Source organism: Eleginops maclovinus, chromosome 1 (genome assembly GCF_036324505.1).
Source record: "Eleginops maclovinus isolate JMC-PN-2008 ecotype Puerto Natales chromosome 1, JC_Emac_rtc_rv5, whole genome shotgun sequence".
In the NCBI taxonomy this organism is placed as follows: Eukaryota; Metazoa; Chordata; class Actinopteri; order Perciformes; family Eleginopidae; genus Eleginops; species Eleginops maclovinus.
In genome coordinates, this window is record NC_086349.1 from 1632702 (window position 1) to 1704790 (window position 72089).

Here is a 72089-nt window from a genome sequence, read left to right on the forward strand (position 1 = left end):
GGAGAAGGGGCGACGGGGGGTAAGGTTAACACACCCACAAACCCTCATTTCCAAATGTAACATGCTGAAGAAAACGTTGTTTTATTAAAACGTTGTTGTCTCAGCTTAACATATCAATTATAGTAACTTATAAGTAACTTGCATTCAAGTTGCATTCAGTTCATTCTGAAGTTGAGTTTGTCTCCGTGTCTTTGGAACATATCTATTCTTAAGAACATGTCATGGTTAAAAGAAACAGAGGACTGGGTTGTACATTTGAGCAGTTTGTAGGTTAATATTCTTTTAGTTCCTGCTGCGCTGTCCTACAGAGGTCAGGATATTCTGTATACAGGTATTTAAACGTATTTTTGAGTTTCTGCCTTTTTAAAATGATGTTCATTATTGAATCCCCTGCAAATAAACAATCGTGTAGTGACGGGCCATGATTGGGGCGCAAGCTAAAATCTTGACTAGGCACATTGGTCAGGGCACACACACACACACACACACACACACACACACAATCAGAAAATAACGTGCACAGTAAATATTTGGCTTGGACACAGTGCACACAGATTTAACAGAACAGAGAGAATAAAAGATGTTTTGGTCCATTAGAGCTAGCTTTTTCCAGTTTGCTTCTCATGCAGAGCCGCCCAGCAGCAGCAGCAGCAGGCTTGTGTAACTGTGCTGATCACCTCCCCATATTCCTGCTGTTGCCACAACTCAGTGGAGGGAGTTGAAACATGGAAACAATTCAAGAGGCCCAGAGTGTATGAGCGGACCGTACAGTCCAGTGAATCCCCCACAGAGCAATCCATCACCAGAGCCCTGAGAAATACCTCACTTTTTTCTTTCTTGGAAATGAAGAGGAGTGCTTCTACATATGACATCACAAGAAACTTGAAACCAACAGTTTCAGCAGCCCTCCCTGCTCACTGCATGCTCACACATTTGCTCCCCTCTCCCTGAGGCGTTTTGTGCTTCTCTGCGGGGTTCTAAAACACTCTAGTCCTGCTCAAACTACACCTCTGAACGCAGGATTTCACAGATACTGCGTCCGCTACAGAGACTGAGCCGGGCCTGCTTCTGGAGGAGTGGTAAGTCTCTCCGTTCTTCTGTGTGAGTTGGAGCTGCTCTGCCACGTGGTTTGGTTATTTCAGGAGCTCTGCAGAAGAGCCTGGCAGAAGAGTAGAGCTCTGTTAAAGCCAGTGCTCAGTGTGTTTGACTCTGAAGGTTAATCTTCTCATTAAAGTAGCTCTATGCAGCTGTGCTCCAGATGTGGAACTCTTCCACCTAGCTCTAAGAAACGTTGCTCAAAGTTTCAAACTCTAGAAATATCCATAATGACCAATGGCTCTCATTTCTATCATTTCAATTATTGTTCTAATGTTATTTTCCAAATAGTTCATGTTTTTTAACAGTGTTTGTACTGTTGAGGTTGACTGTAAAATGACCAGGGTTTGTGTGGAAGTGAGGTCGGCCGGTTTCTATTGTTTATTATTATCATTTTATTGTTGGACATTTTCAGTTTGAGAATTTACATCAAGAATGGAAATCACAGACTCTTAATGAACAAAATAAACTATTTGTGAGGAAGAAACAAGTGAAGAGAACAGATTGAGGCATAGCACTATAATGCTCTGATGACATGGGTTTTTGTCAACATATGTTAATGTAACGCATTTTCTTTTACCAAAACAAAAAACTATAACGAGCACAAACCACAGTTTTGTTGATAACATGATCAGCTGATGGATGATGTCATGTAGACTATGACACTGGTTTTATGGAAGGAAGAAGAATATAAGTACTTCACATAAACAAACTTAAGAAAACCCAGGATAAAAACCCAGGAGGCAGGGGACGGTATGTGAGCTGCAAATATACACTATCCATGATTGGAAAAAGGGGCGGGGCTTGAATCAGGCACACATTGTACACTTTCCGTTCCCTCTTACCTCACTCTGGGGCTGTCTGTGAAAACACTGATACATGCTGACATATGTAACTCTATTAGCTCAAATCTTTGGATCTTGTCAAAACAGCATTGCGTCCAATCAATAAGTTTGTCCTAATTTCAGAAATGTGTTGGAAAAAAAGAGAAGAAGAATGGGAGGAATATGGTTGCTAATTAACACTAAAGGTTACATTTCTAGTTGTGTACAGAGTAAACAAACAGTATACAACATGAACTGTGTTGGTAAGTGTTGGGTTTTTCACTTTAGACACAGCCGTTATTTTTTTTCATGCTGGTTTTATTGCTGGCTAGATTTGGTCAAATCCTCACTAATGTAGTTTAAGTTGGACATTTAAAATACTTTTCACAGTTTTGGTATCTTAGTTAATAATTAAACAAATGAAGTTGTGCATGAACATTTAAATCCCGATGACCTATTAAAGCACCTGGTGCAGCGTCTGACCTAAGATAAAACTTTGTGTTTACATTTGTAAATTCGGCTTTGGCAATAGCAGTGGCAAGAAACTCTTGAATCTGATTGGTGGACAGGCTGGGTGTGTGTACCTGGATCACAGTTGGATGGCCTCAGGGGAGCAGCCAGCCACAGGGATCTCTTTAACTTAAATATGGCCAACTTTCACTATCTATATGCTTTTATTATTTACACATGACTTTCAAAGTGGGATGTAGCGTTGTGCAGGTAATAAGTTTAACGTAATATGAAATGCAGCTTCAAACAAATGTAATTTGCTAATGCATCACTCATCCATGGTCAGACGATTCAATCAGGGATATGAGTTGAGGGCTAAACAGTGTCTCTTTAACCTCCTGAAACACAATCCTTCTTCTTAATATCATTAAAGTAACTCCAGTACCGTGTGATAAATAACCAGAGTACAGAGGTGGAGAAGTACTCAGATCTGATACTTGAGTAAAAGTAGAAGTACTCATATCTTGTACTTGAGTAAAGTAGAAGTACTCGGATCTAGTACTTGAGTAAAAGTAGAAGTACTCAGATCTTGTACTTGAGTAAAAGTAGAAGTACTCAGACCTTGTACTTGAGTAAAAGTAGAAGTACTCAGATCTTGTACTTGAGTAAAAGTAGAAGTACTCAGATCTTGTACTTGAGTAAAGTAGAAGTACCAGAGTGTAGGAATACTCTGTCACAGTAAAAGTCCTGCATTCTAAATGTTCCTCCAGTGAAAGTAGAAAGTACTCTCATCTAAATGTACTTAAAGTAGAGACAGTTAAAGTAGTCATTGTTTGATTGGTCCATTTCAGAATAATATCTCTGATATGTTTTATAATTATTGATCATTAAAGTGTTCTCAGAGCTGGTAAAGGTGCAGCTAGTTTGAATGGCTTTGTATACTGCAGGGTAGCTGCTGGATTTACTGCAGGTGAACTAAAGTCTGATTTAAGGGCTGATTATATTTCACATCATGAATCCAGATCTGTAAAGTAACTAAAGGATTAAATACATGTAGGTGAGTAAAAGTACACCATATACTTCTGAACTGTAGTGGAGTACAAGTACAAATTAGTAACACATTGAAATACCCAATTAAAGTCCCTTTGTACAGTACATAGTAAATGTACTTTACACCACTGCCAGAGAAACTGGCAATTACATGCTAATTTATGATGTCATTTATCAACAAAGAATTCTATAAGTAATGCTTTTAAGCACACAATTCTTCCTGAACTCATTTCTGGCGCAAATACACTGGTATGTGAAGGTGTATGTGGATATATAGAGCTCCTAAAGAGCATCACAGCATGAGAATGTACAGCGTCTCTGTGTATGGACAGTATTTACAAATAGAGTCCATGGTGATGCCTGCTGTACAAAATGTCAATGTCTGAGGAACCAGCTCAGTGATGTTTGAGCAGGGGGGGTCATTCTCAGCTGTTATCACTGTCTGTCGTTCCTGAGGCCTACAGGGAACAGATATCCACAACTGGGACGTCCAGACCTGGCTTCTTTCCAGCCCCTTATCTTTAGAGCCACGTTGCCTTCACTGGGGTCAAAAAACACACTCATCTACCATGGAGGCCCCGGCTGAGAGTGAACCACAGGCTGCTATTCAGATCCTCAGACAATGCACAGTTAAGATTGGTAGATAGATGGCACAGCCCCACCTATGATCAACAGAATTGAATTAAAATATTAATTCCTAAAATCTATTTAAAGATCATGTTTGGTGGTCTCTACATTGCTGCGTCAGACGGTGGTCCTCTGATTAGTGTCCACAGTGTGCCTAATGAGCCGGGCTGAGCCATGTGGGTGAGCTCCGGGCTGACCCTCCCTCACTGAAAAAAGAACCTGTACTGTGAAAACCACAGTGCACATGCTCAGGGTAGTTTTTTTATTCAATGTGTGCGGCAAAACAAAAAATTACAAGCGGGGCAAAGCGCTCGCAGCCCCACTACAACGTCCTCTCATAAGTCCGAGCTGATTGGCTGTAAGTGTGTGTGCTGCGAAAAGTGCAGTTATGAAGAGGAGACGAGAGGGCATAGACTACAGCGGTAAATAATACAAACAGAACATGAAATAAGTTGACCATCTACTGGAGCTTTGGTTAGCGAAAGTATAGTTTATGTTGATTGTCTGTTTAGTCTTTAGGCTATAGTTCTGCTGGATCAATTGATATTGTAACCACGGTGACGTGTTGGTGTTTTCCTTATACATGTGTGGTGGGGTGGTGTGGTTAAATTTAAATGATAATGAACTGCGATGGAGGACCGACAACGCCACCGGGGACTTGCACCCCGGGATATAAACATAAAAAGAGTAGGACACAGGTTCAGGACTGAGGGGCAGAGACACGTTTCAGAATAAAGTCACTTTTATTAATTGTAAATCAAAAGGAAACTTAGGAAAATGGTGCTGAAGACAAAATAATGGGTTATAAAACAACAAGAATTACTCAGTTTTAAAATGATCTTTATTATATAATTGGATTAAAATCTGTATCTAAAATGTAACATTAAAAAGTCTATAAAAACAAGAAACTAAATCTAAAGTGAGCCGAGGCCAGTTAATGGGGTGTCAGGCTACTTCTCGTGACACTAGGGTGCAACCAAGTACTCACCAGGTGCAGCCACAGCAAACCACACACATAAACAGGTCCTCACTCGTGCTTCCCGGTGATCTTCACCACAACAAATAGTGAGGGTGACTAGCCCCCCCAGTGACCGGCACTCAGCTTTACTAACGGAAAAGAAATAACTGAAAACACGGTTAACCAAACAAAGGGGAATCCCAGTTGGCTAAACAAAAACTAACTCAAACTAAAAATATATAAAGAGAGAGAAAGGCAAAACAAGCTAACCCAATCAATATAAACAAAACAAGCAAAAATGCTAAATAATCTAAACAAACAATATGAACTAAATCAAAACAGTATAAACCAAACAGTTAACTGGACCAACCAAAAACAGCAACTGGCATACACAAAAACAGCAGCAGGTGAACCTAAAAGCAATGGTAAAAGCAATCTGGCAAAAAATGGACTACTATGAGGCACAAACAATTGAGGTTCTTTGCTCTTCTCACCACAGGAAGAAAGAGTCACACAAGAGGCACAAACTGCAAGGAAACAGCAAGTGACCTTAATAAAAACTAAAAGTAACTGAGACATATTTTGAGTGAGACAGCCCACCTGCACCATGAAGGCAGAGCCAAAGGAAAGAACAATTGCAGCAGATGCAATTTATACTCTGCCCTAATTAGGGGAGTGGTTGTGCGGAGGAGTCAGGCGCTGAGCTGCCTTCACAAGCAGCCCACTACATATGCAGTCTAGTGTTTTCATGCTGAAGCATCACGGTTGTTGTTGTTGTTGTTACGTTTTGCTTTATGAAAACGCTCTTTACTCCATGTATTAAAGTACAAGAAGCCGATATAAATATGTAAGTTGTTCGTGCCCCACCAGTGTTGTACATATACAAATGCCACTGGATGGATAGATGGATAAATGGATAGATGGATAGAGAGATATATTTAAGAAGAACAATAAAAGTCAAGCACAAATTTCATGTGTGGGCCATAATCCATTATTGTTTTAGAATTAGCTAAGGGCCGATTCAAAATGGACCACAGGCTGCGTTTGGCCCCCGGCCGTAGTTTGGACACCCCTGGCTTAAGAGACTTGTTTCTCTCAAGAGTGAATATAGACTCATATTCATCAGGTGGACACATCACCCTAATGTGGCAAATTAGTGTTTTCAGTGTGAGACTAATGTTCAAAGTTTAGCAGCATTTTGCAGGAGTTCATCTACATTTATATTTGGAAAGTGATTTAAAGAGTAAAACCTTTTTTGTTTACTACTGAACCTACACATGTTGAGACCATAAAAGGAAATGAATGTGTTGTTTTTTTTACCCTTTTTTTTCTTTAGTTGTTAAGTCAGATGTTAAGACATACATATATAACCCGTTTGTAATTCAGTGTTTTTTTTAACAATGTAGTTTGGATTACTTTTCTCTAGTACCTCTGGTTATCCAGCTGGATTTCTGAGTTTACTGCTGTCCCAAGAAGCCAAATCAAACAATGAGGAGGATATTTCATTCACTAATGGGTTTCCTCAATAAGCTGGAATTGGTTGATTATTTTGTTTAAAAATGGCACAAACCAGAAAGTATTGTTTGCAGTATATCCTTTGACTAATCAACCAATCAATTCCTCTCCAATAGCATTACCTTTTAGCACAGTGGTGACCAAACTACGGCACGGGGGCCAAATACGGCACCTGGCCCACTTTAAATTGGCCTGCAGCAAATGCTAAAAGTATAATGGAATAAGGCCCATACCACAAACTTGTACTTGTCTTATAACGTACTTCTTAATTATATATCTGTAAAAGTATATTACACATTATTCATGTGTTAATAATGCCAATTTTCAAATATATTCCATCAATAAAGTTGAAGACATGTCAAACAAGTCTTAGCTGATTAAAAAATTATTTGCATAACCAGCTTAAAATATACCCTTCCTATTTCCTCTTATCATAAGCAATTTGAGGCTTCTGATTTAAGGGATGAGCTGCCAACAAATAAAAAGAACCCCTATTGAGCTGTGATATATTAAAGCATATTCAAGTATCAAGTATCATTTACCTACATTTGATTGATGTTGCTAACTTATAATTTAACTTGAGGCAAAACGTATACCTCACCTCTAGTGAGGGGCCCAGCCCTTCATATGTTTTTCTGTATGTGGCCCTCCGTGAAGAAAGTTTGGACACCCCTGTTTAACCAGCACAAACATCCCAGAATAAATCCAGACTCGAGTGTACAATTGTGTCACGGTGTTGAATCTGAGTGAGTGAGTTTTACTTTTCAGTGCTTCAGTCAGACCAAAAATAGACACATGGAGGGGTGGGTGTACTTTGACACTGATGACGGGGTTAAATGTAACCGCTTAGCTCTGTTTGTGGAGGTTACTTTTTCTTCCTTTGTCTGCCTTCATTTATTGTAAGCTGTTAAATTAACCAGGAAATAACCCACTGAGACAGAGAGCGGAGCTCTGCCTTCTGATATGGACAATGAAGCTGCTCAAATTAAAATTCTAACCTTGTTCAGCTGCTATAATCGCACAGCCTCGCTCATACTGTAGTATAAGTATCTCTAAACTTTGACACTGTGCCAAACACCCAGCAATTCATTTTTGCCGTAAGGAAGAACTATAGACACAATACTGACATATTCCCATGTGATATACAGTAGGTGCGACAAAGCAATATATGTCAAACCAAACAGACGCTTTGCATAAGCTCTCACTGATGAACCAAAATATATCCTTTATTTAACCAGATAGGTCTCAGATTAAAATCTCTGTTTCAACAGAGACCTGGCCAAGAAAAGCAACAAGAACAGTGTTACGGCAAACAATACAGGCAGACAAATACAACACAAAACACAGAAGAAATGGTAAAAACCTGTCAGTATGAACATAACTGTGTTGTAAAGCTGTCAGAGCTGAGATTTTTGTGCTGTCGTCACTAACATTTTGAAAAATCAATGGAGGAGGATAGGATCCAGGGCCGGTTCCCAGAGCGCCACCTCATATTTGAGACCGGAGGGAAAAAAACTATGTTTATGTGTGCGTATTAACCATAGTGTATTGTATACAAACAATATATTTGCTGTTGTATACATGTGTTTATGATAGATACAGTACGTGTTGTGTTGATGGGGTAGCTAGCTACAAGATTCTTAACCTCTTCGATCCATTCAGAAAACAAGCATTTTAAAAAGTGTAATCATCTTTCAATACAGAAATGTGAGCTCATTAATTCAGTTTTTACTAATTGGCACCATTATTTGGTTATTGGTATGCTATTAACTCGTTTATTGCGATTACGTCATGGTAAAAAAAATTGTATTGTTAGTTTTATTGCCAGTGTTGTCTTATTAAGTCATCCGTTGTGTGGAAGGTAGAGACAGTACGAACAGCTTGGTGAAACTCACTGAGCTTGGATTTTGGACATTTTAAAAATTGACACTTTAGGTGATAATAATAATAATTCATTTTATGTAAGGGCGCCTTTCTAAACACTCAAGGTCACCGTACAAAATCAAACAAAACAAAAAATAAGAACGAAAAACAATCAGTCCATCAATCCAACATTCATGAGCAAGCAGTTAAAAATACGTAATAAAACAGTGTACAAGGTGAGACTGAATTAAAGGGAGTAGGCTTGTCTGAATAGATATTCATATGGAAGTGGAGTGTTGGAAGACATGAGGCAGAGAGTTCCAGAGGTGCGGGCCTGAGCGACTGAATGCTCTTGACCCCATGGTAACCAGGCGAGCAGGTGGGAGGATGAGCTGGATGGAGGAAGAGGACCTGAGAGAACAGGTGGGTGTCTTGATATGGAGGAGCTCGATGAGATACTGAGGGCCAACATTGCTGATGGCCTTGAATGTGAGAAGAAGGATCTTGTAGATGATGCGGTATTTGATGGGGAGACAGTGGAGTTGCTGCAGGACAGGTGTTATGTGACTGATGGAGGGGGTTGTTTTAAGAATACAGGCAGCAGAGTTTTGAACCAGTTGTAGTTTATGGATGGACTTGTCAGGTAAACCAAAGAGGAGAGAGTTTTAGTAGTCCAAACGTGATGTGACCACGGTGTGAACTAGAATTTCGGCACTGTTGGGGAAAAGAGATGGGCTCAGGCGAGAGATGTTACGTAGATGGAAGTATGCTGACTGAGTGACGTTCTTGATGTGGGACTGGAATGATAGGGTGCTATCCAGGATGACACTCAGACTCTTAACCTGGGGAGAGGGGGAAACAGATGAATTGTCAATGAAGATGGAAAAGCCATTTATTGTAGAGATGGTGGATTTGGTGCCAATAAGGAGGAGTTCAGTTTTGTCACCAGGATCAGGATCTGATTTCCTCAGTGATGCTGTTGTAAAATAAATCTCTGAAGTGTATGCACAAGCAGGACAGTCTAACACTGTGAGCGTACAGTTTGACACAAATCCTTGTCCATTGAGCCGATCCTAACCCTGAGCATCTGCATCGTGTGTGTCCGTGCTCTCTGCTGCTCTTCCCGAGGTCTCAAATCTTCTTTCTGTTTATAGACTCTTGTTTTTTTTAAACTATTTTTACTGCATCCGAAAATCTGAGCCAGGCATAGGTTGTGTGATTTATTCTACAGCCTGTAAACGGATGTAGTTTTGTCATCTATAAATAAAGTAGACTTGAAATGTAATGTTAAGAATGCTTTTTAGCATCTCTCATTAATTGAAGCTTGTGGGTAAATGCTTGGACTAAAATCATTGTGTCCATATATGTCATTTTCTTTATATTTTAAACTGTAATGTCTTACAATTATTTAATTTATTATCTTAATAGTTATTAGTAGATCAAACAGTATTTAATTGGATTTCCCTGTACAATTTAACCTCAGATTCTGTTATATTTAATTCTATTTACATGTACATAGAATCCTGCATCCTGCTTATTATTATTATGTATACTTAACTTCATCTGCACTACTTTTAGACTGGTCTAGCAACATAAAATCTATTTTATTCTAATTAATCCTACTCTGTTTCATTTTGCAGTATTGAATTATTTTGTGTTATGTCCAATATATAAAATATTGTTATATTCTTATCGTTGGAGGAGTGTACACTTAGTAATGGCTTTATTGTATGACATGGTTTTAATCAGATTGGGTTTTGTTTCTTCTCTTTCAGATTTCCCCTTTCAATACCTCTTTGCCTAAAAAGAATCATCTATATGACAGAATAGGTCAGCCCGCGTCCCTGTCAAAGTATGGAGCTGCAGAATCTGTCCAATGGGAACTACCACCATGATGCTGCAGGGCCTTTGGAGGGGGGGTACGTTTCTGTCATTGCCCTAAATTCTTGGTGAATCAGGTGTAGTCACCTGAAGCTGAGCAGTGATGGGTTTGGTTTTGTGTTCGATGATACAGAATCCCACCAGAGGAGGAAAGGTTCCTGCCTCACAAGAGTGATGGACCCTCCCCTCAGTTCACCGACGTGAGTATGTCACTGTGTCACTGTACTTTCTAGCAGTGGTGTAAAATAACTACATTTACTCAAGTTGCTTACTTTTTTTATTTACTGTAAAATGTTGAGGGACTGCTACTTTTTGTGCCTTTGATTTTAACTCATGAAGTCCCTAAGTGACAATCACTGAACATACGAGTGGGTCATGGGCCAGGTCATTTGATTTTGTGTTGCCATAACAACATGTCCAAGATGTCTGTGTGCCAAGCTAACACATGTGACTGAGCTAGCTAACTTTCAGCTTGTTTTTGTTGCTAAAGGTAAGAGTCAAGCGATTGAAGAATCAAAATGCTTACATAACTCCTTTATTACATTTAACATGTCGTGAAAACATTTGTTGATCAAATTGGTATGAAATAAATAAAATGTCTCAGAAAATCTGGAGTGACGGATATGTCACAATAAGAAATATGATTATGATCTGCTCAGCTAATTTAACTGACTCAAATATGTAATAATAGTAAGTTAATATATTCTATAATGTTAAATTCAAAGAATATTAAAACAAATCAAAATAAAAAAAATCATCTTAATTAGTTAAATTACATAAAAAATGTGACATATATACAGTGGGGCAAAAAAGTATTTAGTCAGCCACCAATTGTGCAAGTTCTCCCATTTAAAAAGATGAGAGAGGCCTGTAATTTTTGTCATAGGTATACCTCAACTATGAGAGACAAAATGAGAAAAAAAATCCAGGAAATCACATTGTAGGATTTTTAAAGAATGTATTTCAAATGATTGTGGAAAATAAGTATTTGGTCAATAACAAAAGTTCATCTCAATTCTTTGTTAAAAACCCTTTGTTGGCAATGACAGAGGTCAAACGTTTTCTGTAAGTCTTCACAAGGTTTTCACACACTGTTGCTGGTATTTTGGCCCATTCCTCCATGCAGATCTCCTCTACAGCAGTGATGTTTTGGGGCTGTCGCTGGGCAACACGGACTTTCAACTCCCTCCAAAGATTTTCTATGGGGTTGAGATCTGGAGACTGGCTAGGCCACTCCAGGACCTTGAAATGCTTCTTACGAAGCCACTCCTTCGTTGCCCTGGCGGTGTGCTTGGGATCATTGTCATGCTGAAAGACCCAGCCACGCTTCATCTTCAGTGCCCTTGCTGATGGAAGGAGGTTTTCACTCAAAATCTCACGATACATGGCCCCATTCATTCTTTCCTTTACACGGATCAGTCGTCCTGGTCCCTTTGCAGAAAAACAGCCCCAAAGCATGATGTTTCCACCCCCATGCTTCACAGTAGGTATGGTGTTCTTTGGATGCAACTCTGCATTCTTTCTCCTCCAAACACGACGAGTTGAGTTTTTACCAAAAAGTTCTATTTTGGTTTCATCTGACCATATGACATTCTCCCAATCCTCTTCTGGATCATCCAAATGCCCTCTAGCAAACTTCAGACGGGCCTGGACATGTACTGGCTTAAGCAGGGGGACACGTCTGGAACTGCAGGATTTAAGTCCCTGGCGGCGTAGTGTGTTACTGATGGTAGCCTCTGTTACTTTGGTCCCAGCTCTCTGAAGGTCATTCACTAGGTCCCCCCATGTGGTTCTGGCATTTTTGCTCACCGTTCTTGTGATCATTTTGACCCCACGGGGTGAGATCTTGCGTGGAGCCCCAGATCGAGGGAGGTTAGCAGTGGTCTTGTATGTCTTCCATTTTCTAATAATTGCTCCCACAGTTGATTTCTTCACACCAAGCTGCTTACCTATTGCAGATTCAGTTTTCCCAGCCTGGTGCAGGTCTACAATGTTGTCTCTGGTCTCCTTTGACAGCTCTTTGGTCTTGGCCATAGTGGAGTTTGGAGAATGACAGTTTGAGGTTGTGGATAGGTGTCTTTTATACTGATAACGAGTTCAAAAAGGTGCCATTAATACAGGTAACGAGTGGAGGTCAGAGGAGCCTCTTAAAGAAGAAGTTACAGGTCTGTGAGAGCCAGAAATCTTGCTTGTTTGTAGGTGACCAAATACTTATTTTACCGAGGAATTTACCAATTAATTCATTAAAAATCCTACAATGTGATTTCCTGGATTTTATTTTCTCATTTTGTCTCACATAGTTGAGGTATACCTATGATAAAAATGACAGGCCTCTCTCATCTTTTTAAATGGGAGAACTTGCACAATTGGTGGCTGACTAAATACTTTTTTGCCCCACTGTATGTAACTTTTCAGATCTCTTATTGGTATTTCGAAAGCAATATCAGAAATGGGTTCTCATGTAGTCTATTTAGTCTTTTCTAAATTCTGCATCTAAAGGTCCCCTTTTATGCAAAATGCACTTTTTGGTGTCTTTTATACATACATATGTGTCCCCGGTATGTAAGGAGACTCACAAAGTGTCAGAAAATACAACCCCTCTCTTTTCCTCCTTACCCACATCTCTAAAAACGGGGGTCGAAACGAGCTGATCCAGAGTTGCTTTGGTTATGACGTCATATCGGAAATGTGGGCTGGCTTTACATTGAACTCCTGGCAACGTCCCACCCACGTGACACCTCCCAACCTATCAGCTGCAATATGCAGTCGCCAAGCTGAATCCCCTCCGCAGCCCCTCTGTGTGTCTGTATGTTCAGCAGGATGTCTGCAGGAGCGACTTATGGTGTGTTCACACAGGACGCGATTCGATTTTTGGGCGCATTGCAATTACATGTAAAGTGAATGTAAAGACATGGAGAGAAGCAGGCCCGTCGCGTTCAGGTAGGCATGGTAGGCAATTGCCTAGGGCCCCCGAGTAGGAGGAGGCCCCCCAAAGACGACAGGTTAAGATTTTTTTTTTTTTTTTTTTTTTTTTTTTCAAAATTCAAAGAAAAGTCTGATACAAATGCAACATGAATCAAACAACATGCATACCAATAAGACAGGTCATGTATTCAACAGCAATGACGATTTTAAATAGCTTCATAATAATAAGCAGTCATCTGTATATGAAGGGCTCTGCTGCGACTGCGAGGGCAGCAACAGCGCCTCCCTAGAGCATGCGATGTCCGAAAAGCGCAACGACCAGGCCCGTCGCGTTCAGGTAGGCATGGTAGGCAATTGCCTAGGGCCCCCGAGTAGGAGGAGGCCCCCCAAAGACGACAGGTTAAGATTTTTTTTTTTTTTTTTTTTTTTTTTTTCAAAATTCAAAGAAAAGTCTGATACAAATGCAACATGAATCAAACAACATGCATACCAATAAGACAGGTCATGTATTCAACAGCAATGACGATTTTAAATAGCTTCATAATAATAAGCAGTCATCTGTATATGAAGGGCTCTGCTGCGACTGCGAGGGCAGCAACAGCGCCTCCCTAGAGCATGCGATGTCCGAAAAGCGCAACGACACATTGTAGTCGAAATACCCCAGCTCGAGGGGGCCCCCCTTTCCCATGCATTAGCGCGACAGCGTCAAGTGCAAGTGAAAAGTGAAAAATTAAAATGAAGCGAAATTATCTCTCCGGCAATCAAAAAAAGAAGAAGAAAAGGGAAGAGGAGCAGAATAGAAAACAAGACACCGGTAAGTAGAATATACACAATCAACATGAAAATTGTGCCAGGCAGGGTATACCATATTTTGCTAGAGTAGCGAGGTTGTAACGACGACTAGCTAGGAACCAGTGGTTTGGCATGCTAGCATGCTAACCAAACTTAAACTGCTACCTTTGACTTCACTATAAGTTCATAACGTTATCAGCTGGCCAAATTGATCAACGATTAATTCCTCTTAATATCCTAAATAAACTTCACATATGTTTTCAGTCGTTAGAGCCTTGAGACAACCAGTGAAATAGTTATTCCTGTAGTAGCTAGCTATTTAATAGGAGATTAACATGGGAGTTTACAATAATTTTGCTAGAATACCATTGGGTTGATTTACTTACTTTATTTACATTTTAACGGTTAACATCCCGGCGCAGATCAGCCACATGAAGAAAACAGCCACTTTAGTGTCAATTAATCCTTTTCTAAACCTATTCTGCTGTTTGTTGTTGTTGGTCTCCATGATAGCTGTAAATACCACTGGACCACCGTTAAAAACTGTACCGATAGCTTTGAGCTTTTTCTATGGGACACAGACAGTACACAGACACACACAGACACACCACGGGTGCGGGGATGGCGCTGTTGCCACTCACAGAATTGATTTCAGGAAAACAGCTCGTCTTAGTGACTGTATTTCTGTTTTCAAACCAGTGAAAACGGGATTATTGTAAGATTTTATTATTATTTTTTTTTTTACTTTTTTTTGGTGAAGCAGTGCTTCACCTGTAGTCGTATAGAAACCGCCACTAAACCGCCTAGTAGGAACTGTGTGTAATGCTTTTAATATCTATTTCACCACAATTATCAGACTGTAAAATGATAGGATTTCAAAAGCATTTGAAAAATAACCAAGCTAATCATACAGTACTTATTCTTTCTCCAAGGGGCATTGCTGAAATTTCTTCATCCCGCTCTACCAAGTGTTGTCTCTGGTGCTACTGAAGGTAACGTTCTTTTCTACCTATTATTAGTGCCTTCTATCAACACACTTGATGTTATCAAAATGACTTTACATTTTTCTAATTCAAGTCATAGTTGTGTGTATTCATTCCACTTGCCCACAGAGTCTTCTGGACATTTCAAATATGTGGGACATTCACTAATGTTAATGAATAACTGAGTTGTTGAGATCAATGCATGCAAAATGTGCAATATAAATAAAAAGAATATTATTTATGTATTTATTTATTTTTGCACCAGGGCCATCAACATCGTCTTCGTCACATGTTTATGAGGAGGAGCAAGTGGAAGACAACATTGCAGCGTCCACACCACTTCCCAGCAGTGGTTCAACAGAAGGTGCATTAAGCCGCACAATTTCAACTTATCACCTATCATAGTGACCCAAAGTTATAGCAGCATGTGCTGTGAAAGTGTATTAAAATGACCATTTGCTATAAAGCGTTACACAAGTAGATCACCATACCTTAAGCATTTAGTTGTCGTACTTCACACATGAAACTGTGCCATGAATTAATTTGTAATTACATATTTTTCAGCAGTGCCATCAACTCCATCACGACTTGAGGAGGAGCAAGTGGAAGCATCCACACCACTTCCCAGCAGTGGTTCAACAGAAGGTGCATTAAGCCGCACAATTTCAACTTATCACCTAACACCCATGTGCTATGAAAGTGTATTAAAATGACCCTTTCTTTTTAAAGCATTATACAAGTAGATCACCATTCCCTAGTTGCTGTACTTACCACATGGCAATTGTGCTATAAATTAATTTGCAACTATATGTTTTCAACAGTGCCATCAACTCCATCTCCACTTCATGAGGAGGACAAAGAGGAAGATGACATTGACATGGCAGAGACCACCCCACCATCCAGAACTGGGGTACCTGTAGGTATTGCAAGCACCACATTAAGTGATGACCCAGGATGTTGGCCCAGTGTCCTAACAAGCAGTATGCGCTGTGAAATAGTCAAAAAAGGACCTGTGCAAATCATGGACATTGAATTCCCGCAAAACTTAGACAATCCTCCTCGAAGATTCACCAAGGACAGTTACAAAAGAACCATGAAAAATGGTGAGAATATACATCGATCGTGGCTGGTGTATTCCATCCACACAGATGGAGTGTTCTGTTTCCCTTGTACTGTTTTCGGGAAGCGTGAGCGTGACAATGCCTTAACGACCTGTGGCTACGGTGGATGGAAGAACCTTTCCTATCGCCTAAAAAAACACGAGTGCACAAAGGTGCACTGTGACAATGTGAAAAAGTGGCACGACCTTCAGAGGAGACTGCAAACCAGTACACTGATTGATCAAAGACAGATGGAGTTGATGCAACTTGAAGTTGAACACTGGAAAGGCGTGATTCGGAGAGTGATTGCCATAGTTTCCCATCTGGCAGAACGCAACCAGGCTTTGAGAGGAACTACCAGTACCGTGTATGATCGCCACAATGGGAATTTTCTGGCTCAAGTGGAACTCCTAGCACAGTTTGATCCGGTAATGAATGAACACATCAGACGAATACAATGCAAAGAGACAAAGGTGCATTACCTGAGTGGAGTCATTCAGAACGAAATCATTCAGCTGGTCGGAGACAAAATCCTACAGGAGATTGCAAGAAGAGTGCACAAAGCAAAATACTTCTCCGTGATCATGGATTGCACTCCTGACATCAGCCACAAGGAACAACTTTCTGTTGTTCTCAGGATTGTCAACTGTGAAACACCTGTTTCTATTGCTGAGCATTTTTTGGGATTTGTACATGTTGAAGACACAACTGGTAAAGGGCTCAGTGAAATCCTGCTTGACCAGTTGGAGAAGCACAACCTCAGCATTTCAGATTGCCGTGGGCAGTCATACGACAATGGCAGCAATATGATGGGCCACAAACAGGGTGTGCAGGCAAGAATTTTAGAGCTGAACAACAAGGCGCTATGCATCCCATGCAGCAGTCACACACTAAATCTGGTTGTGTCAGATGCTGCCAAGTCTTCAGTGTTGTCCATGTCTTTTTTTGGTATGCTGCAACGACTGTACAACCTTTTCAGTTCCTCTGTGCACCGCTGGGCAATTTTGAAGCAGCATGTGAAGCAGCTCACCCTTAAGCCACTTTCAGGGACGAGATGGGAGGCCCGAATTGACAGTGTGAAGGTAGTGCGGTACCATCTACCTGAAATACTAGACGGACTGTCAGCACTGGAGACATATGCTACAGAGAAGGGGGACTCAGAGACCATGTCCTCAGCAAAAAGCTTACATGGTGAGCTTAAAACATGGTCCTTTCTTCTGTGCACAATAACCTGGTACAACGTTTTGTATCAGGTTAACCATATGAGCAAGCTCCTCCAGAGCCCGGATGTTTCAATGCAAACACTGAAAAAAGAAACCGAGGGAGTGACAGAGTACCTAGAAGATTTCAGGGAAAATGGACTCGCATCAAGCCAAACGGATGCAATGGAGATTGCAGAAGATCTGGAAATTGAGAGGAAATTGCCTGAGAAAAGGCAACGTAAAAAGAAAAGGCAGTTCCTTTACGAGAGTACAGATGAAACCCAATCGACCCCAGAAGAGGCCTTCAGAAGGGACTTCTTCCTGCCTTTGGTTGACACTGCCATCACCAGCCTAAAAGACAGATTTTCCAGACTGGAGGGGGTGTATGCCCTGTACGACTTCCTGTTCAGCATTGATATCATGAGGGCCACAATCAAGACTGGGAAATTGCATGAGAGATGCAGGAAAGTGGAACAAACCCTCCATGATATTGATGCAGACGACTTGGCATTGGAGATCAACTCTGCTGTCCACACCTTTCCAGATGAAGTATCCAGGTGCCCATTTAAAATGCTGGACTACATATACAGTGAGAAGCTGTTGGACCTGTACAGCAATTTAAGCATTGCACTGCGCCTACTTCTGACCCTTCCTGTCTCGGTTGCCTCCGGAGAGAGGAGCTTTTCATCTCTGAAGCGCATAAAGAATTACATGAGGTCAACTATGAGCCAAGAGAGGCTCTCTGGACTGGCACTCATGTCAATTGAGAGTGACGTCCGCAGGTCTTTGGACTTGGAGGGGATTGTGTCTGCATTTGCTGAGGCCAAGGGCAGCAGTTTCAGTAGGAAATAAAAAAAATAATAAAGGCTACTTTTCAGTGTATGTTTGACCTCTTTTGTGATTAAAACGCACAGAATTGCGGAATTTTTTTTTTTAAAGGCCCCCAACAACTTCTTTGCCTAGGGCCCCCAAAATCCTAGAAACGGGCCTGGAGAGAAGTGAATTTGTTTTGGTGGCACGCATGAAGCACATGACACAGCGCGAATGAGGCGATTGAAGAGTTCCATTTATTCAACTCGAGCATCAAATTCGCGTGACGTATGCTCGCGTTAACCAATCTGCGGTTCGGATCTCAGGCTGCCGTCACCGACGTTGAATCAGAAAACCAAACATCAGCCTTTAGCCATTAGCACACAGAGCTCCGCATATCTGTTCAGAATATTGAGAAAAGTTATACGTGTACAAAGCACGGACTGTCTATGGCATGGTGAATACAGTCGCTGCTTTATTTATGTCAGCATGACGTTGTTGTGAGTGTGTATGGAGCAGCTACAACGTGAGCCTAGCCTGATCTATCCGATATCCATTCAGAAAACACACATTTCAAAGAGTTTTTCGTCTGCCGTCTTGTGATGAGACTTGTGAAAGCATTAATTCATGGTTTTTACAAACCGGTAACAGTGTGTTGTTTGTTTGGCATTACTATTAAACGTCTAGTAAAATTAAATCACAGTAAAATTTTGGAATATTCGCATCACGTCCATTGTGAACGCACCATTAGAGTTGTTGTATGTATAATACATAGCTACTGTGTATGATGTCACTGTTCTAACACTGAGAAGTGTTTCAGAAATAATGCTGGATGTGGTTTTGAACATAATATGTTTAATCACGGCAGCGTTTAGCTGAGTTTCTCCCGGTAGAAAACTCTTCAGAGGAGAGATCATGATGCTCTAAAGGGGCGTGGCCAGCAGCAGCTCCAAAGGGGCGTGGCCAGCAGCAGCTGGTTCATTTAAAGCTACAGTCACAGAATCAGCACTTCAGGAACAGGGCTGAAATGGGGGGGATGAGGCATGCTACAATGGGGGATCTGTTTGGTATTTTGAGCAAAACACTTCACAGACATGTTTTGCATAGTTATGGCCCTACAATATATTGTTCAAATATAGCATTAAAAAGAGACCTTAAGTAGAAATGGGTCCGGGTTCTTTTGGGTTAAAATTTTATAAAAATGACCAATCAGCTTCAAACTGAAACTGTCACCCCAAGGCTTAGGGACATTCCAACGTGCAGGATTTATCCCTGTGGCCATATTCTTTCTTCACATCTAAAACAGTGTAATGCTGGAGAATAGTGTTTGACCAACAGAAACCCTACCACATTCAGTCTGAGGGGGATTTCTGTCCCCTAGACATGATATATTACCCTTGAGGTATGTAATCTTTGTAAATATGTTATATTCATGTATTAACATTAGTTTGCTAACAAGCAATACATAGCACCTGCTATAAACAGTGAGGCCTGTAGCTTCTGAGTCGGTCGGTCAGTGTTTGTACTTCCTGTATGAACACAATAACATTTTCCTACTGATAAAAAATAAGTTTCCCTTTTGGAAGCTTTGACCGCTCTAACGTTTAGCTACGGCACACCTCACCCGATATCATTATCATTCACACATGCGCAGGATTTCTAGTAACAGAGAGAGGGATCTTCTTCATTGAACAAGTGGAACATCAATAAAACATGTGCCTCCTCAGAGGAAGTCTTTGTAGTTTTTGTGTTGGTTAGGATAATAATCCACTCTTGTCTTTTACAGTTTGAGGGTAAAACCTCCTTTGGGATGTCTGTCTTCAACCTGAGCAACGCCATCATGGGCAGCGGCGTTCTGGGTCTCTCGTACGCCATGTCCAACACCGGCATCGTGCTTTTCCTGTGAGTACCACACACACACACCTTCTGTGACAGAGAGTTAAATCAAGACAAGGCCATTTAAATATCCATGACGTCAAACAAAACAGAAGCTACTGTATCTTATGATAAATATAGAACCGGTCAGAGCCACTAGAAGTACTCAGATGTTGTACTTAAGTAAAAGTATTAAAGTATTCTCATCAAAATGTACTTAAAGTAGTGACGGTACCTTATTTTCACTGTGTATGTTGAGTTGTTGGAGGAGCATGGGATATAAGATTTTGATTGCACAGCATATACGTTGTATATGCTGTGCATATGACCAATAAAACCTTGAAACCAGATACAGTAGTCATTGTTTGATTGGTCCATTTCAGAATAATATCTCTGATATGTTTTATAATTATTGATCATTAAAGTGTTCTCAGAGCTGGTAAAGGTGCAGCTAGTTTGAATGGCTTTGTATACTGCAGGGTAGCTGCTGGATTTAATCCAGCTCAGTTACTTTACATCTCTGGATCAGGTCCAGAGCATACCTTAATGCTTATAGCAGCATTAATATGGGCTGGTTCAAGGCAAGCCTGAACAAGCCCTGTCTACTAGCTTCAGAGGAAAGTGTTAACCCTGCTTTCACATGTGTATTCGGTGTCTGCCTCCCAAAGTGAGAGCTGCGTCCACAGAAAAGGAGTTTGAGAGCTCCCATTTTACTTTCAGAGACTGTGGGAACTACAAGTCACCCTCCGCTCTGGGAACACAGTGTTCCAGTAGGGTGAAACGGGGGCCAGTCCCTATTGATCTCATCGATCAGGCCTCCGCACCAGGGGGGATTTAAATATTCTGTATTTACAGATAGTGTAAAGACGTTAATTTTGGAGAAATGGTAAATGGTCTTTTATTGATATACATTAGCACTGCTCGAAGCACTTCTCCACTAACATTTATTCACTGACACACATTCATGATGAGAGGACCGCCATACAAAGTGCCAGACTGTTCATCACATCATCTAATGCACATTTATATACCAATGAGCCTGTTAGCAGAATGAGCAGTATCTAGGCCGAGGGCACAGCTACACCCAGACTGGTGGAGCCGGAAATCACACTGATAGGAGTCCCTTAATGTGCCTGATTTCTGCAATGTTACGTATACTTATATATATATAGATTGATACAAACCTACAAATAGGTGGTACTGGATATTATTCAAATGTGATTGTGATTCCAAATAGATGGAAAGATAAATACTCTTATTTTTGCCAGGCAACAGTGTTAATGGTAATATTTTGGTACAGCAACCAAGATCTGTTCCAGTGCAACGAAAGAACAAAGATACACCAAGACAAATAAAACACAGTATAGTTTATAGTATATGATATGTACAAATTGTGAGTTTTATGATAGAATTGTATAGTATGGGTCCCCAGCACATAGAAACTGCCCGATGCTAACTCATATTGTTGGGCAACTTGCACAATTAGCGAACATTGCGTTAGTTATCATTAATTAGCATTATAGCCTGTGCAGAAAATAATTTAAATGGCTTGGCGGATTTGGACAATGTCGGTGTTTTTGGTGGTTATTAAGGATGATGAATGCATTTCTTATATTCTCAGGATCGAAAATGGGAGTTTTAACTAGAGAGTGGTAATATGTGTACTACCAGTGCAAATATGGCCACTCACTATCAGATACTTTTGATGATAGCTTATAAAAGTGGACGAGTCTTCTTACAGTACGTCTGTGCAGAGTAACTGATGATAATAGGTGATGTGAGGTCGACAGCTCTTCCCACTGTGTTTCCGGTGTTGAGGCGTTGCAACAGTACTGAAGGTGTGATGTAGCGTTGTTCACCGGGACAGATTGAATTCTGTGTTTAAGGATCCAGAAGATAGAGCTGGGTTCATGTTCACATGGGGAAGTATTCAAATGAAACATGGATGCAGCCTAAGAGACTTGGGATGAACCATTAGAGTTAGTTGAAAATTGGAATGGGAGAGGAGTTAACTATTAAGGGAGGAGTGTGGATCCATAGTCATGTTGGCTGACCGTCTGCGAAGGAACACAACACTTTGCTTTAAGCCTTAACAATTCCTCTTGGAGATCTAACTGGGCTGCGTGCAGGGTTTGTGTTATCAAGAATAACGTTTTTTAGGGGCACTTCAACTTATTAGACAGAGGACAGTGTGGGAGTCAGCAGTGAGAGGGGTTTGCAATGCAGCAAAGGTCTGAAGGACAGAATCTAACCCAGGACGTTGAGGTTGTAGGGCACATGCTGTAACCTCCTGGTGCTCCAATTTCAGGTCTTATGGCACTTTGTTTTTGTTTGCTAGCTTTCTGATCTTCATGTACTCTCACAAGTAATCACTCTTAGGGGACTATGTTTATTTTTACATTTCTGCATTGCTCTAGAAGACATTTAGCAAATCTAAACCAAGGTTAACAACCGGTCTTAGATTTAGTTGGTGCATCACAACTTTTCAGATTACATTTTTTGCCTGGATTCGCCGTTTGAGGCTCAGTGCTATAGAAATACAGTAGACGAAGGAAGGACAGGGACAGGGACTTTCCTTTGTTGTGTAGAATGGAGGGTGAGACTGAGGTTGTCTAGTAGAACCAAATCCACTTGTTGGCTTGTTGGCAGACACATTTGAGTGAAGCTTGGTCAGCACTCGAACCGTTCTCTGTGTGGTTGCCTACACTACGGAGAGTCGCTTCCTGCTGAAGAATGGCTCAGGAAAGTTCATTGCGGGTTTACATGAGAGAGTTGTAAATATCAGCACGCACTGACTGAGGTGCAAGGCAGTAGGATGATTGTTCTGGATTTGACTGGAACACGTGGCGGTCACAGCTAGGTAAATAACTGATTTCACAGGGCCGTAGCACGCTGCGGCCGACTGCAGGCTCTATTTATACCGCAGGCTGAAAGGCGAGGCAGTAACATCAGAGTACAAGCTCTTCTCTGTACGTTCCCAGGCCAGAGGCACACTGAACTTATTTAAAGGAGCACTTAAAATAGGATTCTTTTATAGCTGGATGGGGTTACATTAGATACATGCTATTGAAATGCTGGACAGATATTTTTCAGTCATGAGAGCAGGATTAACTCGAAGCGAGCAGAAACAGTAACATCTTAAGATAACAGTATGAAGGCTTCACATGTGATATTAAAAAAAAACATCTCACAAAGGAATGATTTGCATTTTGTACCGTTTTTACCAATTTATTGTGAAAGTTATTATTGCATAACAAATAATGATTGCTAACAGTTATTAATGATGTATGAACAATCCTCTCCTGTGGCACCGCCTTTTAGAAATGGTTTCATACCTTTGTCAGTAAGTAAAGTATGTGTTTTGCTAGTAAAATAACCCATTTATTAATATAAAACATTATTTCATAATCATAAATATTTTTTTGACCCTCTGGGTGGAACTTGCATAGCTTTTTATTTATGGATATCATTTTAATACTGATATTGAGCCGAAATATTGAGCTTTTGACTATTGGTAAGTATACAATATAACAATTTGAATATGTGATCTTGGGAATGGATGGACATTTTTATCGCTCTCTGGCATTTTATAGACCAAATGATTTATTGATTAATTAGGAATATAATCAGCCAAGTTAGATCTAAATGATATAACTTTTTTATTTGTTCCATTTTCACATGTTTCTTTTCATATGTAAATATTATGGGAAATGTAGCCAGTAACTACAGCTGTTAGCTAAATGTAGTGGAGTAAGAAGTACGATGTTTTGCTCTCAAATGTATTACATAAGATCCGTGGACTTCAAATAAACCTCTTTAATTTATCTAAAATATATATTTTTAAATGGTTTCATACAATAAACGAAATAAAAGAATGTGCTGTGATCCAGATAAGTAAAGAGAAGGCTGCTTGTGTGCCGTGTTTAATGACACGGATAATGTGAGATCGTAACATGGACAATAAAATCGAGGTAAGATGGTGAGCGTGCGTAGAGCTGTGTGAGCAATACTAACATTAACCTCAAAAGATAACAGCAGCACAACTCTGTGAAACACAACCAAATCAACATGTAACCTGAAGGCATTTGGAGGATCCTCTAAAACTGAGTCCCACACTGAGCTCATGTGAGCACTAACTGTTGTTTGGAGTTGGATTTCAACAATTGTACACTTATCCTTTGAGTGGCCACTGCTAAGTGTACTGAGGAGAAGTGAAGGAGGGCATGGTACACTTTGTCTGAAGCACACCACATACAGCCCTGGAAAAAATTAAGAGAGAACTCCACATTTTTCTTAAATCTCTACATGTATGGCAGCCATTCCAGTGTCTGTTGAATTCCAACACAGAGAGAAATTGTCAGTAGTTTATAGAATACAATAATAAAATTAAAAAACAAATTTACCTCAAAGACATATCTATAAAAATAAAACCAGAGAAACTGATAATGCTCTGTGGTCTCTTAATTGTTGCCGGAGCTGTATGTCCTCGAAACTTTGGCGATGAAAGCTGTTTTTCAGTCACGTTGGGAGAGCCCATGGATCCTTTGTTCAGTCTCTGAATATGAATCTAAATAGAGAGTCTTTAGATCTGAGTGCAGCAAGAAAAACATTGATGTAGTGTGCACTGGTTTCCAAGTTGTCTATATTTCAAAAATATCCCTTTGTACTTAGCTGCAGAACAACCAGCTGCCTGGAACTGTGAGGTCTTAGAAGTTATTTCTAAATGTTGCCCCAAGCCTGTAGAATACACACAATACTATAACTGAACCATACGTAAGATGAGACATTAATGACCTTCCTGTTTGTGTTCTTCAGGATCCTGCTCACATGCATCGCCTGCCTGTCCTGTTACTCTGTTCATCTGCTGCTGCGCAGTGCAGGAGTAGTGGGTGAGGCTTCATTAAATGTACACACACGCACACGCACACGCACACACTCATAGAATAGTATTTAACATTTCTGCATTTTCAGCATTGCTTTTCAATTCTCAGCACTTAAGGCCAGTTCCTGATTTGTTCCAAAGCAGTTCACTTCCTGTTGCTCTCTGCAGGTATTCGTGCCTATGAGCAGCTGGGCCTGAGAGCGTTTGGTCATCCAGGGAAGATTGCAGCAGCTATCATCATCACGCTCCACAACATTGGAGGTAAGACCCTAGAGTATGTGTCAGTATTGAAACCAAAGGTGCCAAAACATCAGTGTTTTAAATGATGGAATAAATAAAAGAAAACAAATCCATCTGGCCGTATAGAATAATAATCACTCACGGTCTGTGTTTCCTGTCCTGCAGCCATGTCGAGCTACCTGTTCATTGTCAAATCTGAGTTACCACTGGTCATCCAGGCCTTCCTCGGCCAGACCTCCAGCTCAGGGTGAGTGGGCCTACAATGCTGAAATAAACCAAAATGTATTATATTCAATAAAATGTTCCCCTGCCTGGCCAGAGACAGGGCTGAAATTAAAGATGACTAGAGTAAACATGTTTAATAAAAGTGATTTAACAGTAGGAAAGAGTGCATTTAATCAGAACTATTCTCAGCTGCAAATTCACTTACATCTGGTGCTCTATTGACAAGTTCAGTCAGCTGACGTATAATGAAACATAATGTAAAACATCAGCACAGGAAGTAAGGGGGGGAGGGTTAAATACTGTATATGTGGCAGTGAGAGGAGTATGGCAAGTGGTTGTGGCAGCAGACTTGAGCTGACTGCTTGAACTAGCTCTCATAGCTAGCCTCCCTCTGTGGTAAAATGCAAATTTCTGGCCAAATGTTCCCTTTCTTTAAGAGCTGATATACTTTTAAGTCTGCTTCTGAGCGGGCATCTGTAAGCAAAGTCTCCTGCACTCCAAAAAAAAATTAAGCCAAAAGCGAATACTTTAGGTATTTTAATGACATGTACATTTTCCATTACATTTTATTACGTATGTTTAATGTTAATACTCACCTTCAATGCTATGTTTTTTGGTTACGTTGACTTGTGTGAAATAATGAAGTAACTGTTAGAGCAGCAATCAACTAGGTAGCCAGCACTGTGAGTTTGCTGACTGTGGGGGATATCATTTGTTATGCCACTAGGGAATGGTACATGAATGGAAACTACCTCATCGTGATCGTCAGCATCTGCATCATCCTCCCTCTGGCCCTGATGAAACACCTGGGTATGCCCCATCCCGTTCATCCTCTCATTCTACCACTCTTCAGACAGCATAAAATCTCTTTCACTAACATAACAGAGCGCCTAAAGCGGGGTGTCCAGACTACGGCCCTGGGATCAACTTTGGCTCCTGGTCCATTTGTAATTGGCACTCAGCTAATTCTAAAAGTATAGGGGAAAAGGACCCAAACCCATGCTTGACTTATAAAGTTCTCCTTGAATATATATCTAACATATACTATACTATATATATTAACTCTGTTCAAATACATTCAGTCAATTAAAGTTGAAAACTTTTTCTAACAAATCTTTAGTTGATAAAATATATATATATTTGCATAACCAGCTTGAAATATACCCTTCTTATTTCCCCTTATTAAAAGCACTCCGAATTCAGTTCAGGGGATGAGCTGCCAAAATGAAAATAATGAAACCCTGTTAATGGAGAGCTGAGATGTAGGCTGTTGTTTTCTTTAAGCACATTAAACCAAAAAAATGATTCAACTCAAAGACATACCTATAAATAATAAAACCGGAGAAACTGATAATGCTGCGGTGGTTCTGGTCCTCAGTGAAACAGTTTGAAACCTCTTGGCCTATACTTTATTGTATGTGTTTTCTAAGTTGTGTCTGGGGGTTGTCTTCTTGCCCACTGCAGGGTATCTGGGTTACACAAGCGGCTTCTCTATCTCCTGCATGGTCTTCTTCCTGTCTGCGGTGAGTCTGTGGGTAGCATCAGGGCCTTCCTAAACTTTGTGTTCACTGCACAGCTGGTGCTGGAGAAAGGATTTGCTGTGACATCACTTCTAGGGAAGTTATTTACAAATAAGCCATCTTACTACAGATGAAACCACCTTGAAAAAGTTTAATTTATATAGTATACCCTATTTGTAAATTTAAATGATTGATATTAAATGAGACTGAGTTTCTAGAAACCAAGGTTAAAAATGAATGAAACTACTGCTGGACCTTGGCTGGGTGCTGTTGGCAGCTGAAATTCTAGGTGGCTGCATCTGTACTAACGGGACCAAGTGCCTCTGGCTGCTTTAAACCAACCGTCACAAGGACACTGTGATGTTTCTAACACTGCTGTTAGGGTGACCAGGTGCCAACAAGCCATATGTGGGACAGAGAGTACGTTTATGCGGGACAATGCGGGACATGTTACTGCATTGCTAAGAGCTAGTTTAGATTGAAATATAATGTCTCTCCAACCCTTAGAAGTAAACATTTCTACTGAAACTATTAGCTTATAAATATAAATACCACCGCTTTACTATGGTTTAATTGTTTGCACAAACTATGCAAGTTAAGGAATTAACAAACTATCATCTGTAAATATTCTCGTTTTCTCTTGCAATCTTTGAGTCTGGAGAAAAGAGCAGAGCCAGCTAACTGTCTGCTGACCTGTGGGAGCGAGTGCTGCACAGCGTGGTGAACCTTTATTGAATCAGCAGCTGTTACCTCATCCTCTTATGGTTTCAGGAAGGATAAATCCACAGATTGATATTATCTTTATGAGCCAGGCGTTTCTTGTCAGTTTCAGGGAAACTTCTGTGCGGAATTGAACAAATTCTGCCGAATCTCACAAAACCTCTCTGGGAGTCGCCCTCCATGGCTACACCCATAAGTAAATACATTTCTCTGTTGATTGATTGATATCTGACACAGCTAATGGTGAGAGCCCTCTCTTGTTTTCTAAACACCTTTGGATAAAAGCCAAGTTTTAAATGGGCAACTGTCAATCAAATGCGGGACATCGGCTAAATGTGTGGGACAAATGATACAAATGCTCTGCAGTCCCGCAAAAAGCTGGACACCTGGTCACCCTGACTACTGCCTACAGAGATAAAGTTATGGTTAAAAGTGAGAGTCATTATAATTCAAGGGCTATCATTGTTGACCACACACATGTAACCCATGCTTTACAGCTACATTAGCAATGGATGCAATAACATGTAGATCCATGTCTTGTAAGCACAGTTTCCAAAGCATTAATTCATGGTTTATGCTAACTGGTATCAGTATGAGGTTATATCAGCATCATTTTGATACGTGTATTAAAATTATATCAATGGCAAACAGCTGCTGTTTTGGGTTTCTGATTCAACAAAGCCTGTGTTTCTCGCCTGAGTTGAAAAGTTTAACTCTTGCGAATGGCGCTGGTGCAAATTTGCCTCTATCTGCGTCCAAGCGTTGATTTTAGATGTTATCCGGTGTGAACGTACCTTTAAAGTGTCAAACCCATTTCATCACTGTCCATGATTGAACTGGTTTTGGTTCAATCGCTCTTCTGATCAACCACCAGCATCAGCAGACGGGTTGAGCCCCTGTACACTACCTGCCCTGCAGCAAACAGACAGACACAGTTAGGGACAAGCTGGGGGACAGAGTGGAGCATGTATGTGGAATGGAAGGCCTGTTTGCCTTTTTGTTAACAAAACAAGTTAGGTATAGGGAATCAGCTGCCATGTGCAAACACTCAACATAACATCCACCGAGAGAAGAGCTAAAATACCAACTACAATATTTGAGGGGGATTCCAAATAGTCCCAACATGTATTTTGTTTTGTAACCAAAGGCAAGAAAGCTAACATTTGTTCTGCCTCCTCAAACTCTTTATCCATCACATCAGGTCATCTATAAGAAGTTCAACATTGCCTGCCCTCTGGAAGTGTTTGGCAACCACTCAGTGAGCGCAGTCTTGCTGGACGACACATGCAATGCAAAATACTTCACCATGAATCAAGAGGTCAGAGAGTTTATGATCTGGGACTTTTTGTGGGTGCATCATATTTCAAATGCAGTTTATGAACTTGATGGAAGTTACTGTGTTATTTGATTTAAAGACGGCGTATACCATCCCCATCCTGGCATTTGCTTTTGTTTGTCACCCTGAAGTGCTGCCCATCTACACCGAACTGAGCAAGTAAGATGCACACTTCCTGATCCATAAAGACAGAAGGGAGTACTCTGTGGTTCATACCCTTTCCTGCTCTTTAAAGTTGCAGGAGTTGATGAGGCTCAAGAGAGTAAAGCATGGCTATTGATAAAGTTTATTTGAAGAGTGGGATATATACAAATCCAAAAATGAAACTGTAAACTAGTGTCCAGGTTAAACATTTGAGGTGTACTTATTTTCGTTTTACCACTAAATAAAATGGTTAGGTTAAGGCTTCTGATGGCCAAAAACACAAAAATCAGACCCAAGCTGTGAGCAGAATTATTACGCGTTTTTTTACTGTACTGTTATAACATCTGCCATCTTTTCCCCTAAAGCCCAACCAAGAGAAGAATGCAGAATATTGGCAATGTCTCCATCCTGGGCATGTTCACCATGTACTTCTTCACGGCCATATTTGGATACCTGACATTCTTTGGTAAGACAGACAAATATTTAAGTCTGCAGAACATAGCGTAGTCTGATGGTAGTGAGGTGACACAGGTTTTGTATCTTTGTGTGTGTGTGTGTGTGTTTGTGTGTAGGGAACACTGAAGCAGAGCTACTCCATACCTACAGTAAGGTGGACCCCCTGGACACTCTGATCCTGTGTGTTCGACTGGCTGTCCTGGTAGCTGTCACTCTGACGGTCCCTGTGGTCTTGTTTCCTGTAAGAACTTGTGTGGCCTCAACACTCACATCCATCCGACACACTCTATGACACTGACCTAAAATCCCTGTTTCTCTGTCTCAAGTTGCGTACTTCTCTATGTTATCTTTTCTTTTGAGTGCAGAAGTGCATCTCATTGCAATGTATGGAAATGTTTAGTATGAGAACCCTGATGGTGCACTCATAATGGAATCAAAGCTGACTTTGAATTGTGGACGCTAATCATTCTTAAAAATGTTAATCTTGGCTACGTAGCACTATACTAAAAAAGAGTTTTACATGTTCTTTTTTACATGTATAACTCTATTCTTTACTATTTAAAGTAAAAAAAAACTTTACTGGCTTTAAAAATAAGCCACCGCTAATTGCAAATGTAAATTCCTTAATCTGTAATGATTTGGTATTGCTGAAAATCATAGCTAGCTACTTAGCTAACAGCAGCGATGTCATTTCCTGGCAGGTGTGCTGTGTGCAATTAAGTTTTAATCAGTGCATGACGGAGAAAGAGTGAAACTAAGACATAAAACACATAAATATCTAGAATAATGCTATGCTATGCAATCGCTATACAATAATAAATTGCCAGAGAATATCCACACACATTTTGTACATTTATACATACATATTTAGGAGAAATAAAAGAAGATAATAATAATAATAATAATAATAATAATAATAATAATAATAATAATAATAATAATAATAATAATAATTGTACCAACCGAGAATGCAACCAAAGGCATGGAACGAGGATTGAAGAAGATTGGTAGACACATGGTATGTTAGTCACATGGTAGACCTTTATCACAAATCAACTACTGCCAGCAGGGTGGTTGGGTCAATCTCACTAAATGAAGAAACAGCATGTGTCTTTGTTTTGCGGTCCAGGTTCTGTTGACCAAAGGTGTTAAGATCATTCTGTTTACTGATAGGATGCTGTAGTGATGCTCTGCTGGGATTTCTGACGGACGGATAGTGCTGCATGTTGGTGCTGCTTGCTACATGGACTGGGTCGGCTATCCTAACGTCTGTGTTTCTGTCAGATCCGCCGGGCCCTCCTGCAGCTGCTGTTCCCAGGCCGGCCCTTCCACTGGGTTCGCCACATCGCCATCGCCTTCTGTCTACTGTGTATCGTCAACCTGCTGGTCATCCTCGTTCCCAACATTCGAGACATCTTTGGCATTACTGGTGGGTTATTACACTTGGAGTTTGGAACTACAAACATAGCTCAAAATATTTCCTATTATTATTTTTAATGGTTTTCTTATATCAGCTCTAGACTGGTTTAAATTTCTGATTAAAAATACTTTGTGTCGATTGATATTTACTATTTACACATACATATATTACATGTGGATTTCCCCAAAGCTCCTTTTCAGGCCACTTTTTTATTGTATAGCTTTTATTTGCTCAGATAAAGAACAACAACTTCATATTTTAGTATTTTAATGCAGATGACACACAGTTTACCATAAAAACATCGCCATATAGGAAGTATAGTAGAGTAGTTATGGATGCAGAATTCAATTTTATCATACACATTCATATAATTATTAGACGAGTCAAGTAGGCTCTACTATGGTAGTGTTGTCTCCACAGCTCTGACTTCAGTTCTTGGGTCTTGTCTGGCTTTGGGTGAAAAACACTAACTAATGTTCATTTATAAAGCACTAAATGATGAACAGTGATTGAAGGCAAATATACACTTTCCATCTGCCGCTACATCTTTGAAGATATTCTAGAATACAGTCAGAATGTTAGTTTAAACATGATATACTGTATATGGTGCTCATATTACAGCCTTTCTTTTTGAGGCAGTTAATGACAATGAAAATTAAATTAAATAGTTTCCTTCAAACTGAAAGTATTTCTTTTTATTTATTCTACTAGCGGGAGGGCAGAAAGCATAGCTTATACAGAAAGCCCTCCCGTTAGTTATCCAGTTGCAGGATAAAGAAAGAATGAAAGAGAGAAAGAATTAAATACGCACACAAATAAACAAAATTCTATATACACATACAGTATGTACACATATACTGTACATACACACAGTTTCCAGGGTGAAAAGATAATAATAAGGTAAACAAATCATTCCTACAGTCAATTTGAATCATGGATTTGGAGAATTAGTGACATTTCTGGTTTGGGTTCATTTTATTTGGTTGAAATGTATTTTAACCCCCCCAAAAAGTTGTTGTTTTGCCTTCCCTCAATCTCCAATATCCTCTGAGGGCCACCAAAGTCTGCTCAGATAATTGGTCAAAACATCCACTAGAGTGCTGAAATCCTGTCTCGTAGCCTTCAGATTCTGCATCCATATTCTATCTATAGAGACGAGCTTACACCTTAACTTGTATTTTTGTAAGCAGAAGGTTATGTTATTTCTTCTTTCCAAAGTCTCGTTAATGCAACATGTTATAGTCAGACCAGATAAAAGCAGTTCACAGAGGACCACTGATCTATGCCACGGCTTGTTCATTACAGCCAACCTCTCTCTCTGAGATCCATGCTGTTTTTCAGTGAAATAATTCATTATGCCTTCTCTGTGTCTAGGGGCAACCACTGCCCCTAGTCTAATCTTCATCCTACCGGGACTGTTTTACATTCGGATCATCCCCACTGACCATGAGCCCATGAACTCCAGACCCAAGATCCAGGTAGGTTCACTTACCTCCCTGACTGAGAAGGCTGACCCAACAGTTCATGGAAGTGAAACTGGTCCGGCCTGGTGATTCTGATCTGTTGACATGTTCTCTCTGGGGTTTCAGGCTGCGTGTTTCACAGCGCTGGGGTTCATATTCATGACCATGAGCCTGACATTCATCTCGATTGACTGGACAAGTGGAGAGCAGCGAAATCACGGCGGCCATTAAAGTGCACCCCAAGCTTTAAAGCCCCCCCCCTAGTCCTGTTGATGGGAAGCAAGATAAACCTGCTGGAAGGCGCGGGTCTTTGGTGGGACTGTCTTCATTCATCATAAGGACAATCCATTCCTCCACAGTGATGAGGAACTCTGTTTTGTTATCTAAATCACCACGTTTCAAATCCACGCCACCCCCAGGATCCTCACAGGTGGTGCTCCTCTGTACAGCTGAACAACATGTTGATCATGGAAACCCCTAAACCCTTAAAAACCTCAACTGAGGATAAATGTGGTGTAAAGCAGCAGTCAAACATCTGTTCAGCAAAGTTTGAGAGTAAAACATTTTGAATATGCAGCTTGAATTGCTTGTAGCATATTTAAAAGTACCACAACTGTATTGTTAATGTGCATTTGTGTGTGTATGTGTGTCGAGATCATTCACTGTCTATCTGAGAATTTCACACACCAAATAAACAGCATAAGAGGGTGGAACCCGGTCCATTTGTTAGTTTGAAGGTTAATGTTTGTATCGTTGGAAGATTTCTCCTACACACTGCAGCGCCAAGTACCAATCGTTTAATGGAACATGACGACAACAGAGAGACCCAGTACTTAAATTCAGGGCAAAAAGGAGGTCTGCTCACTGTGGTATAGAGTCAGTCATCAGCTCCAACCCTTACACTGCTGGGGAGAAAAGAGCAGGGAGACTCCAGGGTGGCAAATCCAGGAGCCTATCCCAGGAAACAGAAACAAATAAGATAAAATGTTAATGTGACAAAACCCGAAAAAATAAACCTGTTGTTTATTTAATACAAAGGTAGTAAAGTGTCTAGTTAAAAAAATACAAATACAACCAGGCAGGCAAAAGGTGCCTTAAGATTTATATTCATGGCACCCTGATGACAAAAAGTCTTAATTTGAAACATTGTTTGATGAGGATTAATGGCTAACATGGCAATTAACTGTAAGCAGTGATAGATGTATCAATGCATTGATTGTATTTTGCCTTTGCCCATCATGAGAGAACTTTAACACATTGCATCATTTTTACATGTTTTAAATGTATCACAACTTTTTTGATATTTCCCTTCAGTAATTATCTGAAATAGCTGCAATGAAATTCCCCTCATATCACAGGTTCATCCTAAAACCTTATTTTGCCTCCTCATTTCCCTCACTTGTTTCTCCTCCTTGAGTCTTAGCTTGGAAGTGAGAGGGACGCTCGGACAGAAGAGTCCTCAGGTATGACACAAGATATCCTCCTACCCTAGAGCGTCACTCTCAGACCTCCTCTTGAGGGCAGACCACAGCCTTGTCGCTTGCCACAGGGCTAAACAAACGAATGGTGCTGATTATTAAGAGTAATTCATCTCTTTTTATTCAAAGGATTTAATGTGTTATTTTAAGTCCTCAATTGTGTTTCCAATATCAAGTTTATATTTTAATAAAACATAAAGTGATAATAATGATGATGATGATGATGAAGCAGTGGCTTAATGGATCTGTCATTATGTTATTAGAGCTTTGTTTTGTTAAAATGCAGTTTTATATTGGATGTTGTAGTTACATTTCTTCCCAAAAAGGAAGACAAATGTGACCAGAAGATGTTAAAGGCATATTTACTGTAATCACATATTTTCCTTACTAATAAAATGTTTGATCTAGAGTGGTTCAGTGATGATGTTTTTCAGGCTTCTAATCACAAACAGGTTAAAAAAAACCATTGACTTCAAGACAAAGGAACTGGAAGTAAAAGAAAGTCTTAGACAAGGTATTTCTTCATCCTACATGTACAGTATAAGCAAACATCACACGCTGTCCGGTGATAGGAAAGGCTGCTCAAACATTGTGACCCACTACCACCTAGTGGTCAGGTCCAAACAAAGAAAGCAACTGCACTTCATGGACTTGAGTAATCGCAAAGTAAAACAATCAGTCACAAAGAATATATTTAATTAAAGAAGAATGTATGTACATTTTGCTGTTCTTTTAACTAAGTATCTGAGTACTTCTTCTACCACAGAGGGAACTACAGAGTATAAAGGTTGTGCAGAGGTGGAAGAAGTACTCCTGTATTTTGGACTTGAATAAAAGTAGAAGTACTCAGATCTTGTACTTGAGTAAAGTAGAAGTACTCAGATCTGGTACTTGAGTAAAAGTAGAAGTACTCAGATCTTGTACTTGAGTAAAAGTAGAAGTACTCAGATCTAGTACTTGAGTAAAAGTAGAAGTACTCAGGTCTTGTACTTGAGTAAAAGTAGAAGTACCAGAGTGTAGGAATACTCTGTCACAGTAAAAGTCCTGCATTCTAAATGTTCCTCCAGTGAAAGTAGAAAGTACTCTCATCTAAATGTACTTAAAGTAGCGACAGTAAAAGTAGTCATTGTTTGATTGGTCCATTTCAGAATAATATCTCTGATATGTTTTATAATGATTGATCATTAAAGTGTTCTCAGAGCTGGTAAAGGTGCAGCTAGTTTGAATGGCTTTGTATACTGCAGGGTAGCTGCTGGATTTACTCCAGGTGAACTAAAGTCTGATTTAAGGGCTGATTATATTTACCATCATTAATCCAGATCTGTAAAGTTACTAAAGGATTAAATACATGTAATGGAGTAAAAGTTTAACCATTTACCTCTGTGGTAGTAATGGTGTAGAAGTTTAAAGTAGAGAAAAATATAAATACTCAAGTAAAGTACTTGTCCCACACATGTAGTACAGTACTTGAGTAAATCTACTAAGTTACTTTACACCTCTGAGGCTGTGTCCTGGCTGTACCTCTCCAGCAGCCCCCCTGAGTTTTTTTGTTTTCTCCTCCCCATCCCTCTCCCCTCTCCCCTGTCTCTGTTTGTTTGTGTTGGCGTGGGTGAGTGTGTCTCTCCTGGCTCAACCCCCCCTCACCTGGCTGCAGTGAGCTCCTCACCCTCTCTAGCTACTCACCTGATCCCATCATGTCATCAGTCTCACGTATATCAACCCCTGACTTCAGTGGTATTATTAACCAAGGTGTTTGCTCCGTTTCTTTTCTCGTCCTAATACATACTAATGTGTTTGAATCCGGAATTTTGAGCTGCTGCCCATTTCCTACAAGCGGTCTTTCACACTGGGATTCCTCTCTACGGAAGAAGTTTAGGGCCACATGAGATATGACCAAAAGTAAGAAAATAAAATGAGTTTTGATATTTTTTCTCAGTATTCTGGGTTTAAAGTCACTGTTTCTGCTCTGACCCTGTGGTCATTGAAACAGTTTGTGAAAAAGACACCCACTTATCTCTGGCTAAGGCAGTAAAAGGAAAATCTATACAATAAGGCTAATGTTGAATTTAAGGGCTTAGGTGAAAAGGAATCTTCGTATTGTCCCTTAGTTTACAATGCACAGTGACTGGATAAATATAGCCTAGCTTTGATAAATGAATACTGTAGCGGCCCCTCAACTTGAATAAACAGGCTTGGAGTGTTTCCTTACGGGTGTACTTTATTCAGACGAGTGTGCATTGCACAAACACCGTGAAAACTTAAAAGGAAAATGACAAAGGCAATTTAGCTAGATACAAATAATGCCTTGACAAATGCACTTAAGCAAGCTAGCATCAAATAGATAACGACATTATCATGAAATGAATCACATTACTATTTACATTACATCATTTACACAAACGTAAGAAATGAATACATATGAAATAGCCAGTACATTACAATGAAACACATACCTCGCTCCGCATATCGAGGGGTGCTAAAGAGTGGTGATCCAGGGAAGACTGCCGCCATTAACTTAACGTTGGAGAGCTAGCTAGCAGCTTCATACGTTATTTTTTAAACTGCTACTGCCAAGCAAATAGAGCACTCATTCAAACGGGTTTGACCAGGAATGCTGCAACGTAATATAACACTTCAAGGAACGCTTTAGAGAACACGTTAATTTAAAGTTATAATACTATTTTGAGATCTCTGACTCTAGACATGCATTGTCTTGTAACGTGCCTTCTTGTGTTATACCTTCAGCGAGCGTGCACGTTCTCGAAGGATTGGTTCACCGTGCAGATAGCATGTCAAAATAAAAGTCACATGAGATAAAAAGTAACTCAGAATAAAGGATAAAATATAATAACAGGATAAGCATAATAGACACTCGTAGTGGCCATCTACAAATACAAATACACATCAGTGTAGTATAAACCTATTTTATTGTGTGTGTGTGTGTGTGTGTGTGTGTGTGTGTGTGTGTGTGTGTGTGTGTGTGTGTGTGTGTGTGTGTGTGTGTGTGTCGTGGTAAGGTTTCATAAAACATAACAGTGAGCAACGGTGGAGCAACTCCATTGGATGGTCGTGAGGGAAACGCATACCTCTTCTACCTCTGTGTGAGGTCACTGGTGTTCATGTTAGGGATAATGTGCAGCGAGGCGGTCATTACGGGGAAAAGAACACCCAACAGACTGATCAGGGAGCTTATTTCAAGGCCAGATAAACACACAGAGACTCGACTGCCATTATTAACTGAAATGATTTTATTGAGAAAAGACCGTATTTCTTCAGTTCCACGGCGCACCAACGACTGGAACTGCGACAACAACATCAACTTACGGCAGCACTGATCAACCTTCTGTAAGTGAGTGACGCAGAAACGAGTCCTAAAACCCGGAAGAGAATTAGCATTTTACAACTTCCGATTCCCTCTTCTCAGAGTCAGTGGGATTTCTCCTTAGAGTTTTGGAAAATACCTCGAAATAAGGTCTGTGGTTGACACAAATTTAAGAGATGGGTCACATTTAGTTCTACGACATTAAACACATCTTTGTTTCTGGAGATTAGATTTATGATTACAAAGTTATAAAAGTAGGGTAGACATGTGGAGATTATCCGGCTGAACAAAACATGCATTTATCAAACAGGTTCGTTTTTCACAGATCTTATTTTTCATAATATTCCAAAATCCTATGGGGAAATCGCATTGGTTTTTTGTCGATGGAACCCATGCACAGCTTACTTCTGGGTCGGCCTAGACAAATACGTCATCTCTGCGCCACTCTGCAGTGTTCCTGTTAGTATTGACTTTCTGTCTGTCTGTCTTCTTCTGGTGATTTATCTGACGTCCCGCGTCTTTAACCTCTTGGTCTTTCTTGATCCTCCTTAGCAACGGTCAATAAATGGGTTAGGGTTAGGGTTACGTGTTCTGAGTTGACCAATTAGAATTGAGTATTCAACCAAGCCGTAATAAATAGTGGTAATAGTGTGGCAACCATGGATGTATAACAAAGTGGCAACAGGATAAAAGAGGGAGAGAGGAAATTACAGAGCATAGAACAGCAGGTACAGCAATTGTCTACTGCTGTTTATTTAAAACAGTTAAGGTTTAGGTCAAAGTTTGTCGTTATTTCTTTGACTTTAGATCTGCATTAGATTGCTTGAACAGAGTAGATACTTGGATTTTGGATCATGAGTTTTTTTTTCTGAAAAGTCAACTGGAGTTTATTGTTTAATACTTTTCTTTAATTGAACAGAACAGCATATGTCTGTGCGCTTTTTGAGAATTGTGTGTCAGACAACCTCATATAACTATGAGGGGCCGTACAGGCCGTAATTCATACTGGTCTTCCCACACAAACACATTCTCCTTTCACATATATATTTTCACTCTAATATTCATATATTTACACTCACACATTCATACATTTTCACTCTCATATACATATATATTTACACTCACGTATTTATACATTTTGCTCTCATGCACATTCATTCAATGTTTACAAAGTCAAAAAAAAGTCAAAGTTTCCACATGTGTTATACATACAGAAAATTGAAATACCGTTTCTGGCAGTCCCACAGTGCAAATATAAAAGAACATAAAACATAAAAAGATAAGAGCCTAGAAAAAAAGGGTGGGTAAAAAGGGGTATACAAAACAAAAACTAAGTAATATATACATATGTTAGACACAATCAGTACATTTAATATTATAACTAATATATGCATGTCTGAAGACAGTAGCCGTGTCTCAATTCAATGGCCACATCCTTCGGAGGCTGCATTCGTTGACCGCTTGCGTCACTTCCCCCGAGAGTAGGCTGTCCTATGCATTCTGCATTCTAGGGTGCGCCTTTCGCCAAGCCACACCCTAGAATGCAGACTGGCCAATCACAGCGGAGCCAACAACGGACTCCGACAAAGCTCCGACACTTTCATGACACTCTATTGACTGTGTCTCAGATTTTCATACTTTTAACACTGTTGTTTGTGGACTATAAGAAAGATATGGTTAAACGTTGTGCCTGGGGCACATGTAAGACTGATAGTTGTTACCCAGAGAGGTTGGAGGGGGGTGTGCGTTTTTTCCCCTTCCCCAAACCAAAATCAAAGCCTGACAAGTGTCGGCCGTGGATTAAATTTAGTGGACGTCCTCACTCTCAGCTGAACCCCTCAAGGATCGACGGGCGGGGCTTAGCGAAAGGTCAATTAAAAAAAAAAGACAAGACTCCTCCGAATGCGGCCCACTTTCCCCGGTTTTGGAGGATACATTTGATGTATCCTCCTCCGGTCTACCATATCCCAGGATGCAATGCGCACTGGTGACGAGTGACGTTTATTCAAAGTAAATAGCGGTCAGGTCTCTGCAGCAGCAGAGTGGATTTAAAGCAGCAGCAAGCGGAGGAATCACTAATGAAAGTGAATAAAAATAAACAACTTGATAAACACACTTCTGCTGATGTTAAATGACATGATGGATTCCTCTGTGTTAGTGACATAGACTGTATATATTGATGGACAGAGGTTCGTCCGTTAAAAGTGAAGCAAGCGCTAGTCCAGAGCCCCCTGGTGGCTGGCTGCAGTACAATGCGTAGCTCCGCCCATTCCCATGTATTTTCAATGGGCAAGTAACCAACTTTCTATGTCACTTTTCTCACCTAAAACAAATTTTGCATCCACAACTTTTTATTCGAAAAAATAGCTTTCAAGGTGCTTCACATCACACCATTTTTCTTTTTCCCGAGAAATTATTTTCTTTAATGTTATTTTAATAAATATAAAAGGGGCGTGGTTACACTTTGATTGACAGTGCAGCCGCTTGCAACCTCCTTCAACATTTCATTTCATTCAGAGTAGCTGTAGGCTCGGCTGTAGTGGTGTTCTTTTGTCAGGCAACTCATATTTGTTTTATTTGCTGTTATTACTTTACATTTATATATTGACAGTCATGTCGTGTTGTGCTGTTGATTGTACTAACAGGCCATCTCAGGGGAGCTCTGTGCAGTTTTTTCGGTAAGTGAATATTAACTTAATATTAGCTAGCGAACTCATTAAAATGACGGTAGCGATAGCTTAGCCGCTAACGTTAGAAAGTTAACTTAATTTGACAGTAATCTATAGATTTTCGGACATCCTTGAAAGGATTATGGTCATATACCAACGAAAAACAGATAGATTTGTATGTTGAAGACGCTCGAAACATCGAGATTTCTAATGAGAAAAAAGTTAACGTTAACGTTTAAATATTCTAGGCTGAATATTTAATGACAGCTGTCACAGCTGGCTTTGCGATGAGGGTGTTTGACGTGCTCTGTGAAATACATGAGGTGAAATTAACAAATAACATTATTCTTAGTGACATTAGGTAGAAGGATGGTTATTATTGTTATTATTTATGTATCTTATTTGACATTGTGCCAGGAATAGCGATCTAGTTGGCAATCTGTTACTTTACCAGGTTAATTTACCTCAGCATTCAGCGGTACTATGCATTATTAATTTAAAGATAGAACTAGTCTAATCATTAAAAAATATAAGCTGTCTGAGGTGTATTTCACAAACACAGACAAGAGGTTTGTTTTACATACGTTACACTTACCGGAGAAAATCCAAATACCCAGACCGAACTGGGCACTGTAGTTTCAGCCAGTTTAGCCCCAGAGAGTCGGACTCGGCCTGTGTGTGTGGTGGGGAACGGACGGAGAAGGGGGCGTGTTTCACTCAATAAGGGGCGTGTTTCACTCGATGAGTGGGCGGGTCTGATCGCGACCTCCTCTTCACTGCGCATGCTTCAGATTCTACTGCGCAAGCGTACTTCGAACTGGCTCCAAATTTTCAAAGATGGCGTCGCCTCGGTTGCTTCAATTCTATAGAACACAGCTGAATGGAGCCACTCTGTCCATCTATATATACAGTCTATGGTTAGTGATGGAAGTTATAATAGAAGACATGAAGCTGCAGAGAGGATGGATATATTCTTACCTCTACTTTGAGATTAGATGAAAACAAATTGTATGGTAATTGTTAAATACATTGTTTATTTCATTTACTCAGGTTTGAACCATTATTTACAACATGAAGTATAACAGCGGAATAATAGGATATCTCTAGGTCATTAAACAGTCTTAAATTCTGTTTTAATTCTATTAATAGGTTTAGGGGAAGAAGGAGAATATGAACAGTTTTAAACCACAGCTAGGAAAATAACATTAGAAAATTAATATTGTTAAGAATCAATCTGTACAAGATGCTTGTGTTGATTAGTTATACAAACATATTTGTATTATAACAGAAAGATTAAGACCTGTTTTAAATAGGAAATGATATGATTAAAGGACATCAGCTATATATACATCATTTACTGGTTAAACATTACTGGAGGCCAAAGGAACAGCTTCATCTTTATTCTATTTATGTCATCGCCGGCAGTAATCTCCAATAAATGCTTCAACAAAAAAAGGAAAAGTAAATTGTCTGGATCCTCTTCAGCTGAGTTAATTTGTTAAGTAATTTGCTACCAGGCTTCTGGAGCGCAACAGAGCAGTCCTCCGAAGCATGCAGCCGTTGAATTGAGACATGGTTATGTATGTGTGAGAGAAAGTATAGTGGAAACAGAAGGACTTCAGAAGGTCGAGCTGCGGGCTCATGTTTAGAACTTCAGATCCAGATAAGTCGCATGTTACGCAGCAAGCAACAGGGGTTTTAGGAATATTTTGTCATCCTCTGAAACTGTCACATCCTCTTCAAAAACTCTGTTTGTGTCCCCTCTACTTTCACATTTGTTTATAATATTTTTTTAACCGCAAGCCGTTATCGCCATAGAGGAGCACACAGCCTCTCTGTCATTCAAGTGTGTGTGTGTGTGTGTGTGTGTGTGTGTGTGTGTGTGTGTGTGTGTGTGTGTGTGTGTGTGTGTGTGTGTGTGTGTGTGTGTGTGTGTGTGTGTGTGTGTGGCACGAGCGCATTTTGTGTGAGTGAGCGAGCGAAAGAGAGCGAGAGAGTACAACAGACGGATATGAGGAGCTGTTTCTAGAACAAGGTGGAGGAGAGTCCTCAGATAACCTCAGCTCAGTGAGGTAAAGGACTCTGAGTGTTTGGATAGTTCACTTTAGTCTTTTCATGGCACACCTTTATTTATATAATATAATAAAACATATTTGAATGTGTACTATAGGTCAGTAAAAATAAAAAATAAATGAAAAGTTTAAAAGGGGAGTGATAGTAAAATATGCATAATCCAAAAGAAAGAATGCTAACCAGATAAGATGAGGAGAGAGGAGTTTATAAAATCAGCTAGTTTAAATTATTTGTTATTGTTTGAGGTTATATTCTAATGATTTTTGATTAGTGAAATGTATAGAGTTCTGTTTCATATGGGTTGAGAGATGTAGCCTCTCTTCATTTTGCTCCCAAAGTGCACCGATTGATGCATTTAACTGCAACATTTAAAAAAAAAATCTTCCTGGGGAAGCATGCCCCCGGACCTCCCTAGAGGATGTCTGGTCCACCCCCAAATAAAACAGGTTAACATGGATAGGATATTAGATATGTTTGCACCCTCATTATATACTGTACACTTAGGTATTTGATTTTTTTTAACCACATAGTCCCTAAATGTTTGCAGAAATGCAGGAAATAGGATTCAAATCAATGGCATGTTTCTGTTTTGTGTCCCCCCCACTTCTCAAACCAAAGTCACACCCTTGGCCACTTGCATATGTCAGTGGATGAACGCCGAGCTGTTGTCTGTGCCTGTAGAGAGTCCGACAGCGTACCCCTAAGCATGTTGCAATGCTTTTCCAGTTCATTACAAGGGATACCAAATTAGAGACTTGCTCTCCTGAAATGCTGTATCGAGGTCTGCCTTGACAGGTGGAGGCAACAGGGCTAAACTATTCTCAGACCTGGTTCTTTGTCTGATTTCATAAGCTGTCAGAAAAAATGACCACATCCATGAAAGGACTCTAATGTATTGACTACCTCTCTTGGATCTTCAGCTAATCTTGAGATTGACAGAAATCCAGATACAATTTCAATGTGGTCACAAAGTTCAAAATATATGTAAACGTTAGAACGTATTTATGTTAAAGGAGAGAATACCTATATGTGGAGGTGTACTTATATGTAAGTAAGAGTGAAAATACATGTATGTGTTGAAAAGTAAATTGTATATATATGTGAGTATAAATATATGCATGTAAAAGGAGAATGTATATGTGTGAGAGTGAAAATGTATGTATGTGTGTGTGTGTGTGTGTGTGTGTGTGTGTGTGTGTGTGTGTGTGTGTGTAAGAGTGAAAATATATGTATGTAAAAGGAGAATGTATGTGTGTGAGAGGGCCAGAATGAATTATGGCCTGTACGGCCCCTCATATATAACTTCAGGTGGCTTCAGAAGACTCAAAGCCTGTTAGCATTTCCAAAAATACTGCAACCAGTTTGACAGACTGAACCATGACTTTCTATTTAAATTCCCCCTTAATATCATATGAAAAATAATTTTCCCATAATATACAAGAATGTTGTTTATTTATTCTGTTTCTGCTCAGTACATCACTTGACTTTAGGAGGAAGGAAGGAAATACCGAGATTATTGTAAACACATGTTGTGGCTCAGAACAATGCCTGCCTTCTGCAGTGTTGTTCTGTTTGCTTGGCTCACTTTTTGTTTGTTGTTTTTCCTGCATGTTGTTATTGTCACATGTTATTTTACACTTTTTGTTCTCATAAAGATCTCTGTACACACACACACACAAGCACACACACACACACACACACACACACACACACACACACACACACACACACACACACACACACACACACACACACACACACACACACACACACACACACACACTAAATAATAATTTTCCACACAGAGTAATCCACTGTTCAGGTATTGTATTTAAAAAAACACTTGACATCTTTGAATCATTCCATAAAAAGATCATTGATTTCAAGTCCACTGCTTTAAAAAAAAACCATACAGTACCAAAAACAAAATAAAAAAGAATAAAAATCAATTTACAGAGTGGTTTGTCAAAGCTTGGGATTGGTTAAAAAGCACAACTGGGAGGACTGCATTTACACATTCACATGGAGGAACTTTTCAACACCAGCTTGAGGTGTTCAAGTCACCGTTATGTGAGCAGAGTACATGACAACAACACAGGCAACATACATTAGACTGTCACTATCACATAAACAATAAAGACAGGAGTGTGGTGGGCGGAAGGAGGAGAGCAAGGGCAGCATTACTTTTATCATCGCACAGTGAATGCAAAATCAAAACAAATATGTGCTGAAACATTATAAATACATCATTTGCATAAATAATGTAAATGGTTAAACAAATAAAACACAAGAGTTGTTAGGCAAGGCTGCTTTGGCACATTTGTGTACTCACAGTACAGTGATAATTAAGTCCAAATAACTGCTCACCTGTTAAACTGCATCTCATGCCAGTTGTGCATTGCATTTGGCAGCTCAAACTTCAAAATGCTTGCCATAATTTCCCTCTCAGAGGCTCTTTCACACCCGCATTTCAAACAGTCAAATTGTGTCACCAATTGAATCGCTAGAGGTCGACCTTTTATTTATTCTGTAAAAAATGTAATTGCATTTTGAATAAGGCTTTTGTATTTCTGGAGCAGGCTACAATAGCTTCCTAAACATTGGACCCTCTCCATTCCATCTAAGGTCACTTAAAGAAGTACACGGTATTGCTTAGGACCCTCACCTCACTCAAGGCCATCCTTACCAAATTACTTTTTTAGTAGCAACTCAATTCCGTTAGGCATAACTGGCATAACCACCATGTTACAAGCGCGTTGAAGAACTGCGGTGTCCTTTATATAGAGAAAAACGCACAAGGCCCTCTCTATAGCCGATGTTTGGTTTGTGTGTTCTGAGCTTCTCTAGAATCATGGTGGTGCAGCACAATGCTCTCCCTTCAGGAGGACCTGTTCCCCCTGTATATACACTATATAGACAAAAGTATTGGGACACATACACATTACACCTACAGAAGCTTTTAGGCATTAATATGAAGTTGACTGCATGGCCAGGTGCTTGATTTTATACACAAGTGCCAATTGGCCCGAAGGAAACACCTGGATTCAATGATTTAGAGGAGTGTCTCAATACTTTTGTCTATATAGTGTATGTAGGGATCATTCTAAATGGCATATGGACTACATTTATATACCTCCTGTTTCCTTAACACTTTACCTTACCCCAGCAAACCGACCGCTGAGATGCCATTAAGTCATATTTTATTTTGTTGCACAATTGCCATTTGAACCGCTGGTGTGAGCAAGCCTTTATCTAAGCGTACTTCCCAAGTTTCTCAGTGCTTTTGTGTTGTTGTTTTAAAGTGCAGCTATGCGATTTCTATGGAAGAGAAGCGTCAAAGCTCTTTCTGTTAAACTCTAGCTCTATCCCTATAAAGATCTTTTTCATGTAGACCATCAGCGCATTGTGGTTTTCTTCCTCTCTGTATTACTACGAACAAATGCAAGCCAATTACTGTTCATAAATCTCTTTTACATGTGTCCAAGAGACAAGCAAAAATACACATGTGCTTTTCTAATTGAAAATATATTTGTGCTGCTGTACTGTGACCAGGTTTTCACATTATACTAATGTTAGTGCCTTTAGATACTCTTGGCTTAAAATATGACATATGATACGACATGGTTTGGCTTTCACTATGACTGGCCTGGAGATCTCATACAGTATACCACAGCTTTATCTCTGTGGGGTTGTATAAAGCAGTGTAACTATCTTCCAGTAATGGGGAAAGAACAGAAAGAGTGGATGGATATAAATAACCTTTTTTTCCACATCATAAATGCCTCATACACATGGCATATATAACACCTGTTTCATATTTCACGTCTTTTTAAGGAAAAAGACGTGAAATATGAAACATTCTCAGACTCACATTCTTAAAAGTCATTTTAAATGATTTAACATCGTATTGAGTTATCTGTAAAATTGTTGTGAACAACTTGAGTGGTATCGCGACATGTTCTCAGTCCCAGCTAGTCAAATAAAAACCCTTGTAAATTATAAAAGCCTTTTTTTTTTAAGTGCAGGGCAATACGATTAACTTAAACAGGCAGTAAACTGGATGTCACGTATGTGATCTAAGTTAAATACATTACGTTAGTACTTGTTAAGGCCACACAACTGGTTGGCTAGGTTTGGGAAAATATCATTGTTGGACTTAAAACAAGTATTTTAGTTGCATAAGTTAAATGATGTAAGCAAAGTACATTATGTTACTACTTTGTTATAACAGTGGGGTCAAAATCTTTCTTATGTCATATAGGTAACGTAGGTAAGTTACGTAAGTAATGTGGGTTAACATAAGTGAAAAAAAGAGTAAATTATGAAACATTTCTGTTTAGCATGGGAAATGAACAGCAGTGATCTGGGTGACAGTTCTGTTTGTTGGACCCCTCCATCCACCCCACCCCTTTCTGAACAAGGACGTTTTCACTTTCCCCACTACGCCCGCTGACTTCCTCACACTGACTACCTGTCGCTTTAAGAATCAATTTTAAGATTCTATTGATTATTTCCAAACCCAAGAGAGACCTCGCCCCAGTTATTTATCGCTGCTCCTGGTCGTCCCAGGTCCTTAGCCAAACACAAAGGAGACAGAGCTTCTGCTGCCAGGCTTCTCGACTTTGGATGTCTTGCCTGAGGAGATACAAGCTGTAATCTTTGTCACGTCCTTTAAATCACTTTTTATATTCCATAGCCTCAATTTATATCCTTTTTTTAGAAATACTTTCATTCTGTTTGTTTTTGTTGAGGTATGTTTTAGTTGCCGTTTTTTAGTTTGTTTCATTCTCGGCGTGCATAAATGTGTACTGTTTTTATGTGAAAGCAGATTAATAACGTTGTTATTATTCTTTTAATACCTCCTTTAATCCTCTTATAATTACTATGGCCATACGAAACTGTTGCGAGAGGAGAGAGAGGAGCCTCATCGTTTTATTCCTTGGTCCGTTTACCAAGCTGTCGTATTTGACAAAGTAGGAGTAAGAACGCTCTGTGCACGCCTTGCCAATTGTACACTGATACACACAAGTGTCGTCAAAGAGCAGCATGTTAGAAGTCATTATGTTCTGTGTGTGTGTGTGTGTGTGTGTGTGTGTGTGAGAGAGAAATGAGAGATGTGTATGAAGGCATCCTGGGGCTGTGTGTGGTTTGTGTGTCTGTATTTCATCTTGTCCATTTGTGTGATTGCATGTGTTTGCATGCACACAAGTGTATGTTGGGGGGGGTGACGTTATGGCTGAGAGAAGGCTGTTGGTACAAAGGAAGCACCCCCCATAACCACCCAAACACACGTTCACAAACTGCAGAACCTACACACACAAGCATACACAGACAGAGACTCAGTGGTTGGGGGGGGGGGGTCTCAGACGTCATAACCTGGCGTGCAGGTTGACGATTACGCCGTCTTCAGGTAGGTCTTTGACAGGCAGGTCGCTCAGCTCCCCCGCCCCGTGGTCCGTGCTCTCACAGCTGCTCTGAGGCGACTCAGGGGGAGGCTGGTACAGGATGCTGGCTAACAGGAAGAAGATTGTCCCTAAAACCTAAAAGAAGAGAGCAGGGGATAGGAGTGATGAATGGCACACAGAAGCTGATTCACTTAGACCTTCAGGTAGTTTCCTTTATGTTCCGTTTTTACAGAGCAACCGCTGTATGTGCTTGCATACAATAATCAAACGTTTTACAAAATGAAAATATAAGGACTTGTTTACAATGTTTTACATTTTAGGAATCATATTATTTCCATTAGAATATCAATATCAGCCTAGCATAGAATAAATAGAAAGTACACCAACCAGCCCTTTAGTCAGTCTGTTTGTGTACAGAAGATACAAGCTGAGTATAGCGTGTTTTTTCCTGAAACTTTGAGTTGTAGGTGGAGTTCTGCACTATGACAGAGCCAAGCCAGCTGTTAAATAGTCCAGGCTTCAACATGTAATGGATTCACAAGCAAATTACATCATTTTTCGAACATGTCTTTTCAATACTCATCCCCTCCACAGAAAAAAAATCATCGTACAGTCCCTAAAGCACAAAGCATTGCTATTGGCAGATATACTGTATTTTACCTCACAGGCAATTTTTGCAAGTACAACAAAGTTGGTTGAATGTGAAATAGCATGTAACTCTGTATATTACCTTATAGATAATACCAGCTATCAGTGTGTACTGGCTCATGGCTGAGTTGTGATAGAGGTAGCAGGAACCCTGCTCACCACACTTATCCTGCCACAGTAAGCAGGAGATGTCGATCACAGTGCCAAATGCTATGGGTCCTGGGATACCACCTGTGGGGGGACATCAACAGAGGAACTCATGGCTTCTGGGTAGAGAAAATAGAAACATTCCGCTGGGATTCAGAGGTTTACAGTAAAAGGGAACTAAAGGAAACAGAGGACCTACCTAATGTGCGCACCACGATCCACTGGATCCCCAGTCCAAAGGATCTCTGGCTATCCGGAACACACCTACACAAAACATTTAGTCAGACACACAGGCATAATGGATCCAAAACTTAGTTACAATATAAGTTGATTAACAGCTTGAAACAGCACGATTTCCACTAAAAATAGAAAGGGCTCTGATGTGTGCTCCTTTAGAGCATGCAATGACAGTGATTGAATCTAAGATTTCAATCACCATTTTCCCAATTTCCTTTTTCAAAGAAACTCAATATATATATAATTATAACTAATGACATTATTAAGTGACCAGCAGAGTTCATAAGATTTATCTGCAATTCTTCCATCCTACTTCAACTATTCGACCTTTCATTAGTCGTCTTTTATTGCTTGGAAACAGCAGAAACAAGCTGTGACCACAGAGCAACATTAGCTGTTGCTGTGATTGGTCTCTTCCCACTCCTGACGATAATATCTGCCTCTTTAGCTGCTAAATGCTCTACTATGCTTCTCAGCCGCTCGCAAACTATGTTTGTCTGCTGAAAAAGCAAGTAGTTTAATCAAATATAAATGTGGTTCCTCTGAGTGGAGTACGTGAGTTTTTTCTTCTGTTAGTTTACAAAGCAAACTGCACAGTTTCAGAATCTACAGTACAAGCAATCTAATTTTTCTTCTAAGGTTCCGCTGCGGCGCCCACCTGAGCGTGGCGGTGAGAGCTGGGATGCTACAGAGGAAGGTGAAGGAGATGATGATGAAGAGGAAGGAGAGGAAGGCTGGCATGTGGTGGCAGGAGCTCACACACTTCCCTCTTAGAGCGAAGCCCTCCTCGGCTGTGGACACATTCCCGACCACACAGCTGCATCCTGAGTACACCTGAATCACATAAACACATACTGTAACATATACTGAAGCTATGGTAACACGTCTATAACATGAAGACATTAGCTCAACATGGTTGTCATTTTCTCATATCCAAAAGTCAATAAGTTGTAAGAAACACTTGTTGTTGAATTAATGTGCACAGACATAAAGCCCAACATGTCTTCAAATTATTCTTAAAGGTACAACATGTGTAATAGTCTGCCTCTTGGGGTCACTCCCACAGAATTGAAACATTAGTGTGAATGGCATCCTGAAACAGCATTGCAGTCAGCTTCTGTCGGTAAGGATTCCTTCAGTGGTCAGAAAGTGTGGGAATAATGCTAGAGCAAAACTCAAACAATATGCCCCTTTGGAGCATCATGATCTCTCTGAAGACAGTTTTCTACAAGGAGAAACTCAGCTCGCCCACTGTTTATGGGGGACGTGGGGGCGGATGTTGCCAGGAGTTCAATGTAAAGCCAGCCCACATTTCCGATATGACGTCATAACCGAAGCAAATCTGGATCAGCTCCCTGTGGGAATCTGTACTGTTTTTACTCTGTTGCTGCATAAACGCTTGAATTTCCCCACGGGGGATTAATAAAGGTACATCTTATCTTATCAAATCTGGATCAGCTCGTTTGTACCCCTGTTTTTAGAGATGTGGGTAAGGAGGAAAAGAGAGGTTGTATTTTCTGACACTTTGTGAGTCTCCTTACACACGGGGACACATATTTATGTATAAAAGACAGCAAAAAGTGCATTTTGCATAATAGGGGACCTTTAACTGAAAATACATAGGATGTAAATGTTTTTTGGTATTGCCTTCCCAAGAGGTCAAATGACAAGGTTTGGGATCAGAGAACTCAGCATAGGATTAACGTTTTAAAGAACCAGAGACGTGATCAGGCGTAGTGCCAATGAAAGTGTAATATCAACAAAATGTTAGCTGAAGCAAAAGGGCCAACATTAAACCGGGAATTTCACTAACTAAGTAGCAAGTAAAACATATCACAGTAGATGGTATCAGTGCGAGCTCATAGCGGGCCTCCACCTCCTCTCTGAGTCACTAATCCAGTGAAAATAATTCTATATTCTCAACTCACTGGAATCTATCAACGGCCCGGGTGTAGAGGTGGCTAGACCAAGCATCCATTCACATCACACAATATTCTCTCTTAATTATTGCTGAACCCCCCCCCCCCCCATTTCCACCAATGAGTACAGAAAATAGGACAGAATATCTTTAACTGCAGCACTATCTCATCTATCTTCCTTCATCCACCATCTTCATCTTCATGCGTGTGGAATTAGCCCTGTTTTTGCAAGAGCACCAACATTGTCATGCAGATTGCTTCAAAAAGTCTGAGTTCATTCTCATTTTAGCGTACATGGCTGATATCTTCGCAGCTCTCAATCGTCTCAATCAGCAGATGCAGGGCGGTGGAGTCAACATCATCGAAGCGGAAGAAAACCTGAAGGCTTTTCAAAAAAAGCTTCCGTTATGGAAACGACGAACAGAGAACGATAACTTCGCAAACTTTCCCCTGCTGTGGACGACTGTGTAAGTAAGATCGAAGATGTGTCTGGAATCGGAGACATTTCTGTACCCGCGGAACTGAAGCAAGCAATTGCCACGCACTTGGATGTGCTTGCAAAGTCTCTCGATGGATACTTCCCTACAAGAGAGTCATATGGGTGAGACAGCCGTTCACGTTTGGTGTTGAGACAGCAGATGTCAATGATGAATACCTCGACGAAATCATTGAAATTCAGCAGAGCCCGGTTCAACAGCAACTCTTCAGAACAACAACGCTCTCAACGTTTTGGTGTCAACAAATGGTAACGTACCCTGTTATTGCTAAGAAAGCCCTGGAGATGTTCATACCGTTTGTTACAACATATCTTTGCGAGCAATCCTTTTCGAAGGTGCTGGACATAAAAACGAAGAAAATGAACAGACTTTTTTTGTGAAAATGACATGAGAGTGGCACTTGCCAAGGTGAAGCGGCGCATTTCTGAACTGGTCTCTCAAAGGCAACAGCAGAAGTCGCACTGATTTGCAGTAAGTATTCATTATTATGTTTTTGTGTGAAAATCATGTTTTGCTGGTTTTGTTCTTTGAACACAGTGATGTTGATGCACGGTTCATTTTGTGCACCAGTAAAACATATACCTATGTCTTGAATTTGAAAAAATCACATTTTATTTTTCCAACAAAGAAGGGTTCGGTGAACGCGCATATGAAACTGGTGGGGTTCAGTACCTCCAACAAGGTTAAGAACCACTGTGTTAAATTGTTAGCAGCAAGTCTAACAAAAGACTATCGTCCTTGGAATGATCTTTTATTTATTTTCTTAAATACCTTAAGTCATTTAAATGTCTCAGTCCAGCCCTGTGATGCACAATGTAGTATTTTTAGTTTCTACAAACACTAACAATTTAAAGAACTGTACATCATTTAAATGCATGACTGCCTGTAGGCACCTTGTTCTGGGAAGCTTACCAAATGTTTAAAGACACAGTTTGATTATTTTTTGCAAACAGGAAATCCTCAGCATATGAAACATAGGGAGGAAATGCTGACAAGCTTCTACATGTTCTAGTGTGTGTAGTGTACCTGTTTGCCTGTGTAGCGGTCGGTGTGGTTGACGGAGCTGCATCCAGCGTGGCAGGGGGAATAGTACATCACACCGTCTGCCCCACACACCGGGTTGTAAAGTTCTCTGACACAACCACAGCCGGCGTTACAGCCTACCGTCAGGGTCTCTTCCAGAGAGCTGCAGGCAAAGTGAAGACAGAAATTAGATGAGGGGAGCGAAGGCTATAACTAAAACACATTTAAGTCAAAAGAGAAATCCACAGAAACACTTCCAACCTGTTTCCGAGGCGAAGCTTCCTGGGCTCGTCATACAGGTCTCTGTACTGGTCCAGTTGGTGTTTCTCCATCAGGTCATACTGGTATGGTGCTGTGACACCGGCCATTGGCACGTTGGGGCAGTGGATGAGAAAGATGAAGATGGCAAGGAGACTTACAATCGCACACACCATGCAGAAACGGATGATGCCTCGACAGCGCAGGTTCAATCTCTTCACGATGTAGCCGCCCAGGAAGGTGCCACCCCCGCCTGCTGGTACCACCATGTATCCTGGGAAGACAAATACACTTTGAGTAATGCTGCAGCTCCTGTAAATATAGCCTCCAAAAGTCTCTTATAAATAAATTCTATTCATTAAAATAGAGCTTTTGACATGTTGCTGATGATCATAGACAGATCCTTCAGCACCCGACTCGGGGAGGTAGTGACAAAAAATAACAATACAGGACTCTTTCGAGGCCCTGTAATTGGAATGACACCTCATGTATTATGTATTATTATGTATGTATTGTATAAACTGTATTACAATCTGTATTAAACTGTATTAAAATCAGATGAATGCTCCCTCTCCTGTCATTGTGGATACGTTATTGGCTTTGCTGCAGCTCAAGATTTGGGTCTTAATTTCCACTTAATTTGCACTAAAGATACAGTATCAGATTAAAGGTGTCTCAGGATTGGCCGGTGTTTCTTCCCTTTTATCCAAAACCCCAAATAGCTAAAAGATCAATTCTAAATGTAGTAAACATGCAGTATGAAGTACATATGAAGAGATAAAATAGAATCAAATCAAATAGAATAAAGACATTTTTTAAAGCAAAAGAAGTTGAATAAATATTATATATATATATATATATATATATATAAAAAAAAGTAAATCATTAAAGTAAAATGTGAACTAAGCTAATACTGATCAACCTCCCACCCCTCCTGGCCCATGGTTTGTCTGTATGTGGGTTCAGAGCCAGTGAGCAATGGACTTTCAAAATAAAAATATGAATAATAAAGAAAACTGTTAAAGCACAATAAAATAATTGTCGGCGTTAATTAATTAATGAGTTAGCGCGATAATAACACGTTAACTTGCCCAGTACTAATATGTATTCATGTGAGCAAGCAGTTCTGTGACTCTCTAGAACAGATAAGGTTGTAAAGGTGATTTATTAAATAATTATAAACTGTATTGTTGGATTGGAATTCATGTTTTTAATTTTTCCAGTTTCGGCATAGTCTACTGTCTGGGGTAATGTTGGCAGTGAGTCCAAAGCAGAACATTAACACGACATTAACCATGTATATATTTAAATATCGCAAGTTTTATTGATATCGTGTAGCCCTACTAATGTCTCTAAGCAAAACAGCAAAATGCATAACCACATACTGAAAAATATTTGATGAAGAGTGTCGGTCTGCTCTGGAGTTGAATGGTGTGTCGTCTGATTCTGCCCCTCAGTCACTCACCGAACCATGTGGCAGCTTCTGATGCGCTGAGGCTGAACTGAGACTCCAAGAACTTTGGACCAAAGGTGGACATTCCTGCGATGAGGGTGGCCTCTGTTGCCCCGGCCAAGCACAGGAACAGGAAGGTGGGGTTCTTCAAGAGGAGCAGCACGGACCTGGAGAGAGAAAGAGGAGAGGAGGGGTGAGTCTGATAAACTTAAGCTTCCTTTTTTAATTAAATTTGTCTGCGCTAATCTCAACAGCCTGCAGACGTTCCTGCTGCAGATCCACAGCATGCTGGATCCACGATGTTTCCTCTCGTTACATAATATACCATGAGTACCGCCGCCTCAGTGCTACAGTGGGGACATCACACTATGGCTGTTTGTCTCTAAGTTTTAATATTTTGTTGGAAAGTTTTAACCAGCTCATGATCAACAGAATAATGACCTGCCTGCATTTACACTTCAGTCAGTGTTAACTTCTTCCTACCCATTTTCGGATGTGTAATCAGGTAGATCATTTGTTTATATATCATTTATTTATTTTTGCTTATCAATATGACAGTATAATAATTCTCTTGTTTCATTCCATTATTATTATCATTTTTATTTTGTGTTATTGTTTTACACGTTCAAAAGAACTCAAATCAAATCAAAGTCATAACATTTAATATATGGACATTTTCACTGTTATAAGCTATTGTTAACGCTGGCTTCACAGACATAGCATTCATCAACAAGATATCTCCTCACCAGTTTCTAATTTATACACGCCCACAACACTGTAGCTTCAAAAGCGATGCAAATATACAAACATAAATTTGCCAAAATGAACATCTTCACCAACTTGACAATACATGCAGCATTTAGAAAACATTCACCATCTAACCATCCTCCTCCTTTCTTAATTTCTAGATTCTTTCTCTGAATATTTTCCATGTCATACTTATTGGATTTATGGCACAAACACAGCTCCTCCTGTGGATGCTCCTGGTCATTATAACATACTGTACATGCCAACACACATTATGGTCATGTCTGTCTGGATGTCATCTGTACGGTATAAACCACACCTCCCCTACTGTCCTCTTCTTACCTTGGCATGTCTTTGACTGATTTTCCAAACTGAGGGTCTGAGGCTGTGGTGTGGCTGCCGTCCTTCAGCTGGTGGGCTTCAGAAACCCGCATGGCCACGTACTCCTGAGAGCCTGCAGGGAGAGGAGGAGAAAATAAGAGTAAGAGTGACAAATGACCTTCCCATACAAAAGAGATGATGTATGTGTGTAAGTGTGAGTGGTACCTGGAAGCTGTCGTGGGTATCCCAGGATGGGGAACGCTACCAGCAGAGCCGCTGCTCCTCCAGCGAGGAATCCAATCCACCAGGCCCCGACCCACAGAGGGTTATCTGGAGTCATCTCTGTCCTGTAAACACACACACACACACACACACACACACACACACACACACACACACACACACACACACACACACACACACACACACACACACACACACACACACACACACACACACACACACACAAATTAAACAATTACATCAAATGGTGTGAAATGTATATTCTATTCTACACATTTCTACTCCGTTAATAGTGTAGTTAGTTTTATTCCAGCCTGTCCTGTGTGAGATTTTTTGTATTTGCGAAACTTTGTTTGAAACAAACGGCATACTTTCTCTGGTCACAATACAATGCGGTAGTGATAAAAACTGTCATGACTTTTGGTTCTGCTTTTAGTTCTGCTGTCTTATAGCTTTACCTATAATTTGTTTGGACAGTTTGAAATAAAGATTTCAATTAAATTCAAATACTATTTTTGTATTTAATGTTATAACACGGCCTAAAACGACATTAGTAGCTATTCCTCCATCAGAAAACACCATGGAATGCTTGTTGAAAATGAATTGTCATATTTGTGAAAAGCACAGAGCTGTAGAGAAAAAAAAACAAAAAACAAGAAAAGTAAAGAGGTTAAAATGGAGAGAACTGGAGGACAGATAAATCAACAAAAGAAAACAGAAAAGAAGGAAACACTTACAGGAACCACAGAAGAAGACAGACAGGAAGTAAACACTAACAGGAACTCAGTAGGTATGGGCTCTGGCAGTGTCTAAGAGTGGTTCATGGAAAATAAACTGAACAGACCTGGACAGTTACAGAGAACCTCGACCAGTGCCGCCAGCATTTTAAGTTACGTTGCTGATGAAGTGGTTCTAGTAGCAGTAGCAATTTTTTCATGACTAAATTAAAGCTAAAATCAATATGTTGAAATCACCTTCGCTGCTTACTATCCCTTACCCTCCATAGTCTAGACTCTAGTTACACTGTAGTTGGTTCTATTCATGCATTTTCTACCCTAGACTGTCTTGTTCAAAAATGCATACACTTGTTCATTCTAATGAGTTCTAAGACATTCTGTGATCCAAAGCAGACTCACCTCAGGTGGATCTCAGTGTACATGTTGAGGAAGTATCCTCCCAACAGATAGCCTGCTGCCGGACCCACAATGGCTGCCGTGTAGAAGATCCCTAGAGAGAGAGAGAGAGAGAGAGAGAGAGAGAGAGAGAGAGAGAGAGAGAGAGAGAGAGAGAGAGAGAGAGAGACAGAGAGAGAGAGAGAGAGAGAGAGAGAGAGAGAGACAGGTGTGTCAGAACACTGACTTTCTACTTCCTGTTTCCTGCAGGTTAAAAGAGACCCATTGTTCTTCACTCTAAGTTTGTTCTCAAAGTGAGTGTTTTTTATGAGAAAGAAGAAACTTGATGCAAGCATGTGATTCGGGGAGAGGATTTCCTCGATGGGTTACACTGTGCTCTGCTTCTGTTTGAAATGTACAAAGTGACATTTTTGCAAGAGTAGATGTTGAATGGTGAAGATTACACATCTAAAGAGTTAAAATGTGCTGTTAAGTATCTGGGGAATAAGTCGTTGAGGATTCAAACGAGTAAAAAAACATACAGATTATTGTCTGATAAGTCAGAAATAACATAATTACAATCAAAGCAAAAGATCACGGCGTAATGAAACACTAACTCACCAATATAAACAGGTGCATAGTTGGACTTGACGTTCTCATCCAGGTATGTGACCCCCAGTGTGTAGAGAGGCGTAGCGCCCACACCGTGTAGAAACTGCCCCAGCATGAACACAAACCGATAGCTGGACAATCCCCCGCCCTCTTTGTCCCGGCATGGGCTGGTACGGTTGTCCGAGCACATGACCGTTGGCTCGGTCAGACTGACTTGGTACAGCGGGGTGGTGAAGTGAGGCAAGGCAAACACCAGAGAACCCACAGCCATGATCAGCACCCCCCACCCCAGCCAGCGAGGCTTGTGTCCCGTCCCGCCGAAGTAACTGACAAAAGCCAGGCAGACACAGGCGGCGATGTCGTAGGTGCTGGCGATGAGGCCGGCCTGGTAGCTGCGCAGGTCGAAGCGCCTCTCTATGGAGGTGACCACTGTGTTGATGAAGCCATTAATGATCATCCCCTGGAGGAAGGAGGCCACGCAGAGGAAGAACAGCACCCAGCGAGGGGTGTTGAACCCTTGGATGGCTTTGGGCGTCAGGGCCCCCCAGCCACATAGCTGAACCGCCTCGGTTGAGATCAGCTTTAACCCCAAGGGAGGCTCCGGATGGGGTCTCGTTTCGACCGCGTATAGCTGCCCAGGTACTGTGGAAGCCCCTGTGAAAATAGGGGGCCGAATTGGGACATCTTCGGGGCTGCCAGGACTTCTCGGGGCTGAACCAACTGGGCTGCCTGTCTGGGAGTCTGGGGGGCTAGGGGTGTCAAGAGAGGGGCCACCGCTGAGAGGGCAGTCCTGAAGGTCCAGGAGCTCCTGCTTGGAGCTGAAGGAGGTGTCGGCATTAAGCAAGACAGGCATTTCCCCTTAGAGGGGCACTGTGTCAGAAGGAGGGCAGCCGGGGGTCGGGGAGGGGGTTTCTTGACTGGGTAGATAACTTTACAGCAACATTGTAGAAAAAGGAAAATCAGCTGAGACTTGAGGTGAGGGCAGTGTTGTCAGGATGTCTCGTCCCTGAAGTCATCTATTGGTGGCTTCTATGGCGTGATACATGTGTCCACAGTGCAGGATATTTACTAAGGCTCTCCAGGTGCTCTTGTTCATGTATCTGTACGAGGTTGTAAAGGTCATTCATACTCATGTTGAATAATGGAATCCTATGAAAAAAGGAAAGAGAAACATGGATTTAATAAAGCAACATGAAGCACTTTTAATAAACACTGCAGATTAAAATGATTGCAGGAATGGATGATGCACATCTGAAAACAGAATGAGGGACAGAAACAGAAAACAAGCATCACCAAGTAAACAATGATTCTAACATCAAGAAATCAGAACAGTAGAAGCCTGGACGACTGACACTATGATGACAGTCGTCATCAGTCAAGGTTTTGGCAGTGATGGAAAGTCACATTTATTCAAGTAGGCTACTGTGTTCTTATGAATAAAGCTCCATAACAGCTACGCAGATCCATTCCCAAGCAGAGGTTGAGTTGTTTGTTTACCTGCAACAACATATCAATGTAACCAGGTTGAAAATAACCCTTACAGTGATATTAAAACAAGATAATAAATATGTCATTTAGTTATACGTTTGGTTAAAATATCTAGTTTCTGCAAAGATAACGATTAAAAGATATTTCATAACAGTTTAAAAGGGAAAGTGTAATATGTTTGTTTAAAAGACTAAAAGGTATCATTATAAATGTTGTGTGTTATTTAGAAAGTTCATGGTTGAAAGAGGAAGTAGTGTTTGTGAATAAGGAAAATGCTGGTCACTGATTGGTTCATGGGGTCGGGGTCGAAGTTGCAGAAAGTGAGTGGATGGAGAGAGTGCGTCAGAGTGGTGGCTGGACTGACAAAGTCAGTGTCCCAAGATTATCAACTCGACGGTCTTCATATGGACTGTTTTCTACACACCGTCTGCAAGGAACTGGATACCTTTCTACTCAAAGTTTGTCACAGAGTTACCGACGTGTGTATATTAGCTTGTTAGCAACTGAGTGTTAGCATTCATTAATAAAGTGAATGTACTCTTAGCCATGTCATAGCTAGCTCAGCTTGCGCTATTGGCTTCAGTTTGGGGTTTTTCGGCATGAACACCCTGAGGATCTTTACCAATTTTGCTGCAAGTTGGAGACACAGTGAGGTGTTTTGGACAATACGAGAGAGCACGCCGTTGCTGGACACCTTCCCGCCACCGCTGATCGCCATCTGAGACTGAGGGATCGGTGCAGTTGCAGTTTGGAGTTGCAGATGTTCAGGTATCGCTTTGGTTGTATTGCTCATTTGAGTGAAGAGGACAAATAGTTTTGACTTTCAACGCTCTCAAGCATCAAATCAGGCCTGCAACGTGAGGGGTTTTATTTCATGTTATTTGCCGGCTTTTTTGTGTGTGTGTGTGTGTGTGTGTGTGTGTGTGTGTGTGTGTGTGTGTGTGTTGTGTGTGTGTGTGTGTGTGTGTGTGTGTGTGTGTGTGTGTGTGTGTGTCTGTGTGTGTGTGTGTGTGTGTGTCTGTGTGTGTGCTGAATGAGTGTGGGCCCACTGAGTTAAGTGTGAAATTGATACAAAGGTGACCTGAACTATTTTTGATATTATAATAATTTCCAGTTAAAGGGATTATTAATCTGACATTATTGAAGGCACATTCTGACTGTATATGAATGTTGTTTGTTCACAAGTATACAGTAAATAATTGAGATCTCGATTCCTTAAACTGATTCCAGTGTGAAATTTGGTGATTTCTGTGAATAGAGGTATTTAAACTCATGTGTTTAAGGTAAGTGACTAGTGAAATTACATTATTTAAAGCTGCGTAAAGGGACTCAAGATAACACAAGGGTACATTTGTAAAATATAAACAGGATAACGAAAGAGAAATAAGACAACATTACCTTATGTATTCTTTATTGTAAATTTGATTTATTGAGTGAACAAACTCAGGGCCCTTCCCTGATTAAACTAGGGAATAACTGGGCTACATCAAGAAGATGCTGTTTACTGCTATGGGAACGGAACCTCCCTTTGTATGCACTACTATACTATATTCGCCCCCGACTAACGCCATATATTCGCAATAGTTACTGATGGAGGACTGGGTAGTTCCAGCTTTGTTGGGCCAATCTGGTGATTTAGGGTCACCATCTGTAAATGTTCTTTATAACTTGTGGTTGTGGAGCTGTTGTGGAAGTGTAGTTGCTAACACAGTTGTAGCCTTGGCTAAAAAAATCACACAGGTCTAATGAAGCATAAGATGCACAGTTCTCTAGGAAGCACTATTAAAGATCACAGCATTGGACCAGCACCAACATAAAAACTATTCCAACCCTAAACCCTTACCCTAACCCATTATGCAGATCCAGACCAAAGCAAAAGATGACACACTTTAAGTTAGTTTGGCTAACTTGCAAGTTAAGTTGACAATATCTCCAGCGCTGTTGTAAATGCACTCAGTCACTGATAAAATGTCTAATTTCTACAGGCGAAAATCCGCTCAGCTAAAAACGACCAGCTTAAATGTACAACATGGCTTTTATTTGGAGCTATGTTAAATGTGAGGCTGGTCACTTAAACGTTGCAAATCGCTGTATGCATGTAATAGAAGCGTATTGTCTTTACATTCAACGTGATATACTAATAATGGAGGGGGCATTTGCTACTCTCAAGTGGTTGACCAATCACAACAGAGTTGGCTGGCTAACAAATCTGAGCAGACTGGGCTTTCAGAGGGATGTGGGGGGCATGAAATATTTCGTAGAGTTTCAAAGCATATGTAATACAAATATATGAAGCTGAGCAGAATAGAACGCCTTCAATCCCTTATAATTAGTTAATAACTTAAAAATTAAAACAGTTTGCACCAATAACTATGCGCAGATAAGAAGTGTTATTCTTACATTTTACTTAAGTAACATTATTAATACCAAAGTGTTCCCAGGTTCATCATTAGTGATTTGTTTGCTGCCTAATTTTTTCAAAGCCTCATATGAATGCCAATTCAGGCAAATACACACACACACACACACACACACACACACACACACACACACACACACACACACACACACACACACACACACACACACACACACACACACACACCTAGGTATGAATGCCAAAGTGCAGCTGGGAGAATAGACTCAACAGTTTGATCCCAGCTTGCTTTGACTTTCGATTTACTGACTCTATCTCTGTGTTTAGCACATGGACTAGACAAGGTGGGAAATGATGACAACCGAACAAGAAACAAAAGGGCGACAGAAACTAAATACACAAGGGTAATCACAAAACAAGACACAGCTGGAGGGGGGAGGAGAAACACAGGGGCAACAGGTGATTGTTTATTCCAATATAAAGCAGGAAACAGACACAAAACAAGGATCATGACAATATAGACGCATCTCTCAAGGCAGGGCTTATTCGCCTCTCTTCATCCCAAGCAGGTGCAGGGGTTTTTTTTGTAGGCGAAAAAGACGGATCTCTCAGGCCCTGTATTGACTATGCTCCCCTCAACGATATTACAGTCAAAACCAGGTACCCCCTCCTTCTCATCTCATCCGCGTTTGAGCAGCTTCACGACGCTAAGGATTTCACCAAATTTGGTCAGGATCAGGGAGGGGGACGAGTGGAAAACCGGGTTTAACACCCCTACGGGGCACTATGAGTACCTAGTCATGCCATTTGGACTATCAAACACTCCTGCGGTTTTCCAAGCCTTGATCAATTATGTGGTAAGAGAGTTTTTGAACCGCTTTGTCTTCGCCTATTTGGATGACATTCTGATTTACCCCCCTGACATTGATTCCGCCAGGTTCTCCAAAGACTGCTCCAAAACATGCAACTTTCACGCTGAAACCGTCTCGTTCCTGGGCTTCATCTTTTCACCAGGCCAGGTTTAGATGGACCCAACAAAGGTTAGCGCAGTGGCTAATTGGCCCACCCCTGACACTCGTAAAAAGGTGCAACAGTTTTTAGGCTTCGCCAATTTTTACAGATGCTTTGTGAGGGGCTTCAGCGCTATGGCAGCCCCCCTTCATACCCTCACGTCTCCCAAGGTGTCTTTTGTGTGGTCTCCTCCGGCCGAGAGCTCCACCCCTGTGATTTTCTGTCCAGGAAACTGTCCCCAGCAGAAAGAAACTATGACGTAGGAAACCGTGAGCTACTGGCGGTGAAAGTGACACTAGAAGAGTGGAGACATTGGTTGGAGGGGGATGAGCATCCATTTGTGCTTTGGACTGATCACAAGAATATGGAGTATATAAAAAGGGCTAAAAGATTTAACTCCTGCCAAGCTAGATGGACCTTGTTTTTTAACCGCTTTGACTTTGTTCTTGCTTACAGACCGGGGTCTCAAAACGCCAAGCCCGATGCCTTTTCTCGTCTGTTTGACCCTGAGCCTGTAGCCAAGGAGCCTGAACCCATCCTACCACTGAACCGTGGGCTAGGAGTGGTGACTTGGCAAATAGAAAACGAGGTGAAGCAAGCTAACGGTGTGAGCCCTGCACCTAGTGGTTGCCCGCCTAACCGGCTGTTCGTTCCCGAAGCCAAGCAACCACAGGTGGTCCACTGGGCTCACACCTCGCTGCTCACCTGTCATCCCGGGGTCAAAAGAACAATGTTCATGATAAAGCAGTGTTTCTGGTAGCCGGCCATGGCGAGGGAAGTAAAGGAGTACGTGGAGGCGTGTCCTGTCTGCGCCTGCAACAAGACCTCTTCCAGGGCCAGGATGGGATTGCTCAACCCACTTCCCAACAGACCCTGGTCAGAGATTTCCCTGGACTTCGTCACTGGGCTGCCCCACTCAGAAGGTAACACCACTGTACTCACAGTGTTGGATCGATTCTCTAAAATGACTAATTTCATTGCCTTGCCTAAGTTGCCGTCCGCTAAGGAGACGGCTGAAGTCATGCTTCAAAATGTGTTTCGTCTCCATGGATTCCCTAAGGATATTGTCTCCGACCGGGGTCCCCAGTTTGTTTCACGCCTCTGGCAGGAGTTCTGCAGTCTCATCGGTGCCACAGCAAGCCTCTCATCTGGGTACCACCCGGAACGCCCAGACTGAGCGCCTAAACCAGGAGCTGGAGACCGGACTTCGCTGCCTAGTGTCCCAGAAACCATCCTCCTGGAACAAGCACCTCGTCTGGGTTGAATATGTGCACAATACGCTTCCAAAATCTGCCACAGGCCTGTCCCCATTTCATTGTGTCCACGGTTACCAGCCGCCCTGTTTCCAGCCACGGAGAGAGAGGTCACGGTCCCTTCTGCCCAAGCTCTGATCAGGCAATGCCACCGCATAGGGGCTGCAGCTCGGTCGATCCTCAGCAGAAGCTCAGAGAGCATGAAGCGGGCAGCAGACCGAGGGCGCCAACCAGCGCCAGTGTACCAGCCCGGCCAAAAGGTTTTGCTCTCTACATGGGACCTTCCCCTCCATGTCCTCTCCCGCAAGTTGTCTGGTTGCCTGGTTTGTGGGTCCCTTCCCCATCACTAAGATCATCAACCCGGCTTCAGGAACACTGCGTCTCCCCAGGTCAATGAAGGGGCACCCCAATTTCCATGTGGGAAAAGTCAAACCCGTAAAAGAGAGCGCCATGGTTCCCACAGCCAAACCCCCTCCACCCCCCCGAATGATTGCTGGAGGCCCTGTGTACACGGTCAAGCGTCTCTTGGGTGCACGGAAGAGAGGTAGAGGGGGGCAGCTCCTGGTCGACTGGGAAGGTTATGGCCCTGAGGAGCAATCATGGGTCCTTCACAGCTTTGTAGACGACAAGACCCTCATCACTGACTTTAATCGCCTAAACTCTCAAGAGCCTGGGCCGTCTAGAGCCGCCCCTAAATGTGGGGGTACTGTCATGTCCCGAAAGACTATAGGTACTTTTCAGTTCTCTTATTTGTCATTTCCACGCTCCTCGCTCCTCTGTCTCACCGGAAGTTGATTTGTGTGCGCCATCTTAAGGAGCGTCCCATGGCGCTTATTTCTGCCAGAGGACCGGGGATCGATGAGCAACAACCGAGGAGCGATAACCGAGGAACCACCAGACCATCCTCCGGTGAAATCCTCAGCCACTCGCCCAGCCCCCTTACTGTGTATCCGTCACTGATTGTACGCTGCAGCGCATTCACTGATCTGATGCTTCTTAACCTGAGAGCAGTTTAACAGCGGAGTGAAGACATTAAACTAAGGGAATCGCTCCTCAGTTTATAGAGTGTTTTGTTTCAATTAATGTATCATATCTGAACTACAAAGTGGAAACCTTTTTCATGACCTCCAATTCATTATTATTATGAACACAGTAAAATGAAAAGAGACAGATTTAATATCTGTCTGCAGGAACAGCTTTTCTGTTTTACATTTTTAAGAATGCCTTTTATCTTTTTAGAAATTTGTTCTCATTTCATTAAATATATTTGGGTTCACAACAAATGATACAAATGTGAACTAACAGAGGCGTCAGATGGGGGGGGGGTGTTTGTATGTGTGAATGAAATGGGGTCAGAGCTGGCTGCTATCAGACGATCCAGCTGTACCGGCATCATCACAAACGGACGTCGCTTCACGTGACGCTCCAAGGAAAGGACGTCCCATTGCTCTTAAAACGTATGTCCTTGCTTGCTGTCTCTCTACGTGGTTTCCTTGCTTCTCTCCATGCATCCCTGGTGGGAGGGACTAATGCGCAAGGAAAAGACACAAGTGAGGGACGCAGGGATGCAAGTTAAGAGAACTGAGAAGTACCCTATATAAGTGCTGTCAGCTAAATTACTTTTTGTCCTGTCCTTTTGTTGTCTTGTCCCATGTCTTATTTTGAAAGGTAATTCTCCCTCTCGTTTCAGATCACTGTGCTCCCTGCCCCCGTGTGTCTCCCGCGCTTGTGATTGTCTGCCCCGCCCTGATTGTTTCCACCTGTGTCCCCTTATCTTGTGTGTGTACTGTGTATATATTGTCCTTGCCTTCCCTTGTCCTGTGTCAGTTCGTCCTATGTGTTTTATGCAGACACACCAGCGTACGCCACGTCCCTGAACTTAGTTCTAGTTTTCCTCAATTGAGTGATATTGTGTTTTTGTTACTGTGTCCGAGTTGTACATTTGGGTTCATGCCTCAGAGTTCGCTCCTTGACACACATTTGTCTTGTATTAAATAAAAAGTCATACTTTCCAAGCCAATCCTGCAAACTTGCCACACGTGAAAACGGTTTTAAAACCCTGTATTTTTAAAAATACTAACATGTAAACTACGCATTCTGGTACACTATGAGAAGAGAATAAATCCATCTATTATCACCCAACATATTCAATAACATTTAATGGCATTTTCCTTTTGTTACTTTGTTCTGACAGCTGAAGATGCTGCTCCTCACAGAGAGAAGAGGAGAGAGGCTGTGTGGATTACATTTATAAGGGTAGATAGCCCCATTGTTCTGTGTGTCAAAATAACAAACAGCATACACATTTTTTGGGTTAATATAAAAAAACATACATATGTCGGGTGATCGGGCTCTCTGGATCCAAGTACTTCTCCCATCACTGCAGGACACAGAATCAGACTTTTTTTTCTCTATTTCTTTTTCACTCGCACATCTGCGACCCACTCCAAATGGGTCGCGACCCACCAGTTGAGAACCACTGATCTAAAGGAGATGTGAGTGTCTCATCAGTGTGTTAGGTGATATATTCACACCTAAGTCCTTGGTTTGAACAATACATTTATTTAAAACCACTTGTCATTTAAAAGAATGTGATTATCAAATAACACACACCTTCATAGGTATGAATGCCACAGTGCAGCTGAGAGAATAGACACAGACCAGCTTGAGTCACAGCTCGCTGTAGGAAGCTATTTACCAACATAAAATACCAAGGGATTATGTTCAGAAGTTATACAAGCTATAAAACCCCAAAAAATCACAAGCGTGTAATGAAGCGTAAGATGCACTCTCTGCTCCAGCATGCAGGTGCTAACACGGATCACAGCTCTGGTTAACACCAACATGCAGAACTACGTTTCCTTTGACTAATTTGTGCAGTTTATTCACATTCCTATAATCTCAGATAATAATAAATTAAGAACGCTATTAATTTACAGGCTTGTGCTAATGCCAGATATAAGTTATCAGCCATTTGTCTTTTTTTCAAGTAAACTACGGAATACAATTACCTGTAACAATGTCAGTGACATAAAGAAGAAGTAGCAAATGGAAAGAGAGTACTGCCATCACTGACTTGTTTCCTCATTAAATAATTTAAAAGTACACATTTGCTGATATACAGAATGCACTTAACAAAAAATTAAGCTGCACATTTTCTGGAATTAATCTTTATTAACAGCCTAAATGAACATTGTCTATAACACAATGATAAAACTCAAATACAATGAGTTAAACTGAACTATGTTCCTCAAAAGCAGTTACATTAGGATAGCTTTCTGGTCGCACAAGCCTTTATGTTCATCCATACTGCACACTTCTCTGAGAACTACCTTTAGATAAAACGTTCGGTTTTATACAACATTAACAACAACCTCATTAACAACAGTATGCAGGCTTCACAGTTAACTACACATTAATTGTCAGCCCCTGTCAATATAATATGTTCAGCCACGAACATTCAACTTCATCACCAACTCAAGGTTCTAAATATAAAACAATACAAGTCTAAAAATGCTCTATTATAACTCCTACCTCCATTCCCTCTTATGACAATCCACAGGTCAGGTGATATTTAAATGTAAAAATTAGACGAAGTGGAAGAGAGGAAGTAACGTGAAGATTGAAAGTGGTATCCATGCCTGATCCTAAGTCTGTCTCTAAAAGCCTCTTATAGTCAGGCAGCATATCAGTACTCACACGCCCCATCCGGGGAGTCCTGCAGGCAGTCTGATGGTGGAGGTCTCCCACCCACCTGAGAGACGCCGCTCATGGGAGCTTTGCTGCCTCCAACTGGAGGTAGACTGCAGTGTTTGATAACTTCTGTTTCCCCCTGCCTACACTTACACACAGCACACACACAGTCTGCTGCTAGATGCATTTCTTATAAGTGGCTACATCAATACATTTTGAACGAGAAATAAATATTTGATCTGCAACAACCTGAATATCAGTACAGTATGAAGTTGGTTTTGTCTTCACTTAGTCGCAATTGAATAAGATATATTTAGCAGATAATAATGATACCATCTGAGAGGTAATGAGTCAAAGCTGTTTGGATTGAAAACCACTGATGAAAAACCTTTTGACAGAACTTTTCGAAGTTCTGTCAACGAGTCACGACTCAAGACTGTCAATCCATTACAGAAGAGCAGAGGCAGTGGATATTTCAGAAAGTTTGGTCAATGAACAACTGGGAAGAACACCGGTTATACGTCACCACTTTGGTCACAAAGGTTGCCATGAAGCAAAAGAAAGTTGGTGAGGGATCCATGCGTATTTCATAATTTTCCTACCAACTGAAACTTCAGGATGGAATGAATCTTAAAGTGTGCAAAGTTCTTTTTTCTTCTACACTTGGTATCCCTGAAAGAACCATTACACACTGGCTGAACAAAGACACCATCGACCATGACGAACAAGTGGCAGACCCGCCAACTACATCTGGACCTAAGAGTGGCAAAAATGCAACGCTGGAAACTGCTGTCACAGATTTCCTTAAGGACTGGTTGAAGGATCTGCCAACCGTTGATTCGCACTATTGCAGAAGCACAGCGACATACAAAGACAAGAAGTTCCTTCACCCAGGCACAACCATCTCCCAACTACATCGGGAATATCAACAGGCAGCTCAAACTGCTAAGGTGAGAGCAGTTGGGATCCAGCATTTCACACATGTGATCCATGAAGGAAAGTATTCCATTTTCATTCCACGAAAAGATCAGTGTGATTTGTTTCTGTCATTCAAGCAAGGAAATATCAATAAGGACGAATATGAGGCACATGTGAACCAGAAGGATGAAGCGAGGCAAGAGAAATCCCGCGACAAGGATTCAGCAAACAATGAGAAGTCTGTTTGGACAATGGACTTGCAAGTCGTGCTGCTGTGTCCAAAAACCCAAGCCAGCAGCCTGTATTACAAAACGAAGCTGCAGGTCCATAACTTTACCCTCTTTGACTTGAAATCTAACGAAGGGTACTGCTATATTTGGGATGAGTCGGAGGGGGACCTCAGAAGCCAGGTATTTGCACACTTTCAATATCGTCATTTTGAAGGTGTGATCAAAGACAATCCAGAAATCAAGGAGATAGTAGTGTGGCGCGATGGTTGCGGTTATCAGAACCTTAATGCAAATGTGGCGAATGCGTTTTCCGAGCTTGCCAGGAATTATAGGGTACTAATAACACAGAAGTACCTTGTTGCAGGTCACACACAAATGGAATGTGACAGCATGCATAGTACCATTGAAATGAAAATGAGAACGGATATCATCATCCCGAGAGACTACATGATCATACTCCAGATTGCAAGAACAAGACCCTCACCCTACCATGTGAAGATGGTCAAGCATGATGAGTTCCTGCAAATGAAAGGCTCTCACTTCTTAAGCATCAGACCAGGCAAAAAAGTTGGAGATCCAACTGTACGTAATTTGCGGGCTTTTCAGTTTAGCAGTGATGGCAAGGTCCATTACAAGCTATCCTTCTCGGAGAACTCTGCGTGGGAAGCACTGCCAAAGAGGTTTCAGGTGCCAAATAGGGTAATTGCATGGATTAGAATGTTTCCACACACTCTGCCAATCAAGGATAGGAAGTTTCAGGACCTTCAGTCCATGAAAAATGTCATGCCCGTCGAGTGTCATCAGTTCTTTGACAATTTGCCACATAATTAGGCATTAATCAAGATGACTGAGAAAGAAGGTTCAGGGGAGAAACTGATTCAAATGGAAAACGGTTAGCTACAATTAAAAACACAGCGAAGAAGAGCTGGAGGGAGTAGTGAGGAGAGGCTCATGCCTCCTCAGCATTTGATATACTTGCCTTTAGTTTTATTTAGCTAAGAATGAGTTGTAATGTTGTAACTTTTGAGTTTGATATATGAATTAAAGGGCCAACCACGGCCAAACTGCCCTCTGTTTTCTGAGTCTCTGTGTGCTCCTCTAGCATGTTAAACTGTTTGTGGCTGACCCAGCCCCATGATCTGTCACAGTAGTGCAGAAAAGAGAAGTGCACTGTTTTGCCTAAGTCACTTACTAAAGAAGTAATATGGCCTAAGTCATCTAATCCTCTTATTTTACACAGTTGACAGACAATGTTATTTATATGTCAATAGTCATATATTGTCATAACCTTTTTGTGTGAAACAATATATCTCATATATTCTATATTTGGTTCAGTTTTTTGAAAAATCCAAAAAACTGATCCAGATTTGATAAGATAAGATAAGATGTATCTTTATTAATCCCTCGTGGGAAATTCAAGCGTTTATGCAGCAACAGAGGAAAAACATGACGTTGGAAATTCCCACAGGGAGCTGATCCAGATTTGCTTCGGTTATGACGTCATATCGGAAATGTGGGCTGGCTTTACATTGAAATCCCGGCAACGTCCGCCCCCATGTCCCCCATAAACAGTGGGCGAGCTGAACCCCCCCCCCCCAGCTGTGTGTCTGTGTGTTCAGCAGGATGTCTGCAGAAGGGACTTAGAGTAAAGTGGATAATACATATAATGTCACTGTTCTATGGTAAACACTGAAATGTCCCTTCTGTGGGACGAATAAGGGTATTCTGATTTATTCTGAAGAAAGAACAAGCTATGTGCTGTATCAGAAACAATGCGCCACATGTTTTGGAAGTAATATGGTCTGTGTTTCCATTAGCAAGCATCGCTAACACTCAGAGCTAACGCTGTACTGGAGAGACTATGTGTAATATAAAGGTCCTGTCCTTGTGGTAAACCGAGAGAGAGAAACGTTTGAGCTCCATACTGTTTCAGAGATAATGCTGGATGTGGTTTGGAACATAATATGGCGTTTAATCACGACGGCGTTTAGCTGAGTTTCTCCTTGTAGAAAACTCTCTTCAGAGAGAGATCATGATGCTCCAAAGGGGCGTGGCCAGCAGCAGCTCCAAAGGGGCGTGGCCAGCAAAAGCTCCAAAGGGGCGTGGCCAGCAGCAGCTAGTTCATTTAAAGCTACAGTCACAGAATCAGCACTTCAGGAACAGGGCTGAAATAGAGGGGGATGAGGCATGCTTCCATAGGGGATCTGTTTGCTATTTTGAGCAAAACACTTCACAGACATGTTTTGTACAGCTATGGCCCTACAATATATTGTTCAAATAGAGCAGGGGTGTCCAAACTTTTTTCACAGAGGGCCACATACAGAAAAATATACAGAGCGCTGGGCCACTTATAGAGGTGAATATTGCCTCAAAAGTGAAGTTATAAGTTAGCAAAACAAATCAAATGTAGGTGAATAATGCGCAATACTTGGAAATGGTTTCAGGAAAAACTGCCTACATCCTGTCTGTCTTTAGGACTTCATTTATTTTGTTGTCAGCTCATTCCTTAAAACAGAAGCTTCAAATTGCTGATAATAAGAGGAAATATGAAGGTTCAATTTCAAGCTGGTTATAGAAATAGAAACTAAGATTTGTGAGAAAAATGTTTGAAATTTTAAATGACTAAAATGTATTTGAAAAATGGGCTCATTAATATATTTGAGAAGTACAATATAAGACGAGCAAAAGTTTAATTTGTGGGCCATATTGCATTATACTTTTAGAAATTGCAGAGTGCCGATTCAAAATGGCCTGCGGGCCGCATTTGGCCCCCGGGCCGTAGTTTGGACTCCCCTGAAATAGAGCATAATGAGACCTTTAATGAGACCAACAAACAGATGGGTATCGCTATGGGTTATCAGTACTTTAAAAAACTGTATAACTTTAGTCTGTGAGCTTCCTAGAAGCCAAAAATAATAATAATTTAAAGAGAAAACATTTTGGATGTCTCAAATTTAGCCAACCCCCAAATACATTACTAATTCATCATTCAACAGTTTTAGTTTTTAAACAAACTGCATGTTGACGCTCTCTGGGAGGAGTGAAGCTCTCTCCTTACTGATGTTCGTTTTTACTTTGAGAAACTCTTACAGCAAGTTCTGAGGAGTCCTGAACAAACCAGCCTCACATTAATGTATGATTCTGCTGCAACTGCGGACACCGTGCAAACTAATTACATTCATGTACAAAACGCTGGCTACCGAGTTTGTTTATGCACTTGAATTTCGGTGGTGATTGGTGGAGTTCTAGCCAATTTGTTTGCCAACAAATCATCCATAAAGTAGTTGGTTATTTGTGGTGGCTGTAATAGCTTGTTTTGATGTTTTGACTGCCTCCTGGTAGCCAAAAAAATATCCGCCGTTAGGACAGCTACTATTTAATACTGACAATGAATGTTCATGTGCATGTGCTAAAATGCTCACTGCAGGGTCTTTTCTTTGCTACAATTTTTAACACTGAAACTGAAACGCAACGGGTTGGTGGCAAGCTACCAAGCTCATTATTCTGCATGATCCACACTGAGCACAGAAGACCAGAGGGTCCTCCACTGTTTGCTGAACAACAGAAAATGAATAGGACTATCCAACCATGCTGCTGTGAGCTGTTGTCTACTCAGCCAATCGCGTGTGATAAGTACATATTATAGGGTTTGGGAAGGAAGCCAGTGTGTAAAATCCAATTAAGGATTGTTGGAAGGCCAAATGCATTGGAACTTTATTCCCGTCCTCCGTGGTCTGAGGTTTGATTCAACGCTTTTGTGAGGTAAGAGGTTGAGAGTTTATAACATGAAAGGTGGGGGAGGGGAGAGTGAGTGGATCAGGTGATTATGAGAGGTGGGAGTGTCTTGAGAGTTGAAACCGGGGCGCTCTGATAACAATGCACTATGGTGAGATAACACCCTCCAGTTCCACTGTTTGTTTTTGTGTCCCTTACTGCTAAGAACATGAGCCAGAATTTGAAAGGTTCTCACTGTGTTATTTTTTTCTTATATCGTTCCTATCTAATTTTTCTATCTCGCCCTTTTCATTTCTGCTTTCAAAGTGAGATCAGAGCGCAGAGTTGTAATATTAATAAGCAACCGGCTCTGCCCTACCTACCGGGTCCTTCATCTTCATAGCAAAGACTTATTTTCTTTGTACTGGGGAGTCTTCCTCCTCCGTGGTTAACAAAGCCTTTGAAACATCAAGGGGGACGCCCCTTATCTAGTTCTTTAGCATCTGAGAAACGGCATAATGAGACAAAGTCTGCAACTGTCAATCATAAATACAGCAAACAGTGAAATGTCACTACCATGAAGTAAAATCTGTTTTTAATTGGAGGAAAACAATATAGTAGTAGATGAGAAATTGTGAGACTGGAGCTGAGCTGAGATTCAGGGAGTCAATGAGAACAAGTATCCCTGTTTGAACCTAGCATTGATGTTATGCCAGGAACCACCTCTTTGAACCTTGAATTACAAAAGGCATACACACCATAAATTAAACTCTAGCAGCATTGTGCATGTGTCCTTGTTGACCCTGCACAAGTTATAAGCGTCCAGAATCCATTGACCAGAAGATATACACAGCCTTTATTTTACTTATTCTTAGTAAGAAAATA

The 72089-nt window shown here is 40.9% G+C and overlaps 2 protein-coding genes across 3 annotated transcripts in view; one reads left to right on the plus strand and one right to left on the minus strand.

Moving 5' to 3' along the window:
- Positions 1 to 549: 549 nt before the first annotated feature.
- On the plus strand, positions 550 to 34243 carry slc38a5b (solute carrier family 38 member 5b). Its single transcript, XM_063892032.1, has 16 exons — positions 550 to 1079; positions 10158 to 10301; positions 10397 to 10463; positions 19862 to 19977; positions 24766 to 24839; positions 25001 to 25093; positions 25238 to 25319; positions 26025 to 26107; positions 26762 to 26820; positions 28739 to 28855; positions 28953 to 29032; positions 29383 to 29483; positions 29590 to 29714; positions 30758 to 30902; positions 32268 to 32371; positions 32483 to 34243. The coding sequence occupies exons 2-16, from the start codon at positions 10237 to 10239 to the stop codon at positions 32585 to 32587; spliced, it is 1416 nt and encodes a 471-aa protein (XP_063748102.1). The 5' UTR covers positions 550 to 1079; positions 10158 to 10236; the 3' UTR covers positions 32588 to 34243.
- A 9467-nt stretch (positions 34244 to 43710) lies between these two features.
- slco4a1 (solute carrier organic anion transporter family, member 4A1) overlaps positions 43711 to 72089 on the minus strand; it is a 39666-nt gene continuing 11287 nt past the window's right edge. The window contains exons 1-12 of one of the 2 annotated variants that reach the window (XM_063894433.1): positions 66184 to 66281; positions 56530 to 57669; positions 55933 to 56023; positions 54779 to 54900; positions 54575 to 54686; positions 53498 to 53652; positions 52036 to 52306; positions 51778 to 51937; positions 48994 to 49169; positions 48298 to 48362; positions 48034 to 48182; positions 43711 to 47438 (exon numbers count right to left, since the gene is read on the minus strand). In XM_063894433.1, the coding sequence (XP_063750503.1) occupies positions 47268 to 47438; positions 48034 to 48182; positions 48298 to 48362; positions 48994 to 49169; positions 51778 to 51937; positions 52036 to 52306; positions 53498 to 53652; positions 54575 to 54686; positions 54779 to 54900; positions 55933 to 56023; positions 56530 to 57373 (2316 nt within the window). In that variant the 5' untranslated portion in view covers positions 57374 to 57669; positions 66184 to 66281 and the 3' untranslated portion in view covers positions 43711 to 47267. Of the gene's footprint in view, positions 47439 to 48033; positions 48183 to 48297; positions 48363 to 48993; positions 49170 to 51777; positions 51938 to 52035; positions 52307 to 53497; positions 53653 to 54574; positions 54687 to 54778; positions 54901 to 55932; positions 56024 to 56529; positions 57670 to 66183; positions 66282 to 72089 lie in introns of those variants that run through there. The other variant, XM_063894426.1, reaches the window with a different exon arrangement.

Coding starts and splice junctions, on each gene's coding strand:
- slc38a5b (XM_063892032.1), top strand. CDS start 10,237: ATGGAGCTGCAGAATCTGTCCAATGGGAACTACCACCATGATGCTGCA. Junction 29,033..29,382: donor ATCTACACCGAACTGAGCAA/GTAAGATGCACA, acceptor TTTCCCCTAAAG/CCCAACCAAGAGAAGAATGC. Junction 29,715..30,757: donor TCCCTGTGGTCTTGTTTCCT/GTAAGAACTTGT, acceptor TGTTTCTGTCAG/ATCCGCCGGGCCCTCCTGCA.